This window comes from Quercus suber, unplaced genomic scaffold, assembly GCF_002906115.3.
Source record: "Quercus suber isolate HL8 unplaced genomic scaffold, Cork oak 2.0 scaffold_163, whole genome shotgun sequence".
Lineage (NCBI taxonomy): Eukaryota > Viridiplantae > Streptophyta > Magnoliopsida > Fagales > Fagaceae > Quercus > Quercus suber.
Window position 1 is genome coordinate 689,553 of NW_027069624.1, and position 62,922 is coordinate 752,474.

General features: G+C 34.4%; 2 protein-coding genes and 3 long non-coding RNA genes across 5 annotated transcripts; 3 read left to right on the forward strand and 2 right to left on the reverse strand.

The window, feature by feature from the left end:
- Nucleotides 1-22,449: 22,449 nt before the first annotated feature.
- Nucleotides 22,450-25,566, forward strand: LOC112010722 (uncharacterized). The gene is made up of 3 exons (XR_010630577.1): nt 22,450-22,500; nt 22,899-23,040; nt 25,240-25,566. It is a non-coding gene; the product is annotated as an uncharacterized LOC112010722 (long non-coding RNA).
- Nucleotides 25,567-25,805: 239 nt separating this feature from the next.
- Nucleotides 25,806-27,384, reverse strand: LOC112002171 (UPF0481 protein At3g47200). The gene has a single exon (XM_065777765.1). It carries the CDS (start codon nt 27,382-27,384, stop codon nt 25,897-25,899), a length of 1,488 nt encoding a protein of 495 aa, XP_065633837.1. The 3' UTR covers nt 25,806-25,896.
- An 8,409-nt stretch (nt 27,385-35,793) lies between these two features.
- LOC111989038 (UPF0481 protein At3g47200) lies at nt 35,794-37,397 on the reverse strand. The gene is given in 4 exon segments (XM_065777766.1): nt 35,794-36,172; nt 36,174-36,219; nt 36,222-37,239; nt 37,284-37,397. Coding segments are annotated over 4 exon segments (1,557 nt in total).
- Nucleotides 37,398-44,383: 6,986 nt separating this feature from the next.
- On the forward strand, nt 44,384-50,805 carry LOC136069331 (uncharacterized). The gene is made up of 3 exons (XR_010630562.1): nt 44,384-44,463; nt 45,469-45,533; nt 50,652-50,805. It is a non-coding gene; the product is annotated as an uncharacterized LOC136069331 (long non-coding RNA).
- A 641-nt stretch (nt 50,806-51,446) lies between these two features.
- Nucleotides 51,447-52,608, forward strand: LOC136069330 (uncharacterized). Its single transcript, XR_010630561.1, has 2 exons — nt 51,447-51,634; nt 52,378-52,608. It is a non-coding gene; the product is annotated as an uncharacterized LOC136069330 (long non-coding RNA).
- The last annotated feature ends 10,314 nt before the right edge of the window (nt 52,609-62,922 follow it).

Consider the following 62,922-nt stretch of genomic DNA (forward strand, 5'->3'; position numbering starts at 1 on the left):
CTCTTTAGTTGCCCCTTCACCCTGTGGGTTCGTCATCTTTGAGCAAAAGGACCCATGGGGTAACGGTTCAAGGCTGGAATGACGGTTCAAAATCTTGTGGGTCGACGGCTTTAATGCAAACTCTGTGAACTGTGCTTATATCCTGACAGGTTGTCCAGAAGACATTTATGACTCATGACACGTGTCGCTCTTCTATTGGCTATTGTCTCAGATCGAAACGTCGTTTCATCTTCCGTGCACTTCCTCTATAAATATCACTCCCTTCTCTTCTCATTTCTCTACTTTCCGCAGAAACATACTGTCAAAGCACATCCGTCATCGTTTTCAGAGATCACTCTGTCTAGTTTCTACACCCGTCGTCAACACCTTTCATCCGTTCACTCTTTTACTTGGAGAGTATTCTTTCCCCCTTCTTATCTACAATTCTCCTTTACCTTCTGATACTCTTTATTTTCATTAGACTTTATGCCCCCGTCACCCTTTCTAGACCTGTCAAAGTCTTAGGTTTTGTCGTTACGTGTAGGCAATGTCTAGTGCGTCAAGTAACCAGTCAATTGTCCGTGACGGGGTGGATTACGAGAAAGTATACCTGTCTGGTCATAAAGACCAAGAGAGTCAAAGCGAGGAGAGGAGTCCGTCTGCATCTTCCCCGTACTCAACAAATGAGGATATGAAGATGGCTGACCTAGAAAAGGGTCCTGAAGATGGCGAGGATCAAGCAAATAGGCCCGTTGTAGGTGCTGATGGATTTAAAGAGTTCATCATGCTACCAGAATGGACGGTGAACGAGTTTACGTCCAAAATTAAGGAGAAACACTTTGGTACTCTTAGGGCCAATTACCAAATTCCTGATTACATTCCAATCCGTCTACCCTACCAGTCAGAAAAGTGCTATTATAAAGGGGTAGAAGGTGTTGGAGTGTATGAACAAATGTTCAAGGTAGGCCTTAGGTTTCCACTAAGCTCCCTCCACCGTGAACTTCTCAAATATCTAGGATTGTCCGTCAACCAAGTATCCCCAAATGCCTGGAAGGTCTTCATAGTAATGGAGGTCCTGTACGGTGCCATGTCAGATGGTGCTAGAAGGCTGACGGTGCAAGAATTCCTTCATTGCTACCGTCCATATGAAATAGACAAATCAAGGGGGACGTATAGTTTTGTACCCAAGAGTTCGTTGTTGAAGGTTATATATGAAACCTCAGACTCCAACAGGGATTAGAAGAGCCGTTATTTCTTCCTTGAGGGAGACGGGTGGATGTGTCATCCAGGGGACACGGAGTACATGCTTTTTGACACGACATGGGGCATATTACATCCGTTTGGTACACACCTATCGTAGTATATATAAAATCATGATAACCATTCAGTTTATTTAAGCTTCTTCAATACTTTTAATCGTCTTTTTTTTTTTTTTTTTTTTTTTTTTTTTTCACAGTACGACGGCGTCCTTAGATTGACCTCGAGGAGTTTAACTTTCTTGAGAAATTTTTGCCAAGTCTAAGCCAGAGGAACGGACTTGGGCCAAGCTAGTCAGCCTTAACACTATCCACTAGTATTGTGACAGTCCTGAACCAACACCAGCAGCAATCAGGTATGAAAATCGAATTTGCCAATGTAAGCCCGTCGTTCTCACCTTGTTTAGATGGTTTAGTATTTCATCTTAACCTTACCCGTCTACCCTTTCAGAAACGGACGATGCCAAAAAGAGAGCAATGATTAGATTACAGGCGCCAAGAATAAGGAAGCTGGTGCGGATCCTAAAGGGACGGGTTCAAGCAACCTGTCCATCAAAAGAAAACAGTCATCCAAAGGGATCGTCCATCAAAAAAACCCAAGGTTCCATTGGAGCCCATCTTAGGGTTAATGGCTGAAGGTGCCCAGACGATCACCCCAGCGAAACATGGTGTTGGCAAAGGCCTTATGAAGGGACCGTCTAGTAGTCAGAAGAAGCCACCCGTCCTGATCCGTGAAGACTCCAAGTACACCTTGGAGAGGCTCTTGTCCATCATGACTACTGAAGATTATGAGGACTTGGGTAATCATTCCACGGAGGCTATGGGGGAGACGGGTCTTTTTAGCATTGCCCAGGTAACCTATCCGTCACCTTTTCGTTCGTCTTCGATTATTTGTTTGAAATGAATTCATCCCTCTTTTTTCAGGCCATGGTCATGATGAAAGGTTTAATGGGACAGTGTCTCCATCATGAGATGACGTTGGACTGCATCCGTGACAAAGCAAGGTTGACAGAGGATGAGCTGATTGAATTTAAAGCCTAGAAGGTGAACTAGGAAAAGAAGCTCAAATTGATAGAAGAAGCCAGGGACGAATATTACAAGCTAGCGGAAGGCCTAAAGAAAGTTCTGGAGGACAAGGAAAAAGAAATCCGTTAGGCTAAGGAGGTGGCGGTACGAGAATACCGTGACTCCAAACCCTTCTGTCAGAGCTAGGAATTTCATACAATGACGGTTTTGATGATGCACTTTGTCAAGTGAAGACCTTGTATCTAGAGCTTGATGTGTCAACCGTCACCATCAATGTCCTAGAGCAAACGTCCGTCTAACCTGTTCAATCAGAAGATACAGACGATCTTTTTCGTGAGGATGCCCCCGTCAATGATGCCCCTGGTGACCGGACTGTAGCTAAAAGCGATCTTAAAGATGGTCAAGTCTGTCATGATGAGGTGAAGGAAGCCCCTGCCGTAGACTAAAATTACTTTCTCAATATTATTATTATTATTATTATTTTATGTAAGAATATTTGGAGAACAATTTGTGACTCCATCATATTTTTTGGATTATGTAGACATTTCCTTTGAGGGCTTTTATTATTTATCTGTTTAACTTCGCTTAGTCCGTCCACCATAATGGCCTGTTTGATATATTGTACATGGAATGCATCCGTTCACTTTACTGAACATGATTTTACATCTGTCTGTTATTGGGTTTTTATGTTTTCCTTTTTAGGATCTGATAAGGTTTTCATGGTTTGCGGAAGGTTCGTCCACTTGACTTGATAGGGTTTTCCTTTATTCAATGACAGAGTCCGTCTATTTATAATTTTGTCTTTATAATGAATGAGGCCGTCTACCTCGTGGACTTTGAATTTTGTCAATTTTATTATAGACTCCTTCTACTTTGTGGACCATAAATTCGTCTATTCAATGATAGACTCCGTCACTTTGTGATCTTTTTCGTAAAAGTTTTCAACCTATTTGGATGATCCGTCCAATTTGTGGACTTCTAGTTGATACCCATCCATTTTTTGGACTTTGAATTTTCATCCCCTTACGATGATCCGTCCATTTCGTGGACTTATATTGTACCCGTCCATTTTTGGACTTAAAATTTTCATCCTCTTGGGATGATCGTCCATTTTGTGGACTTAGATTATACCCATCCACTTTTGGACTTAGAATTTTCATCCTCTTGGGATGACTGTCCATTTTGTGGACTTAGATTATACCCGTCCACTTTTAGACTTAAAATTTTCATCCTCTTGGGATGACTGTCCATTTTGTGGACTTAGATTATACCTGTCCACTTTTGACTTAAAATTTTCATCCTCTGGGATGACCGTCCGTTTTGTGGACTTAGATTATACTCGTCCACTTTTGGATTTAAAATTTTCATCCTCTTGGGATGACTATCCATTTTGTGGACTTAGATTTGTCTATACAATGATAGACTAAGTCCATTTTCTGGACTGTAAGATTTTAAGTAGAAAGAAACATAGTCGTGCCTGAATATTCCTCTTATTAATTAAAAAGAAAACCATGCGTTTGTAGAAAAAAGTACTGTATGCCCATAGGACGCTTAGTAGTTCATTAGGCCAGATACCTTTGCCCCCTCGAGTTGGGTCTTGATGATTTTGAGCAAGGACCAGTTCGTGACTTCGACTTGCCCATTAGCCTGCGGGTGTGCAGGTGACAAGTAGTGATTCTTAATGCTTAGCTTCGAACAGAAGTCCCTGAATGCGTTATTGTCGAATTGCTTTTCGTTGTCGGAGACGAGCACTCTGGGTATCTCGTACCTGTAGATGATATTTCTCAATACAAAACTTTGGATGTTCTTCTCCGTGATAGTGGCTAGGGCTTCTGCTTCCACCCACTTAGTGAAGTAGTTGATACCAACTACCAGAAATTTTAGTTGCCTTACTACCGTCGGGAAGGGGCCATGATGTTTAGTCCCATTAGGCGAATGGCTAAGGGGCGTCATGGGGGTCAGCTCTTCGGACGGTTGCCTAATTAGATTACTGAATCTTTGACATTTGTCGCAGGTCTTGACGTAAGCTTTTGCGTCCTTTAACATAGTAGGCCAATAGTATCTTGTTCGGATCAACTTGTGCACTAATGAGCGTGCCCTGAGTGGTTCCATAGATACTTATGGACTTCTCTCATTACATAATCTGCTTCCTCGGGGCTTAAACACCTTAGATATGGCCTCGAGAATCCTCTTTTGTACAAGACATTATTTATCAGCACAAATCTTGATGCTTGGACTTTCAACTTCCTAGCGGCATCTTTCTCGTCTGGTATCTCGCCAGTTCTTAAGTATATCAGCGGCGTAGTCCAGTTCCTTTCAGAATCTACTTCCTGCACATTTGATCCGTCATCAATAAGTGAGGAGCCTTGAACAAATGATAATACCTGTTCGAGGACAACCATAAATCCTACTGAGGCGACTTTTGCTAGCCGGTCGGCATATTAGTTCTCCTCCCTTAGGATTTGAATGAATCTGATTTTAAGGTTGCTGATCCGACTCTTCACCTCCTCCAGATACCTTTTCATCCTCTCATTCTTGCATTTGTATCTGCCATTTATCTAACTTGTTACCACTTGGGAGTTGCAATGTATGACTACCTTTTCAGCTCTTGCTGCCTCCGCGAGGTCTAACCCCGCCACCAATGCTTCATATTCGGCCTCGTTGTTGGTTATGGGGAAGTCTAGTCGGATCATGCACTTGATTTTATCTCATTCTGGGGTATGGATTACCACTCTAGCTCCTCCAGCTCATCTGTTTGAAGATTCGTCTATGTAGATGGTCCATTGTGTGGCAATTTCTGCCCCCTTGCCTTCCATTTGAGCGAACTCGGCGATGAAGTCAGCCACAGCTTGCCCTTTATTGCAGTTTGGGGCCGGTATTGTATGTCAAATTCATTCAGCTCAACTGCCTATAAAGCCATTCGTCCAGCAGCATTAGGGCTACTCATGGCTTTTCTCAAGGGTTTACCCATCAAGACTACGATGGTATGTGCCTGGAAGTATGGCTTAAGCTTTCATGCTGCCGTCACTAGTGCGAAAGCCAACTTCTCCATTTGCCTCTCTTCCGCTCCTCGGAACGCCCAGCTTACAAATTAGACGAGTCTTTGAGATCCATCCTCCTTTCTTACTAAAGCCGTGCTGACTGTTGCCTGTGAAATTGCTAAATAGAGGTAGAGTTCCTCCCCGGGTTTGGACAGGCTGAGCAATGGCGAAGACGAAACGTATTTCTTCAATTCTTCAAAAGAATTCTGGCATTCGTTCGTCCATTCGAAGGATTTCCTCAGAGTACGGAAGAAGGGTAGACATTTATCCGTTGCTTTCAAGACAAACCTGTTTAGTGCTGCAATTTTGCCATTCAAGCTTTGCACCTCTTTGACCGCCCTTGGCGGTTCTAACTCCATTATTGCCAGTATCTTCTTCGGGTTAACCTCTATACCTCTTTAGCATACCATAAAGCCTAAGAATTTTCTTGCCGTTACTCCGAACGCGCACTTGTTTAGATTTAGCTTCATGTTATATGAGCGGAGGGTATCGAACGTCTCTCGGAGGTCGTCTAGGTGATCATCTTCGCGCAGGTTCTTTACTAACATGTCATCAACATAGACTTGCACGTTCCTCCCAATCTGGTGCGCGAACATTTTGTTCATTAGTCTTTGGTACGTTGCCCTCGCGTTCTTGAGCCTAAACGACATCACCTTGTAACAGAAGNAAAAAAAAAAAAAAAAAAAACCTACTCTTAGTAGCTACATTTTTTTTAATTTTTATTTTACAATGAACCTTAAATATAATGTATATTGGAACTAAAGTTAACTTATTAGGAGAATCCTTTGATAAGAATAAATTCAAGGACGATTAATATTCATTGATTTTAGTCAACCAAAGAAATTGACATGTGTTGAATGTGATATTCATTAAACACTAACACTTAGGCATCACAATTGTGAATAGAGTATTTCATGAGAAAGTTTCATTGTAATCAATGATTACAATTCCCACTAAAAAGATTAACATAGGCTATATAATTTGAAAATCAAACTGTTAGATTGCATGCATGTTCTTTATATTCTTAGCACGCAAGTCAAAATTTGCGCCAATTGAATGTTATTTACTATTCGGTCTATAAACTTATTTTTTATACATAATAAGACTACAAAAAGTTAAACTTTCAACATTTGATTGATGACAAAATGATTGATCTTCTAAAATTTTGTAATTATAGAGAACATAAGAAGAAAATATAATTCAAATTTGAATTTGTCAAAATTTACATATAATAAAAATATATTTAATGGAGTTGTATTCTTTTGCTACAAATTGGTTTGTATCCCGATTTTGTCCAATTTAGTAATAATTACGACATGATGATATGTGAATTATCTTGTGCCCAATAATGTAACCGAGTCCAAAAATCTTTCAAAATCAATTAACTTTGTTTCAATAGAAAATCTTGTGTAAAGAAAGTTTTCCATATTTTCAAGTATTTGGTAGCGTAAAAAAAAATGAGTTAAAGAAAATTTATCTTTGGTAAATAAAAAAAGAGTGGCTTATTTTTAGATATTGTTTTCCACTAATTTTTTTTGGAAAATGACTCTATCTCACTACAAGTTAAATAAAGGAAGTTATGAGATTGTTTTTCCAACTCATTTAAGGCTGCTATCAAACATTGGAAAATGAGATAGTTTTATTAAAAATACTTTTTAGAAAATAACTCATTTTTTTAGAAAATATTATCGCCGAAACATAAAGTCAACCAAAGAAATCATCATGTGTTTTTTCTCAAAAAAAGAAATGAAAAGGAAATCAACATGTGCTAAACGTGATATTCATGAAACCATAGTTTTAAAAACCGAACTGGACCGGCCAGTTCAACCAGGAACTAAAGAACAATCCAATCCGGTTATCATTATAAACCGAAAATTAAGAAAAAAATATAAAAAACCGAAAGCTGCCAGTTCAACCAGCAAAACCAAAAACTGGTGCGGTTAAACTGGTTTTAAAATGTTTGATGATAGATCAAAACAATCATTTTGAACCCAAAAAAAAAAAAAGAAAAAATCAGGTGCTGTAGTGTTGTTATTTGTGAGCAGCATGCAAATAATGAGCTGTAAAGTAATGTGGGTATCTAGGTCTAGGAAGTATAAAGAAAAAATATTAATAAATAACTAGACACTACCACCGCACTCTTGATTGCCCACTCCACTATAATATAAGTATCTATCTGTGGGGGGAAAAGCACAGGGTTCAAGTGGGGTCCACTCATTAAATTCATGGTGGAGTCATCTAAATATAGAGAGGAGGACATTTTTATACTCCGAGAGTACCTAAGAATTTTCCTAATTTAGACTTATATTTCTCCTTTTATTTAGTCTCCAAAGTTCAAACTGCTTCTTCTATGCTCTGTCTTAAGTTTATTCTCTCAGTCTCTCTGTTGTAGCAAAATTCAAGATAAAATATTAGTGAGTTGAAGAAGCGAAGGTTATGCACCTCAAGAAATAATCAAGGATCACACTCTCTTACGTAAAACATGTACACAGTTCTAAAAATTTTTTAACCTATATTTCATCTTCTTCTTTTTTTGGGTTCAAAATGACTGTGTTTTGATCTATCATCAAACATTTTAAAACTAGTTTAATCGCACTTGTTTTTGGTTTTGCCAGTTCAACTGGCGGTTTCTGGTTTTTTATGCTTTTTTCTTAATTTTTGATTTTTAATGATAATTGGACCAGATTGGTGTCCAGTTCTCGATTGAACTGCCCAGTTCAGTCTGATTTTTTAAAACCATGGTTTCATGAATATCACTTTCAGCACATGTTGATTTCCTTTTCATTTCATTTTTTAGAGAAAAAACACATGATGATTTCTTTGGTTGACTTTGTTTGTTTCAGCGATAATATTTTCTAAAAAAATGAGTTATTTTCCAGAAAGTATTTTCAATAAAACTATCTCATTATCCAATGTTTGGTAGCAACCTTAAATGAGTTGGAAAAACAATCTCATTATTTCCTTTATTTAGCTTGTTGTGAGACAAAGTCATTTTCTAAAAATTTTAGTGGAAAACAGTCTCTAAAAATAAGCCACTCTTTTTCTATTTATCAAAGATAATTTTCCTTTGATTCATTTTTTTTTTTTATACTACCAAATATTAAAAAATACGAAAAACTATCTTTACACAAGATTTTCTATTGAAATAAAGTTAGTTGATTTTGAAAGATTTTTGGACACAGTTACATTAGTGGGCTCCAGATAATTCAGTCTGATTTTTGGACAAAATTGGGATGCAAACCAATTTGTAGCAAAAGACTACAACTCCATTAAATATATGTATATTATATGTAAATTTTGACAAATTCAAATTTGAATTACATTTTCTTCTTATATTCTCCATCATTACAAAATTTCAAAAGATCAATAATTATGTCATCAATCAAATGTTGAAAGTTTAACTTTTTTTAGTCTTATTATGCATAAAAAATAAGTTTATAAATCAAATAGTAAATAACATCTGACTGGTGCAAATTTTAACTTGCGTGCTAAGAATATAAAGAAATTGCATGCAATCCAATAGTTTGATTTCCAAATTATGTAGCTGTGGGGGAAGAATCCACCCTCAATCATGTTTGTCTGCTTTGGGCAAGTTTTTGCAATGTCCGACCCTTTGGGTGGCATGCTTATACAACGTTCGCATGGCTTTGTTCATCTAGTGATGTGGGCATGCTTTGTGCAAGAGTCCCACATCGAAAAAAGAAGCGCCCCACCTATGCCTTATAAGCATGAGCTCAAGGCATAAGTGTACCAATACTACTACGGTTTGTATCCTCTATTCCCTAATATGCCTTACAAGCATGAGCACGGCTTTGTATCCTCTGTTCCCTAATAAAAGAGTGACATCCATTTCCGTGTCAATTTATATAACACCATGTTGTATTATTACATTATTAATTGCATTCTTTCTAGTGCTGGAAATAAATAAATTTAATATAGACTCGGTATAAAGGCCCTTGTATTTCACCCTCCCATAATTCAGTGTCACGCCAGATTTTTTCCAAACACATAAATCACAATCCATTAAAACCTTTTTTTTTTTTTTTGAGAAGAAAAAACCATGTTCTTGAACACATGTATTCCGAAGGGCAATGCCTTAGATGCCATTAGGAGCAATGTATTATATTTTTTAATTAAATTCAAACACTTAGTTTTATTGACCAATAAAATACAAATAGTGTTATTATTTCAAAGAATTATTAAATTTAGAAGTAAAATGCAATTAGACTCCCTAAACTTTTATAGGGCTGCACTTTTTGGGAAATTGCCTTAGATTCTTATTGTGACTTGCTGGAAAACTAATTGGGTTTTCTACTTGAAAAAAGAAATATTAATTTGGTTATTTTTTGGGTTTTCTTTGTGTGGAAGGAAAGGTTATTCCTCGAAATAGAACATAAGGTTATGTTTTGTAACAGTTTTTGTTTTCTATTTTCAAAAACTTATTTTTGGGAATATAAAGAAAAAACAATTTTCTTGTATTTTTGAAATTAAAAACATGTTTGGTTAGTTGAAATTAAAAAATAGTTTTTTGAAGAAAAATAGAAAATACTAAAATATGTTGTTACTGGGATTTGAATTTTAATGCTAACTCATTAAATGAGACAGATTCATTAAAGTAAATGCGTATTTTCATTGACTTTTGAAAATTAAAAACTAAAAATAGTATTTTGCATGTTTTCAGTTTCCTTCACAAATTGAGTTTTGAAAATAGTTTTTGTTTTTTGTCCATTTTGGGTTGCCAAACAAGTTTTTTAGTTTCAAAAATAGAAAATTGTTTTTGAAAACAAAAAATAAAGGGAAAAAAAATTATCAAACATACCCTGCGCTTCTTCCTTGTCAAAGACATAATGTATTTTTGCTTGTCTACCATGTTTAGGAATTAAAGTCTTATAAATAGATAGTGTAGCAAATGGTTTGATAATTTTGGCCCAAGGGACCTCCTCTGTGGGGAGAGGAGACATTCTAAAAATTGAGCATGAAACCAAAAGAAAGGTAGATAAATTTTAGGTTTTCTCTAGGAAAATATTTTTGGGGTGCTACAACCATAAAAATTGTTGTATCCAAGGCGAGTAATTCTTAAGTGAGTTCTATTATTTTCTAAAGGGAAGGTGCATTGTATTTGGTGTAGATCTCAAGTTAGGCATAATCTTGAGAAGATATTGTAATTTATTTTATAATAATGAATTTGTTTAGAGTTTGTCCCATGATTTTTCCTTTTGAGAATAAATGATTTTCCTAAATCTATGATTATGTGTGTGATTGACATCTTGACACGGTAATTGTTGTGATAAAGTTTTTGATTAATTAAAATTATTAGTTGATTTTCTTAATTCAAGTAAGACTAGATTAGGATTCAACAAGTGGTATCAGAGTTTAGTTGATTTATTGGATTATTTCTTGTATGAATTATGAGATATATAGGATCGGTAGGTCCTGATGGAATTTGAGAGAAGATTATATTTGGTACAAGTTTGCAGTCCATGTGTACATGAGAATGGGTTAAGCTATATAAGAGGGTTTTATTATTATTATTATTATTATTATTATTATTATTATTATTAAGTTAGAGTTATCTCAAAAGGAAAAAAAAAAAAATGGTGATAGAATTTGAGATAAAGTGGAGATTTTTGTGGAATGGCNAAACGATACATATCACCTCATTCTCCAAAAAAAAAAAAAAAAAAAAAAAATCTACATTTCACCTGATGGCCTGAATAGGAAAGTTTAGAATCCAAAGGACCTGATATGTACATCTATAAAAGTTTAATTGATATTCTTTGAGAATTTTTTTATATATATACACATAATTGGACTTGAATCTATAGACTTAGTGGTGATATATCCTTGTCATTAAACTAAGATATCATTTAATATTTAGTGAAACTTTTTATATTTGTTAGATATGATATGATTTCAATTAACATCGGGAGGGATACCAATCACTTTTGACTATTAGATCAAAATATCAATTAGTTTTTTGTAAAAATGAATTTCAAACTATATCTTTTATTTGATGAGGAAATACTTGATGTGTACATATGAGTTAATTGGAATTCTTTGTGATTACAAATGGGCATTCATGAAGCATTACATTCAAAAGATGTGCCAATATTTTCAATGTTAAGGATGTAATTAAACAAGTGTTTTAAAATCGATCGAGTCAAGTTGCATCACTTGAATCTTGTTTAGGTATGTCACAAAATTCACAAGTCAATTATACTGGGTTGAATGAATAAATCTCTATTAAAAGCAAAATGAAAAAAAAATAATGAAAAATTGTTGGGACACCACTTCTTTGTATCTAGATTTACAAGAAACTATGTAACATTTTTTTTTACCATGCAATAGAAAAAATTTTATTCTTGGGCAAAATGAAAAATGCAAAAAAAGAAAAGAAAAAAAGACTGAATTCCAAACGAATTACATATTGAATTTAGCATTATTGATCCCTCACTGCATGTGACCACTCTTACTTAAAATAATAATAATATTAAAGAAACTTCATCAAAATAATTTAGAATTTAATTATATATATTTTTTTTGTAGAATTAAATTAGAAAAGATAAAAACTTTTTGGAATAAACTTTTGAATTCTACTATAATTAAATATTTTTTTTACTACAAAGATGCTGCAGCCTGCAATTGAATCTTGATACAAACGGTAGAGCAAAGTGCAATTGAGCACAAATTACAATAAAGACAAAACAAGCTAATCAAACCAACCGCAAGACATCCTTCTCGGTCTATATATAAAATCAGTCACAATTTGTTTTTCTTCCAAAAGAGAAAGGAGCACCATACTCAACATGCATGATATCTCACATTTAGAGGTGACAATTTTTACCCAAATCCATTAACCCATCCACGACCCACTTAATTGTGGTAGGACTTGACCTGACCTAATTAAACATTTGGATTAAATGGGTAAAGAGCCATTGAGTAATCTAATTAAATGAGTCTAAATTAAATCAAAGGCCTCCAATTTCAAACCCTAAACCTTGGAACTATCTTCCTACTCAAGGGAGTTCTCCTTATTGAGTTTGGCATACACCTAGGTAGACTTTGCAAATGGTCAGACTAATTGGGTTTAGGTTTTACCTGGATAGATTCAAGTAAAAAACTTATTGGTCTAAAACGAGTTGTTGATCCTAAGACCCTTTCTACACTTTGATAGGTCAAGTCAACCCAAAATAACCCGTATTTTTTCACACACAAAACTTTAACATACTTTATAAGCAAATAAAATTAGAATCCAATAATAGTTCCAATAGTCTGTTACTATAACAATTAATTCGATTAAATAAAATAAAATAAAATAAAATGTGTATACAATGTTATACATCAAACTTGAAAAAGAAAAAAGAAAAAGAGAGAGGTTAAAATCACCTACAAATTAAGTGAGTTTTTCAATTAGCTTTTTGTTGAAAGTTGCCAAATTATAGTTGTACTTCAAAAAATTGAGAATTTTAAAAAGTTGTACATAAGCAAATAAGTTAAAAAGTTAAAAGGAAAAAAGCTAATCCAAACTTATATAATATATAAAACTTTTAGAATAAAATAGAACATGTTAGGTTAAGAACATATTAGGTAAAGAAAAAAAAGTTCAAGACATCCTTCTTGGTCTCTATATAAATTCAGTCACAATTTTTTTTTCTTCCAAAAGAGAGAGGATACACCATACTCAACATGCATGATATCTCACACTTAGGGATGACAATTTTTACCTAAACTCATTAACCCATCCATGACCCACTTAATTTTGGTAGGACTTGACCTAACCTAATTAAACATTTGGATTAAATGGGTAAAGACCCATTGAGTAATCTAATTAAATGAGTCTAAATAAAATCAAAGGCCTCCAATTTCAAACCCCAAACCTTGGAACTATCGTCCTACTCAAGGGAGTTCTCTTTATTGAGTTTGGCATACACCTAGGTAGACTTTGCAAATGGTCGGACTAATTGGGTTTAGGTTTTACCTGGATGGATTCAAGTAAAAAACTTATTGGTCTAAAACGAGTTGTTGATCCTAAGACCCTTGTCTAGACTTTGATTGGTTAGGTCAACCCAAAATAACCCATATTTTTTCACACACAAAACTTTAACATACTTTATGAGCAAATAAAATTAGAATCCAATAATAGTTCCAATAGCTTAAACCTGGAGATTAATGTCATTAATATTTTCATTTATAATATAAAATTTATAATATAATTTTAGTATACAAATGTACATTGAAAATGAGTTAACTAAAACTTAAATTTAAATTTAAATACTAAAGGCTCGATCTAACCAAGTTTAGGTTAGATCGGGTTCAGGTCCAAAACTAATTGAAATAAATATGACCCATACCATATTTTGTCGTTTGGGTGTAGGCAAGTTATTGTGCCAAGTCCTATTTTCCTAGGTCTACATTTGGGCTCATGAGAGAGAAGAGGATGCCTTGACCTATTTGGCATCAGTGTGCGTTGGTTTATGGGTCTTGGGTGAAGTTCTATTATGGCGGTCGACAATGCTGTAATGAAATAGAAAGGGAATTTTGTCAAGAGAGGAGGAGAATGAGTGAGGTGACTAGGATAGAATATGAAGAAACGATTAATAATAGTTGTGAAAGTTCAATATGGGTATGAAACACCCTTGAACGTTTAGACCCCAAATTACAAAAATACCAATTCAAGCTTTATATCAAACAATTAATGTGCGGAATATGATGACAAGCTTATAACAGAATTGATAGAACAATCTAAGCCAAATATAAACACATCCACAGCAGTAAATATAAGGCAAAAATAAAGGGAAAGAAGATGCAAACACACGGACAACACACGATGTGTTATCGAAGAGGAAACCGAAGTCCTCGGCGTAAAACCTCTCCGCCGCCCTCCAAGCGGTCACATAATCCACTAAAGAATGTAGTTGGGATACATGAACAGCAGAAGACCCTCCAAGCCTAATCTACCCAAGTACCTAAACCCTCCAAGCTTCTTGCTCCAACGAGGTTACGCCGAACCTATTTCTTCTTTAGCTTCCCGGATTCCGCTACTTGACCATAACATCAACCAATGTATATTGGTTCCTTTCCAAACTGCTTCCCAAAGCACCAAATGGACCTTCTCACAGACGTGGGTGTGGTGAGACAAGGGTTTGGTAACTGACCTCTCAAGGGTATGACAATGGAGAGGAAGAGAGTAGAGGAATTTGTAGAGTCTCTTTAGATGAAGATTGGGGATGAATCAATCTTGTATTTCTCTAGGGTTTTCTCTCACAAAATTCTCTCTGGAAGCTCTCTCAAAATGATGGGTATAAGGGTGTATATATAGTAGGGTGAGAAGGGAATGCAAAACGTCAGTTTTTGCCAAACAGGGCAAGTTGGCGACTTGATCTCGCGGCTTGGCCAAGTCGCGAAATCAAGTCGCAACGTAACAGCCTGGGCAGACTGGAACTTTTGTCCTGTAGCGTGACAGCTGGCGCGACCCTTCAACTTCCCAGTGTGCCTCTCACGTGCCTGCCTTTCACGGCTTGCCAGTCGCGAACCACCCGCGAGTCCTAGTCGCGAGACTCTGTTTTTCTTGCACACTCTTGAGCTTTTCTTCACATCTTCTTACACACTACCCTTACAATTTTTCCACATAAATACAGGGTTTCTAAGTGCTAAATTACAAGCAAATTGGTCACGGAATAAAGCCAATTAAATGGTTGATTAAATTCAACCTTACAATCTCCCCCTTTGGCTATTCCGTAACAAAACCCTACAACAGACTCTAGACTTAAACATGATTTGGGAACAGTTGGAAAACTCACTCACACCTAACTCTAGATTCTGAAAAGCTCTTGAACATATGAATAAGTAACTCCTAAAATACAATAACATAGCAATATCATTGTACGCAGAAAACTTAATATGCATATGGAGCAAAATAAGCATGATCAAGCAAAAATGAACATAGGCATAAAAGCAATAATTCATGGCAAGATCAACACCAGTAGTCACTTAAGCAAAAGTGATTACTATGTTCATTCACACAAGAAATGAACATCCGAACATGCAAAAATGATAAACTTAATTGAAGAGAATCATTTGCAAGTCCAACACTCAACCAATGCATACAAACATATATGCATCTAGGAACAATCCTACAAGGGCACAAGAGTGTTGTACTTAGGGTAATGCAAAGCATTAACAAGTACCAAAACACAAATCACAAAGGCTGCATATGCAAAGTTTTTGCAAATACATGGCACAAACCATACAAGCCTACAATCATGCAAAAGTGCTAGAAACAACCCTCAAAGCTTACAAAAGCAACAATGGGTACAAATCACAAACAAACAATGCTTAAAGCTGAATAACATCATACTATATAAGTAAACACCAAAGATTCACAAGTGTATCAAGGTTTTATATACAACAAAAAAAAAAAAAAAAATGATGAAGAAATCTCCCCCTCAAGAGCAGCCCCCAAATATTCTCCCCCTTTTTGACCGAAATGGCCAAAGGGTCACTGTTTCAGTTTTGTGAAGATACCATCAACTTGAGCTGCTACCACATCAATCTGGTCCTGCATGGCAGCCAATCTCTCCGACTGCTCTTTCTGCCCATCTCTGAGGGTCTTTTCCATTTCCGTAAGACGATTGTGGAGATTATCAAAGAGTATTTGCACTTTGTCATGCTGAGGGGCAGATTGTGGTTGAGCAGTGCCCGGTTGCTCAAAAGTAGAAGAAGTAGTAGAAAATGGATGAGCACTCTTTGGAGCTTTAGATGAGTGGCTCTTGCTGGCCTGTAGAGTGAACATGGAGATTGGTCGAGGACGAGCAATCACATTCCCAACCGAGGGAGGAGTAACACCTTCACGTAAAACGAAGTTCATTATAAGACTACAGAATGGAAGGCACCCTCGTGCTACTGTTCTGATTGCTATCTTTCTTATGATGTGATAAATATGGGCACAGATGTCAATGGTGGTGCCAGTGATGAGATCACAAAGAAATTGAGCCCTTCCAAGATTTATATACACCATATTGGTCAACGGGTAGAGATTTGAAAACATAATTAGCTTCAATGTAGTTAACTCAGGTGAAAACTTGGAAGTACTAATTAATGTCCCTGTGCTGGAAATATCATGGTCAGAACCAAGAATTTGAAGAATGTCCTGAATCTCTGGAGTACGATCATCATACGACGTAAGGTCAGCATCCGCAGGACGTGTGATTTTGAGAAGTTCAGCTATAGTGTCTGGATTAATGATGAACTCCGTTCCTCTTACCAGACAGTGTAGTTCAGTCTCAAGATCAACTGTGTTGGCGAGACATTCCTTCACAAGTTCAATCATCGGATCAACAAAATTTCCGAATAGAGCTGCCCAATCTTTGGTCTCGAAGATCCGAGGGACAAAGGTTGTGTCCAAGGAGTCAAATCTGACCTCTCGTTCCACTATAGGAGTTCCCCGGTCAAAGATGTTGAAGTAGGCATCTTGATGCTGAGGAGACCTGAATAGTTCATTATTGAGTTCAGTGGATGGCTGTGCGGAGGACTGTGTTCTTTTTGCAACAGGCACAGTTTCTTCTTCTATCATCACCTCTTTTCCTTTCGAGGATTGTCGAGACATCTGTAAGATAGTAAACACACATACAAGTACCAAATGCAATACCACAGGAAATCAACAATAGCTTGATTAGATTCAGTTAAGAATGTAAGAAAAATTTTACTTTACTCACAAACACAAGAATCAAATTAATAACAAGATACCAGATGGTTAAAAAGAACCACACTCCACAGTTAAGCACAAGAACTATGCAAGCCATAAAACCATAGACAAATGACTCACGGCCACATATGGAGAGTACCACATAGATCTCAAACCCATATGTTTAAAGAGAATGAGGAACTCTATCAAATGAACAATGCTCAGACTAGAGACACACATGCTGAAGTACAACCAAGTTATAAAATAAACTAAGTAACAAAGGAAGATAACCTCAAATAGACATAATCACCAATAAATGCAAACCCAAAAAAAAATGCATAGCACATGAGCAAGGTTCAACACAAGAAGGTAATGGAAAACATAGTAAGAATGAAATGAGGGAAAGAAAACCCATACCTTAGTCTTGGAGATTTAAGCAGAAATGATGCAGAGATGAGAGATTTTTCAGTTAAACACGAACTGTTTGAAAGAGAGATTGAGGAGGATAATGAACAGTCATAGAAAATCGAGGGAAAACTGAAAATCAATTTTAAAAACTGTCTTCAAAAACTCAAAACACACGTTTTTCACGACTTATCCAAGTTGCCAGTAAGTCGCCAGATCAAGCCGCGAAACACTGTGAAGGTAAGATTCTAGAAAAATCTTCTAAGTGTTTTTCGCGACTGGAAGGTTTAGTCGCGAAGGAGTCGCAATCTGAGCCGTGAAAATCTCTGAGTAACCCTCGCGATTGGACCTTCCACCCGCGAACGAGCCGCCAAAATGAGCCGCGAATAGAGGAAAAACTCAAACTTTTCAAAAAATTTCTAAGTCTTTTTCACGACTAGAGTGCTGACTCGCCAGTAAGTCGCGAAAATCTCTGATTGAGCTCGCAACTAGGGCTTGCGACTGAGCTGACCCGCGACTTAGTCGCCAAAACAGGGCAACACTGTTTTTGAGAAAATTTCACAATTTTGTAAAAGCAAAGTACTTTCCAAAAACAAAACAAAACACTCAAAAATCTTTTTGTGTTTGTCCCACAAAGATTGAGCATGTGAAAACACATTTAAACAAGTACAATCACACAAATGAATATGGCATTCGTTGAACATAGACTTGTGTGATGTGTGTGGATATCAAAAATGAGATAGTTCTTATTCCAATGTGAAGCTTCAATGATCAATTCAATCAAGGCGTACATAACTAGCACTAGATTATGTGACCTATCTCAATTATAGAAGCATGCATATATGACCTTCCACAAGTACTTGATAACAATTCTTTGAAGCTTTTCATTTGGCTCCATATTCAACATATCGTTTGCAACATTTGAGCAAAGAGAATCTCATTGTGAGATAAATGCCTGAAATTTTTGATATTTCAATTGATGAGTTAGCCTTTTGCTTTTTGAGCATCACACATTTTATTTTGGTCGCTTTCCCTTTTTCCTAGTCAAATATTAGTGTGTGCGACAGGCTTTTGCAGCTCTATATCTCTTTTTATTTGGAGATTTACATTTAGAGAGCTCTTTTAAAGCATAAAAATAAAAAGTGGGAAGATATATAGGCATGAGTCTATGCATGTCTCAATATCAACAAAACTATTCACTAATCATTCATGACAAGGTTGAAGATCTATTTACAACAATCACATAGATTTCAAAATTTCTTCCACAAAGATATGAGTGCATGAGAGACAAGTTAAGCTCGTTAAATGCATAAAGCCATAAGTACAAAGGTACAGGGCAAAACATGCTTGGAGACAAAACTCAACAAAGTGATCAAACTTTTTGGATTTTCAACTTTTTATGTGTTTTTGGATTTTTGACACAAAAACAGTAGAAGAAAGATCAAAAACAAAAAGAATAAAAGTATTTTAAACACAAACAAACCACAAATTAAACAAATGCTCAAAAACACAAAGCAAATAACCAATCTTATCCACAAAGCATAGGAAGAATTGATGCATGGACATGTTATACTGTTTATGCATGAGAACCCTTTGTCACCCACACGTCACGTGCGTTTGGGGTGACATCCTTGACGGATCGGGTACGAGAGTTAGGACTTTCAAACCTCCTGTTGAAGCTCTCCAAGCAAGTGGTGAAGGCGCCAATCATTTTCATCACGTCCGTCATTCCGGGATCATGGTTTTGGCTCCTTGATTGCTCACCACCCCAAGACCTCAAGTCATTTCTTCTTCCTCGTGACCGAGGTACACTCGCATTGTTGTCTGCTCTTAGCTTTTGACAGTTGGGTCTAGTGTGTCCTTGCAGTCCGCAATAGTGACAAATATAGTTTATTCTAGGACCCTGCTGCTGTCTTGGAAGAGATCTTCCTCTAGCTCCAATCTCCCCCTTTGGCTATTCCGTGACAAAACCCTACAACAGACTCTAGACTTAAACTGATTGGGAACAGTTGGAAAACTCACTCACACCTAACTCTAGATTCTGAAAAGCTCTTGAACATATGAATAAGTAACTCCTAAAACACAATAACATAGCAATATCATTGTACGCAGAAAACTTAATATGCATATGGAGCAAAATAAGCATGATCAAGCAAAAATGAACATAGGCATAAAAGCAATAATTCATGGCAAGATCAACACCAGTAGTCACTTAAGCAAAAGTGATTACTATGTTCATTCACACAAGAATGAACATCCGAACATGCAAAAATGATAAACTCAATTGAAGAGAATCATTTGCAAGTCCAACACTCAACCAATGCATACAAACATATATGCATCTAGGAACAATCCTACAAGGGCACAAGAGTGTTGTACTTAGGGTAATGCAAAGCATTAACAAGTACCAAAACACAAATCACAAAGGCTGCATATGCAAAGTTTTTGCAAATACATGGCACAAACCATACAAGCCTACAATCATGCAAAAGTGCTAGAAACAACCCTCAAAGCTTACAAAAGCAACAATGGGTACAAATCACAAACAAACAATGCTTAAAGCTGAATAACATCATACTATATAAGTAAACACCAAAGATTCACAAGTGTATCAAGGTTTTATATACAACAAAAAAAAAAAAAAATGATGAAGAAATCTCCCCCTCAAGAGCAGCCCCCAAATATTCTCCCCCTTTTTGACCGAAATGGCCAAAGGGTCACTGTTTCAGTTTTGTGAAGATACCATCAACTTGAGCTGCTACCACATCAATCTGGTCCTGCATGGCAGCCAATCTCTCCGACTGCTCTTTCTGCCCATCTCTGAGGGTCTTTTCCATTTCCGTAAGACGATTGTGGAGATTATCAAAGAGTATTTGCACTTTGTCATGCTGAGGGGCAGATTGTGGTTGAGCAGTGCCCGGTTGCTCAAAAGTAGAAGAAGTAGTAGAAAATGGATGAGCACTCTTTGGAGCTTTAGATGAGTGGCTCTTGCTGGCCTGTAGAGTGAACATGGAGATTGGTCGAGGACGAGCAATCACATTCCCAACCGAGGGAGGAGTAACACCTTCACGTAAAACGAAGTTCATTATAAGACTACAGAATGGAAGGCACCCTCGTGCTACTGTTCTGATTGCTATCTTTCTTATGATGTGATAAATATGGGCACAGATGTCAATGGTGGTGCCAGTGATGAGATCACAAAGAAATTGAGCCCTTCCAAGATTTATATACACCATATTGGTCAACGGGTAGAGATTTGAAAACATAATTAGCTTCAATGTAGTTAACTCAGGTGAAAACTTGGAAGTACTAATTAATGTCCCTGTGCTGGAAATATCATGGTCAGACCAAGAATTTGAAGAATGTCCTGAATCTCTGGAGTACGATCATCATACGACGTAAGGTCAGCATCCGCAGGACGTGTGATTTTGAGAAGTTCAGCTATAGTGTCTGGATTAATGATGAACTCCGTTCCTCTTACCAGACAGTGTAGTTCAGTCTCAAGATCAACTGTGTTGGCGAGACATTCCTTCACAAGTTCAATCATCGGATCAACAAAATTTCCGAATAGAGCTGCCCAATCTTTGGTCTCGAAGATCCGAGGGACAAAGGTTGTGTCCAAGGAGTCAAATCTGACCTCTCGTTCCACTATAGGAGTTCCCCGGTCAAAGATGTTGAAGTAGGCATCTTGATGCTGAGGAGACCTGAATAGTTCATTATTGAGTTCAGTGGATGGCTGTGCGGAGGCCTCCAAGCGGTGATAAAATCCACTAAAGAATATAGTTGGGATACATGAACAGTAGAAGACCCTCCAAGCCTAATCTACCCAAGTACCTAAGCCCTCCAAGCTTCTTGCTCCAACGAGGTTACGCCGACCCTATTTCTTCTTTAGCTTGCTGGATTCCGCTACTTAACCATAGCATCAACCAATGTATATTGGTTCCTTTCCAAATTGCTTCCCAAAGCACCAAATGGACCTTCTTACAGACATGGGTGTGGTGAGATAAGGGTTTGGTAAATGACCTCTCAAGGGTATGATAATGGAGAGGAAGAGAGTAGAGGAATTTGTAGAGTTTCTTTAGATGAAGATTGGGGATGAATCAATCTTGTTTTTCTCTAGGGTTTTCTCTCACAAAATCCTCTCTGGAAGCTCTCTCAATATGATGGGTATAAGGGTGTATATATAGTAGGGTGAGAAGGGAATACAAAACGTCAGTTTTTGCCAAACATGGCAAGTTGGCGACTTGATCTCGCGACTTGGCCAAGTCGCGAAATCAAGTCGCGACGTAACGGCCTGGCCAGACTGGAACTTTTGTCCTGTAGCGTGACAGCTGGCGCGACCCTTCAGCTTCCTAGTGTGCCTCTCACGTGCATGCCTTTTACGGCTTGCCAGTCGTGAACCACCCGCGAGTCCTAGCCTCGAGACTCTATTTTTCTTGCACACTCTTGAGCTTTTCTTCATATCTTCTCACACACTACCCTTACAATTTTCCCACCTAAATACAGGGTTTCTAAGTGCTAAATTACAAGCAAATTGGTCACAGAATAAAGTCAATTAAATGGTTGATTAGATTCAACCTTACAAACATTATTTTTTATTTTTTATTTTTTATCTTAACTATGGCCGCGCTTATAAAATGCGGCTCTAACTTGTCTAAAGCCGCATTTTATAGACGCAGCTTTATATTTGGTCTAAAGTTTTGTTTTAAACATACGACTTTAAATTTGGTCTAAAGCCGCGTGTTAAACACGCGGCTTTAGTTTGGGATGGGACCACATTTATTAAACACAGCCCCAGATTTTGCATATAGCCGCAGGTTAAAAATCGCGACTTTAGAATTTGTATAAATAGTAAACTAAAAACATTTTCAACCCTAGCACATTAGCCTCCATCCCTCAAGCCCGATCTTAACCCTCACCCTCCATCTCTCTGATCTTAAGCTAGCCCTCACCCTCCACTTCCAAACCTTTCGTCTCCAACCTTTTAACTTTTCAAATCTTTGGCTGTTTTGTAGAGAGAGAGAGAGAGAGAGAGAGAGAGAGAGAGAGAGCGAAACGCAGAGAGTCGAAACGCAGAGAGTCGAAGAGAAAGAGAGGGAAGCTAAGAGAGGTAATTATGTTTTTATTTTTTGTTTTCAATTTTTGAATTTAGGGTTTTAGGTTCTGTGTTTAATTTGAATAGAAATTTAGGGCAAAGTTCTTTAGGTTCTAATTATTTTCTGTTTCTTTTTTTGTTTCGCGGTTGTTATATTTGAATTCTAGGGTTTTGAAATAGTTTTATTTTAAAAGCTATAGGCTTTTATTGATTCTTTGATTTGTTGTTGTTTATGAGGTTTTAATATTGTTGGGTTCTTGTTTGATTTGTTTGATTTTTGAGATCTGATTTGCCTTTAGATTCTATTTGATTTGGTTCCGTTTCGAGCTACACCTAGTAACAAATAATTTCGAGCTACATCTCTCTCTGTCTCTGTCTCTCTGTATTTAAGCTTCTTTCCTTTTTAAAAACAGGGTCTTGGTATTTCTGCTTGTTTGACTCGGTGGAAGTGATCTCTTTTGCTCCGAAATTTCAAACTTTGGAAGCTCATTTCATCTTTCAAGATTGAAGGGTCTTTCTTGGATTCTTTGTTGATCAAAGGCATTGACTTCGTTGGTAAGGTTTTTGCTTTCTTTGCTTAGCAAATTTATGTCTTTTTGGAGTTTCTAATGGAGTTGTATTTGATTTTGCTATCTGGGTTTTGTTTTTGGATGTGAAATAAGAAATGGGTTGGTATTATTTTTCTACATAATTCAAGTTATCATGTGGTTTTGTGAATTTTGAAGGGTTGTATTTTGTGGGATTTGTTAGTATAATCAGTTCAAGTGCTTGTTCTTTTGCCTAATTTTATTGGGTTGTTGTTTTTGTTTTTTTTTTTTTTGTTTTTGTTTTCTTTTTTCTTTCTGAATTCGTCTTGGTGCTTTGTAATTGTATTATGATTGACCTTATTAGTAAAGTTTTGTATCTTTTACTACTCAGAAATACTTAGGTACTTTTTGTTTATTTATTTTCCATTTTTCTTGATTTCTTTGTCAAAGATCATACCTTCTAATTGTAATTTAACCATTTGGTTTGGGTTTAAAATTTTATAAAACCTTTGGTCAGGAAGCTTAGAAACAATGAATTAACCTTTGGTTTTGTTTTTTAAGCTTCAACTATTATCCATTCCTCAATCAATCACGTAGGGAAACAAATAAATTAAAAATCAGAAAGCTCGTGGGTTTGAATCTAGAGATTTATCCTTTCTAAAAAGAAAATTTTGGGCTGCCTACTAATCATTTTTCCAAGACCTTGCAAAAGTAAAAGATTTATGCATTAAATACGATCTTCTATCTTTTACCGAATAAATTAGAAATTACACCATCAAAGTATAATAATGGTTTTAAAACTTTTGAAACATATATAGATCTGTTTAATCTATATATATATAAAAGCAGAGACCCCATGTGAGAGTGCATGAGGTCCTGCCACATGGCACTCTAATATTGCATTTACATATCTAAACATCTACAAGTTAATATAAGAAAAATATAAAAACAATAAAAACTACAGGGAAACTGCATTCATAAAAGAAAAATACAATAAAGATATATATATCTAATTCCTAGCCACACAAAATGCAGCTGTTATTTACTTCTAAAAGTATTATAGTATCATCTCTAATCCTCCAAATGCCAAATATATATATGCTATAAAAAAATGACATTAATAGCTAGGATAAGCGGTTGTTTACTTGTTTTCTGTTATTTGCTATTTGTGTCGTGAATATCCGCATTATTTTTTTTCTATTTGGATTTTTAGTTGAAAAAATTCATCATTTCTTTTAAGTAATAATTTTTATGGGGGACAATTGTTTGGGGTAGTTCACAATTTTCGTTTTATCTTTGAAACCAACCAATTTCCCCCTTTATATTTGAGAAATAAACAAATACCTCCAATTTGTTAATTTCTCAATTAATTCCAACATAATCTTTGAACAATTATTAGACTTACATCATATGGAAGAGAAAAAGATAAGGAGTACATTGTTTTTTTTTTTATTTGATTACATTTGTAATCATTGTGATATATGGGATTTAACTGAAAAAATAATGAATTGAGCACGTTTGTTCATTTCTCAAACATAAAATGGACAATTGCTTGATTTCAAAGATAATGAGAGAAATTGCGACCCTAAACATAGAGGGAGGAAGTACTTTCATTCACTTCTCTAGAAAAGAAAAGGAAAAAAAAAAGTCATTGAACTTATATATTGGACCATAGAAATGAAGATAATCCTTCATTACTCAAACTGTCTCCACTTTTGTGTAATGACGAGAATGTAGCATTAAGTTGAAGCAATTAATAATGAGTAATGATAATTATATAGTGTTGGCACAGGACACACATAAAATCGTGTTTTGAAAACACCATTTTACTTTAAAACTTTTTTTTTTTTTTTTTTTTTGTGGAGAAAATTCTTCTTTAAACTTAATTTCGTATAACACATACATTACACACCACACAGAAACTCTGAGACAATCCACACATTACATCAAATTTGAAAGTACAATCACCCTGACTGATTGCATGAAAACTTCAACACCAAGATAAACAAATTACTAAGATGATGGGGCCTTGAGATGACCCATGCGAAATCATGACTCATTAGAATTCCTAAGGCCTCTTTATTTGGAAAGGGTCTGAGAGGCATATATATATATATATATATAGAAACCATATTTAATTCTCAGCTACCTAGACACACTTGGAAAGATAACAACAAATAAAATTTTACCTTTTCTGCATATTTAGTTTCGAGTAAAATTTTTGCAGAAGTTACCGCAGGGTCCTGGAGGAGATTTGACAGCATACCGAGTCTGACTCTGAATGACAGTTAGAGCAAGTGCTAACAATGCGCCAAAGAAAGCCAAGAACGTCCAGGGGCTGTTGAAATGGTCGTGATAGACTTGAGCCAACCAGGTCATCAACTGGTTCTTGTAGTGCTTCTGAATTTGCACTCTGACATCCCTATATATTTCGCTGTTAGGCACCAAATCGGTACCTATCTCATTGAAAACTCTAGCCACTTCTTCATCACTGCCAAGGCAATTATAAAGTATTCCTGCTTTCCTTAGCATCTTAACATCATTGGCTTCGTCGATTATTTTTTTTTTTTTTGGCGGAGAAAAGTCTTCTTTAAACTTAATTTCATGTATCACATATATTGCACACCACACAGAAACTCTGAGACAATCCACACATTAATTACATCAAATTAGAAAGTAAGTACAATCACCAAGGTAAACAAATTACTCAGATGATGGGGCCTTGGGATGACCCATGCGAAATCATGACTATTTGAATTCCTAAGGCCTCTTTATTTGGAAACAGCGGTCTGAGAGGCATATATATATATATATATATATATAGAAATCATATGTAATTCTCAGCTAGCTAGACACACTTGGAAAGATAACAACAAATAAAATTTTAACTTTTGCAGGGTCCTGGAGGAGATTTGACAGCATACCAAGTCTGAATGACGGTTAGAGCAAGTGCTAACAATGCGCCAAAGAAAGCCAAGAACGTCCAGGGGCTGTTGAAATGGTCGTGATAGACTTGAGCCAACCAGGTCATCAACTGGTTCTTGTAGTGCTTCTGAATTTGCAGTCTGACATTGCTATATATTTCGCTGTTAGAAACCAAGTCAGTACCTATCTCATTGAAGAGTTCAGCCACGTGTTGATCACTACCAAGGCAATTATAGAGTATTCCTGCTTTCCTTAGCATCTTAACATCATTGGCTTCGTCGATTAGTGAATCGAGGAAGGATATGTAAGAGGTGATCCCAAAGTCATTTTTGAAATCTAGACACATCTCGTAGGCTATCAAGTTCAAAAACTTTGGCCTTGTTGAGTCATCCACAGTTATAGGAGGAAGCCAAAGGAATCCCAAACAGCCGAGTTTAGTAAAAGATATGTCATCCAAGGAACAATTGTCGTTTTTACTACGTTCCACATGAATACCTGCTGCTTGAAGCTCCTGAACATTGCGATAGGATTGCAAACTCGATAGCAAACTCGTGTCCTTAGAGCAGTCTTTTGTTGACTTCTGTGGCTTGTTTTGTTGATGCTTTTGCAAGAGACGTGTCCTTAGAAGATCAAGAAGATGGATGGCATCCCCATCATCTTGCTTCTCTTGTTGCTGCTTTGATTTTCTCGAGAGATACCACGACAACGAACTTGGGGCGGCGCAGCGGAGAATTGATGAGTGATCCTCTGGTAGTGGTACCGTAACCTGCCTATCAATGTAAGTGTCAATCGATTTCTTTAACTCAGTTTCATTCTCAATCCATCTCATCAACCATTTGAGCAGACGATAAGGAAGCTGGTTCTCTAGCAAAAACAAATCCTGTTGTGTAAAGGCTATACTGTCGGGTTTTATATTCAACTCTTCGAACTTATTCTTAGCTGAGCAGTCTATGTATTGTAGTATTGCGCAGCCGTCCACCAATAACAGCCAAATGAGGGCCTCATCATCATACCCTTCAATCACTCCCTTCTCGAAGCAGTCCCTCAGTTCATTGATTTTCTTCCCAATCTTCTTATACAAGTAGTTTATCTTCTCTTTGCTACCTTTGACGAACTCATATGTCAACGCAAGCTTGTACTGCTCTCCTATCTGGTACTTGTCATTACGATGATGGATAGGACCAAGTGATACTGTTCTTGGCTCATAGAGCTTCTTGGAATCCTTGTGATCTCGCAGCACGAATATAACCTTTTGTATCTTTGGTGCTGGGGATGGTGTCACCTTTTTTCTTGCCTCCATTACTGTATTAATCTTTGCCTCCAGGTCAGTAGATTCGATAGAAATGCTGTGTGTCTGGGCGTCCTCAGTGACGGAGCCGCTGCTTGTTTCACCCGCTTCTATTCTGAGAAATCCCTCAATGGAAACAACATGCTCCTTCCCGGCCATAGCTTCACCAAAGAAGGGAACTGAATTTTGTAAATTTTTTGTCCTACGTCCTATTTACTACGTGGAAACTTCAGCGTAAGAAATTTAGGGTTGTTACTCTTATTTGAATATGCATTCCTAAAGCAACTATTTTATGACTAAAAAATACAAATAAAGAACATGAAACTTGCTTATGGCTTTCATTAACATGGTACACTTTTTTTAATAGGAAAAATATTAAGTTACATAAATAGTTTAATTTAAATTGTACATTGTAGAAAAATGTAGCTACCATTTGCCTCTTTGAAAGAAAGTGGCTAATATTTGCCACGTGGTATTGTTCATAAAAATTAATAATTGTCTTTCAACTAGAATAAACCATTAATATTACTTGCTTTATATGTTTATCCATTGTACATGAGATATTGACAATAGAACGTAAGTAAAGTTGAGCAGAGTTAAGTATTAAAAGTTCAAATTTATTTATTTAATTGTTATTCCAAATATGAACCAAATCAAAGTTCATCATAAAAAAAAAAGGGTACAAGTTCAAGTTTATTCATGAGTTTCTTTTCTATATATAGAAAAAAGATGACGAAATATTTTATGTTTTCATATATTATGAATGTTTATTAAGAATGAACTAATTATATTATCAATAAACTACAAATAATAATTTGGTATTATATGAATATATTCACAAACTTATACAATCAATTTCAAATCTATGTAAATATATTTTTAGACAATTATATATATTAAAATATAATATTTTATATATTCAAATCAAGCATCATATTCACGACCATATATCTTATTATATTTGAGTTTGACTCATTTAATAATCAAGCCTAAATTTAAGTATAAACTTAGCTTTATTCGTAGACCGTGATGCGGCTAAACTTAGCTTTATTCACGACCATATATACCATAATGATGAATAACCATAACAAGCTAGGATTGAAATCTACAAGATATGTGTAGAAAATAAAAGAAAAAATTTAGTTTAAAAATTGGTTGTAATCTTAGGCTACAAGTTTACAACGTACTTTACTTAATATCCTTTTATTGGAAGTGAGTTTTGACAAATCTACTATTAGATTGTATTTTTTTTTCTTATATCCTCCATACTTTAAAAATATTAGAAAATTAAAAATCAATAGTTATGTCATCAATAAATTGTTTAAATTTCAAGTTTTTGTAGTTTAAAATTATATATAAAATATAAGCTTTTAAATCATATAGTAAATAATATCCAATTGACACAAAATTTGACATATGTATTAAGAACGTAAAGATCATATAATTCTATAGTTAGATTTTTAAAATATATAATACTTTTTATTTTATTAAGTAAGATTATAATCTTATGCTACAACTAATTTTGTAGCTAAATTTTGTCCAAAAATAAATTGAAACTTGCTTCTCGCTTTCATTAATATAATACACTTTTCTGAATAAAAGATTAATATTACTATCTTTATGTCTTTATCCGTTGTGGAAGATTGATATTGAACATGCGTATATGGGAAGTTATTGCTTTTGTAATTCTATATATATACTAATATACCAATTGCAAGTCCGGGATCATCTTTTCCATGGAAAGACAATGCATGTGTTGAAATGATACAGGAAAAAGGCTTGTTCCTGCCTTCTTTATTTACCTAGCTAGTGTACCTTACTATCACTAAACATATCGAGCTTAGAATAAAATCTACAAGATATTTAAAAAAAAAAAAAAGAAAGAAATAGAAAAGAAAAGAAAAGTGTACGATGTTAATGAATAAATCATTAATGAATGTGTTATGTGGGATATAATGTCGGCTAGTGTAAGACATATCTGTGGTCACGGTACCAATATTCCCCATACAAGATCAGGAAGCGTCTGCTATGTCTTACTTATGCCGGAGATAATCCCACGCCATGCAAATAATTAAGGTGCACCATATCCTTTTGATTCCAATACAAGCCACTTAAAATTTTTAACAGAGGCAGAACTAGAAAATGTTTTTTTGGGGCCATGCGACTAGAAAATGGTCTCTCTCCTTTAGAGCAGGTTATGCCATTGTGCTATAAAATTCTTGGGGAAAAAGGAGGGGGGCTTAGTAATTATAGAGAAATTATATTTTTCTTGTTCTTACGACTGCTAAAATTTTGGATTATTCGTGGTTTTAAAGATTTCATTGGTTGCACTGTAATTTTTTCCATACTTCGAGAGACAATTTCATTATTCGTGGAATTAAATGCATGATAGGAGATGAATTTTATTCCAAGAAAGATATTATTTAGATTAACTTTGATAATTTCTTGATATTTTTGTACATATCTAGTATGGAACTAGACAACTTTTTGTATACTAGCTCATACTTAAAATAAAATAAAATAAAAAGGTTCTCTTCTTCTTTTTTAAATGTTAATTATATATGTGTCAAAGTAGTTAATTTTGTATTTAATATATTTATAATTATGACTTACTCTTGAATATATATAAAACTCGGTCATCATCTAAACAAAAATTCTTAGTAAAAGTTCAAATAGCGTTAAAAATACTATAAAAGTTTAGACCACCAAATAATAAATTACTAATTCAAGCTTTATATCAAACAATGTATGTGCAAAAAAAGATACTCAAGCTTATAACAGAAATGATAAACAATCTAAACCATAAATAATCACAATCACAACATTAATTAGATGGTAAAGATAAAGGGAAGAGAGATTCAAACATAAGGACAACACACGATGTGTTATCGAAGAGAAAATTGAAACCCTCAGCGTAAAACCTCTCCGCCGTCGTCCAAGCGGTTAATAATTTACTAGAAAATGTAGTTGAGATATATGAACAACAATAGACCTTCCAACCTTAATCTACCTAGGTATCTAAACTTTCCAAACTTCTTGCTCTAACGAGATTATGCCAAACCTTTTTCTTTTCTAACTTACCGGATTCCGCTATAAACCATAACATCAACCAATAATCATTAGTCCCTTCCAAACTGCTTCCCTTAGCACCAAAAGTGAGCATAGTGAGATAAGGATTTGGTCAAAAACCTCTCAAGGATGTATAGTTTCAACAATTTTGAAAGCATCAACAGTTGGAATACCAAGACATGGAGTGCCTTAACATGAGACTTGATTTGTTTAACAAGAGAAGTATGAACATCAACCAAGGTGAAGGATTGCTCTTTAACCGATCAAAGAGAGGTTTACATTGTTTTCTTATATCTTTGTAGAAATCAGCAACATAATTTAATGACCCAAGAAATCTTTGGAGTTGAGTTTTATCAGTGATAACATCAGGAAATTTATCAGCAAATTGAATGGCTCTATCAATAGGACGAATTTGTCCTTCAGAGATGTCATAGCCAAGGAAACGAACTTTTGTTTGAAACAGTTTGATTTTCTTAGCATAAAGCAGATTGGAAGCATTATCAGTATCAATCTCAGATTTTGAAACAAATTTGAATTTTACTTTTTGACCAAAATGGTCAGTAGTAATGCCATCATGTTCAACAAGAAAATGATACATTTGAACGTGATAAAGAAATCAAATTTTGTTAAAGATGACAAAACCATTGTTAGGTCTAGTCATCCACCTCTTGATACTATTTTAGTAACTGTTGACAAAATTGATGTTTAAGCTACTCCTTTCAAAATTGCTGATGATAAAACACCTATTATTAGTCTTATTGAACAAAATAATTTTACTAATGAGTCTTTGCAAGGCAGCTGAACTTTGAGATAGCAATCGTTGGAATGGTGATGGAATGATAATCAAAATCTTCACACATTGCTTTTCTTATGTTGCTTTTTATACAAATGAATGCATTGCAATTTCATTTGACAGTTATATTGTCAAGAAATTCTCCAATTAAAACCTAATATATACAAGAGTTGAGATAAGTGTAAGGTTGAATTTAATCAACCATCTTGTTGGGTTTATTCCGTGTTAAATTTTTCTTGTATTTTAGCATTTAGTATCCATATATTTAGGTGGGAATCTTGTAGGGAGAGTGAGTGAGAGAGTGTGAAGAAATGCTCAAAATTGTGCAAAGGAACAGAGACTCGCGACTGGATCTTGCAGGTGGCTCGCAGCTTGCAAGTCGCTAGACGTTGCACACGTGCCAAGCATGCCAGAAGNGATGCCTCTGATATTGGTTATGGTGGTATTTTAAAACAAAGAGTTTCTCCAGAGTCACCTAAACAAATTGTCCGTTTCTATTCTGGAATATGGAATAATGCACAGTTAAATTATAGTACTATTAAAAAGGAGATTTTATCTATAGTACTATGTATTTCAAAATTTCAAAGTGATTTGTTAAACCAAATATTTTTGCTACGTATTGATTGCAAAAGTGCTAAATATGTTATTGAGAAAGATGTTGAAAATATTGCTTCAAAACATATTTTTGCTAGATGGCAAGCTATTCTCCTACCACCTCAAACCATCGCTGACCCACCCCCTCCCCTACCCACCCACGACACCCCCCACAAACGACTCGCAAGGTTTACTAATTTTACATTTCACGAATGTCGTGTTTTAGTCAACACATTAGGTACGTAGTGTGCTCAAATTTCTAATGAGCATGAATTTACGTACTAACTCTTGTGAACTTGAAAATATTTTCCTCAATTTTGGATGTTTGGTGCGATTGACAATCCTGGCAACTTCAAAATATTTTCAGGTTAACCGTAAAATTTTGGTTGATGAGGCATAAAATGGTCTGCGCTCCTCTTAAGAGGTGTAAAACAATTTACACCCTAAAGCTCTCGAACATGAGTCCTCCCCTTTCTTTCTTGCAAATTATAACCATCACGCTCCTCTCAATTATCACTCCTGCCACCTCAAACCATCGCTGACCCACCCCCTCCCCTACCCACCCACGACACCCCCCACAAACGACTCCCAAGGTTTACTAATTTTACATTTCACGAATGTCGTGTTTTAGTCACACATTAGGTACGTAGTGTGCTCAAATTTCTAATGAGCATGAATTTACATACTAACTCTTGTGAACTTGAAAATATTTTCCTCAATTTTGGATGTTTGGTGCAATTGACAATCCTGGCAACTTCAAAATATTTTCAGGTTAACCGTAAAATTTTGGTTGATGAGGCATAAAATGGTCCGCGCTCCTCTTAAGAGGTGTAAAACAATTTACACCCTAAAGCTCTCGAACATGAGTCCTCCCCTTTCTTTCTTGCAAATTATAACCATCACGCTCCTCTCAATTATCACTCCTGCCACCTCAAACCATCACTGACCCACCCCCTCCCCTACCCACCCACGACACCCCCCACACACACCCCCCACCCCCCCCCAAAAGTAGGAGATGGCCTCTGCCCTCCCACTTTTGCAATTCCATCACCAAATAAGCACACCCCTTCTCCCAATCATTGCCACTACCACTCCCTACCACTGTCAACCCAACCCACATACCCCATTCCACAACCTAAAAAACTTCCATTATTGACCAACTAGAATACAACCTAAGTAGATTAGTGACATCAAATCAATGATTGTTAGCCTCAAAGTGTTGCGGTGGCTCTTTGGTCTCGATATCTCTCATGTCGAAGATGGTTCGCCAACCTTAGTTTGCTGAAGCATTGCAACTCTCTCTCTCTCTCAAGAAAATTATTTTGGATTTTTTGGGATGTAATTTGTTATTATATATTTGTTTGAGTGCTAAAAAAATGAGGAAAATAAATAGAAAATATGTTTTCCAAAGCATTTTCAAGAGCACAACTAAAAACTTGAGAATAATTTATTTTCCAAAAAATGTTTTCAATTGAAAGTATTGTATGGTCGAAAAATATTTTCAAGTGAATCAAATGCAATTTAGAATCATAAATTTGTGACATATTGGATCTATTATATAACATATACTATATAATAAAAGTTCAGCCTAGAAGTTATGGTTGCGCAGAATGATTGCACCAAATTGCAAATTTTTTTTTTTTTTTTGGTAAGAACAAACAGCTTGTTTGTTCTTATCAATAATATTTTTCTATATAATTTTATCCTATTTGGTTGTTCGTTTTATTGATATGTTACTAACATTTATTTTTTTCTTTTTTTATTTTTTAACATAGGGCTCTTTTGTTCTTATTGATCCAACCTACGTTTTAGGTTTTGAAATGAACATAGGCACATTAATATCAACTCAAAATCAATTTTAGCTCTAAACAACAAAACCACATTGAAGTGCTAAAGTATCTTTAAAGATTCCCACTTACACCATCCACATCAATGTAGGTAAAAATTTTAGCATTTAACACTTCAAAAAGTTAATTTATCTATTTTAATATATAATTTCACAACACACCCTGTGTCAATGATGCTATTTTTACTATCAATCAAACACTAATAACTTTTTTTTATAAATTTCTTTCTCACTTCCTCTTTCTCGCTGCCACCAAACCCAAAAAGTGATAAAGTAATAATTTTTATTTTTTTTAATACCACCTTGAACTGCTAGTCATGGTAAATCACTGTAACAAGAAGGCAACATATTTTGCATTTGGCTCCATCAATGTTGACACTTTAATTGGAGTTTGAGGTGGCAAAATAGCTAATACCTATTTTACCACCGCCAATGGTGATACTCCAATTAATTAATTAATTAATTATAGGGGAAACTACTTACTATTTTAGTTTTTTTGTTTTAAATAAATAAATTCAGAATAAAAATATTTACTCTAAACCATGGATTCAAAATTTGGATTAGACTGGTTGGTTCAACCGACATCTAGACCTTAATGCAATCTAGTAAAGATTGGAAAATTGGTGGTTCAACTAGTAAAAACTATGAATTTGATAGTTTTTTTTTTTTTTTTTTTTTTTATTGGATTGACCCTGAGTGATGGGTTTTCAGCCCAATAAGCCCAAACAATAAATTTATAGAGAGTGGGGTGAAAGGTTTAGGTGCTGGCCGTCGATCACCAAGCATGAATTATCTTGCCACTAAGAAAAGTGCTAAGAGTTTCTCTTTCAAGGGGGGAGATGCTCCTCGGCCTGTGGCCGAGGAGGCCTTATTGTTCTCCCTCCCCCCTTCTCCCTCCTGTTTACTTTACTAACTTTTCTTTTATAGTTTTCATCTTCCTATCCTCTCTCTCCATCTGTTGATCATCTATTTGCCTTCTTATCTGGCCATCCGTCCCATCAGAGGCCTTATCGGTACTCAAGTGATTCACTCTGATCAACGTTATCCTGCCAAGGGGTTACCTCCCCATTAATGCGGCCAGGGGGAGTTAGTTGAATGCATTAAATGTGAGAATGACAGCTTACTTTGGGGTTAGTCTCTCTCTCTAAAATCCCCCTCGTCAGGCCGAGGATGAGGTGGTCCTCGGTGTGGATTGGGAAAAGAGGCTTCCCCCAAGTTAGCCTAACAACACCAACAAAAAATGGCATATGCTCCTCGGCCTGGGCCTTGGGCCTATTTCGTGATGGGCCGAGGCTGTGAGGCTCATAGGCCCCACAAAAAGTATTTATTGTTGTAAATAAAATGATAAAAAAATACTTGCATCAAGGAACACATATGAATTAGTGAATAATATGTCAATTAGGGTTACAAAGCTTTAGTAGGAGGTCCTCCTACAGGCAGTTATCAGGTTGTATCTTTTCTACCATCAATTATTAAGCAAGACATGTGAATATCTTTTTATAATTTTTTTTTATTACTTGTTGATTTCATTTTTCAATTATAAAAAAACTAAAAGTAGAGTTTAAAAAATACAAATATTCATCAATCTAAGGTAGAGATGCATGAAAAATTTTTTTAAAAAAAAATTGAGAGAGAGAAAGGGAAATAACATTTTATTTTTTTTGTACGAGAAAAATATGCATAAAATAGAAGATAGTGACAAATTTCTAGTAAGAAAATGGGAATAAGAAAAGTCAAAATAAAGGAAAATAAATGGGCAAAATAATATTTAAAGTTAAAATTGGTTAAGAGGAATGTATATAGACAACACTTTTGTATTCATTTTGCATTGATTTATTATTTAGTTATAACATCAAATTAAAGTAAATAAATATGTAAAGTTAAAACTATCAAAGATAAATTTGTAAAGTCAATATATTTAATATCGTAAATAAATAAATAAATATGAAAAATACTAGTAATCTGGCTAATGACATAGTTGATGAAATGGATCAATAAAAGTCTAATAATAATAAATACTACGCTTCAACTTTTTGATAAATATATATATAAATTAAGAAATTACACACGTTTCCTTTATTTAAACTCGCGGGATAAAAGTACGAAATAGGGCGTGACAGGGCTCTGGATGTGCCTTAGGCAGAGACTATTCCTCTGGTGCCATTTACTTGGAAACGCATGCAGCAGGATCACAAAATAAAATTTCAGAAACTGTTTATCATTAAGATGCTACTGAAAGTTACCTCCTGAGAAGCAATCGATTGAGCTAGCTGTGCCTTTCTAAAGCTGGGTTAACTGTGAACCAAGCCTGTATGCCACTTAAGCTGAGTGCTAATACTGCGCCCAAAAACCCTGCAATCGACCAGGTGCCTGCGAAATGGTCATTGTAAAATCGAAACATCCAACTCGGCAAGGTTTTTTGGTGCTTCTGAATTTGAACTCCGACATCCCTATATATTTCGCTGTTAGGCACCAAATCGGTACCTATCTCATTGAAGAGTCTAGCCACTTCTTCATCACTGCCAAGGCAATTATAGAGTATTCCTGCTTTCCTTAGCATCTTTACATCGTTGGGTTCATCGATTAGTGAATCGAGGAAGGATATGTAAGAGGTGATCGCAAAGTCATTTGGGAAATCTAGACACATAGGCTATCAAGTTCAAGAACATTGGCCTTGTTGAGTCATCCAAGTTATTGGAGGAAGCCAAAGGAATCCCAAACAACCAAGTGTCGTAAAATATATGTCACTCAAGCAACTATTTTCCTTTTTACTACGTTCCACATGAATACCTGCTGCTAGGAGCTCCTGAACATTGCGATAGGATGGCCAAGTTATTTGGCCATTCCCATTTCGTTTCTTATGCTTGATTTGTTGATTTTTATCCAAGAGACGTGTCCTCAGAAGATCGAGAAGATGGATGGCATCTACATCCCCATGCTTCTCCTTTGAGGGACGGCTTTCCTGATCTTTCTCACTTCCTACTTGTTGCGGCTTTGATCTTCGCGAGTGACACCATGATAATAAACTTAGGCGTGGGCTGCAGAAAATTGATGAGTGATTCTGATTCACTTGTCCCTTTTCCTCTGAATCAAGGCTTTGTTCTTTCTTGTTTTCTGCTTGCTGCGGCTTTGGTTTTTGCGAGAGACGCCATGATAACGAACTTTGCCACGAACGGCGGACAATTGATGAATGATCCTCTGGTAGTGATAGTGTGGCATGCCAACCGATGTAAGTGTGAATCGATTTCTGCAACTCAGCTTCTTTCTGAATCCAGATCATCAACCATTTGAGCAGACGATAAGGAAGCTGATTCTCAAGCAAAAACAAATCTTGTTGTGTAAAGGTTACGCTGTCGGTTTTCATATTCAAATCTTCGAACCTGTTGTTAGCTGCGCAGTATATGTATTGTAGTGTTGCACAGCCGTCCACCAACAACAACCAAATGAGGTCCTCATCATCGTAGCTTTTGATCACTTCCTCCTCGAAGCACTCCTTCAGCTCCTTGATCTTCTCTTTAATTTTCTTGAACAAATCGTTTATCCTCTCTTCGCTACCTCCAACGAATTCATATGTCAGCACAAGCTTGTACTTCTCTCCTAGCTTGCACTTCTCATTACCATGATGGATAGGACCAAGTGATACTGTTTTTGGCTCATAGTGCTTCTGGAAGAAATCCTTGTTATCTCGCAGCAAGAATATAACCTTTTGTATCTTTGGTGCTGAGGATAGTGTCACATTTTTCTTGCCTCCATTACTGTTTTAATCTTTGCCTCCAGGGTAGTGGTTTCGCTTGAAATGCTGTTTGTCTCAGTGTCCTCGGTGACGCTGCTGCTTGTTTCACCGGCTTCTCTTCCGGAAATTCTGGCCATAGCAAGTTTGCAGCAAAGAAGGCAATTGAATATTCTAAGTCTGCTTTCCTACCTTGTATTTACTACGTGGAAACTTTAGCTTCAGAAATTTACGACTGTTGCTCTTATTTGAATATAGAAACTTTCCTAAAGCAAATATAACATAATGACGAATAAACATAACAAGCTAGGAATAAAATCTACAAGATATGTGTAAAAATTAAAAAATAAATTGAAACTTGTTTATCACTTAATGGTACTTATCTGAGAATATATCTATTTGGGGTAAAGGTATTGAATTATAGTTAGATTATTTAAAGATTTTAACTAGGTATACTGGTTAAACCTGGAGATTCAATCAGATTAATTACCCACTGCACACGTGTTGTGCTTCAAAAAATAAAAACTAAAAATGTGATACACGTGAAATAGTCTTTGCTTACATAGCAAGTTTCGTATAAACTTTTGTAATAAAACTGCTTATGTTTTTATCTCTTGCATCAAGAATGAGGAAAAATGGTTCTTGTACTTGTTAGTTGTTATTCACGGTTATCTTTTTCATTAAAAAAAATTAGAACTGCCATTCGTGTTTTAGACAATAGAGTTAAATGTGATACACGAAATATTGAGTGTGACGGATTGAAACTGTAGCTTGAAAAATTTAGAAACTTAATTTGAACCTATTGATATACCACAAGAATTAATTAAGTGTACACAATTTTGTAAAGATTTAACTTGTGTTATAACTCTACAAGTATAAATGTTTGTGGGGTGTGGAGGACCAAGGCTGGAATGCAAGTTTCCAAAAGGGAGTTTCACACACATATACACTTAAATTAGATTATAGTAAAAATTATATCTTGTATAAAAAAAAACTAGTGTTATAACTCAAATTGAACGAAGCTGTGCATGAGCACAAACCAGTTAATTTCAAAAAAAAAAAAAAAACATTTTTACCACTATTTACTAATGCTAGCGTATTTGATATACAAGCAATATATGTGCTTAAATTTCTTTAAATATTAAATATAAAAATAACCTATATATTTTTAACATGATTTAATATATTTTATGTTATATCTAACAAAAATTTACGTTATGTTAATCTTTAAATAAATTAGAAAGCTCTTGGGTTTGAATCTAAAGAATTATCCTTTCCAAAAATAAAATTTTGGACGGCCTACTAATCATTTCTCCGAGACCTTGCAGAAGTAGAAGATTTATGCATTAAATACGACCTTCTATCTTTTTCTGAATAAATTAGAAATTACACCATTAGAGTATAATAATAGTTTTAAAACTTTTGAAACATATATAGATTTGTTTAATTTAAATAATTTAAACAATAAATGTGACTTTACATATCTAAACATATACAAGTTAATTTAAGAAAAAAAAATATAAAAACAATAAAAACTAAAGGGAAACTGCATTCATAAAAGAAAAACACAATAAAGATATATATCTAATTCCTAACCACACAAAATGCAGCTGTTATTTACTTCTAAAAGTATTATAGTATCATCTCTAATCCTCCAAATGCCAAATATATATATTTTCTTTTGAAAAAAAATATTGTAAGTTGAAAATGTGCATATTTTTAAGTTTCTTGAAAATGCAATATTCGAAGCTGCTGTGGTTAGAAAGAAAATAGTGAGACCTTAAAAATTTTTAATTTGGAATAGTGCAGTTTTAAACCACTATGTCAAGTAAGCACATAATTATACATTTAGATCTAAGATCAATGTTGTATGGAAGAAATTGAGTAGAAAACTTACGTAGAATTGACAGCACATGTTTTTCTGGAGCAGCAAGGGTGCCGAAAATCACAACGTAAAATCAAAGGGAGGTGCCAGTAGAGGCCATCGGAGCAACAGTGTCGGAATTGTATGAAATTTGGCACGTTAAGGGGAAACGGCATTCTAATTTAGAGGGAGTTCATATTGTTTACAGATCACTAGGCTTTGCAATTTATCAATAGTCAAACTGCCATCAATAGAATGCATGCCAGGTGAGTTGCATACATACAATGTTTTTTATTCTCCATAAAGAACAAGTCTGGTGTTACTAAAAAGGTAGTAGATGCACTTAGTCGATGAGCTTCTTTGCTGGTTACACTACAAACGTAAGTTATTGGGTTTAATTATCTAAAGGAGCTATATGAGGAAGATGAGGATTTTGGAAAGTTTTGGAGTCAATGTCAGCAGACTTACATTGTTGTGGATGACATGCATCTGCAAGATGGTTTTCTCTTGCGAGTGGATCAACTATGTATTCCTCAAAGTTCTTTAAGGAAGCAAGTTGTTAGGGAGTTGCATGGCAGAGGTTTGGATGGTCATATGGGGTGAGACAAGACAATAGGAGCAGTATTATTTGCCCCAACTCAAACAAGATGTGCGCAATCATGTGAGGAAGTGCCCTATATGCCAGATAGTTAAGGGGTAGTCTAAAAACATTGGTCTGTACATGCCACTACTGATTCCTCAAGCACCTTGGGAGGATCTGTCCATGGATTTTACGCTAGGTCTTCTTCGAACCCAGCGAGGTATAGATTCTATTTTTGTTGTAGTTGACAGGTATTCGAAGATGTCTCATTTCATAGCCTGTAGAAAAACCTCTGATGCTCAAGTAGCCAATCTGTTCTTTAAAGAAGTAGTGTGTTTGCATGGAGTGCCCAAATCCATTACCTCTGACCGTGATACAAGGTTCCCCAGTCACTTTTGGAGGACTCTATGGAGATGGTTTGATACATCCCTTAATTACAGCAGCACTAGTCATCCTCACACCAATGGCTAGATAGAGGTTGTCAACCAAACCTTAGGTAATCTAATCCGGTTCATTTCTGGAGAGAAGCCCAAGTTGTGGGATCTTGTCTTATCTTAAGCCAAATTTGCTTACAACAGCACTATTAGTAGGAGCACGGGTAAGTCCCCTTTTTCCATTGTCTATTGCGTGCTACCAAAATATACTTTGGATTTGGTACCCTTACCTGAGCTTCCAAGAAGGAGCCAAGTAGCAGAAGATATGACTGACCGCAGTCAGGTAGTGCAAGAAGAAGTTTGGCAGAAACTTGAAGCTTCAAATGTCAAATACAAGGAAGCTACTGATAAGAAGAGGCGTGAAAAGATCTTCAATGTTGGAGATTTGGTACTGGTCTACCTTTGGAAGGAGTAGTTTCCTACTGGTACTTACAATAAATTGAAGGATAAGAAGTATGAGCCATTTCAGATTACTAAGAAGATCAACAACAATGCCTATGTGGTTGCTCTTCCGCTAGACTTGAACATCTTCAATGTTGCTGACTTGTATGATTACCACCCTCTTGATGAGCCAAATAGTGGGAACTCGAGGTCGAGTTCTTTCCAAGTGGGGGAGACTGATGTAGAACAAACAACACATACCTTCTTGGAGCAGCAGGGATGCCAGAAGTCACAACGCAAAATCAAAGGAGGGTGTCAGTAAAGGCCATCGGGACGACAGTGTCAGAATTGCAGAAAATTTGGCAAGTTGAAGGAAACGGCATTCTGATCTAGAGAGAGTTCATGTTGTTTATAGATCATTAGGTATGTCTTATGCACTAAAGGGTGAGTATCCCAACTGATCAGGTATGCCTTTTTTTTCTTTTTTCTTTTTTTGTGTGTGAAGTTGTTCTTGCTATATCCCTCTTAGATCTCACTTTATTGCTTGGAATGAGATTAAAAAAAAAAAATTTGTTTTGAGTATTTTATATCTGTTACAGTTGTGTTTTGGTGTTGTGAATGCTTACAATGTGGTGTGTTAGTAACATTGTCAATACAATAGTTGAGCTACTAGAACAAAACATATAGCTATATATATATATATATATTTTTTTTTTTTTATTTTTTTTTTTTTGGTGACTTATGTTGTCTAGTTCTTGATATGACTCTCATAACTCTTAAGAATTTCTGAGGTTTTTTGTTTTTATAAACCTTCCTCTTTCCTTACTTGATTATTAGGAATTAAATTGAATATCAAAGTCGTTCTTTGTTGTGGAATTGTATTCAATCTCTGCAAAATAAGAAATTGCATCCTTAGAACTACAATACTAATTTATAAGCGCCAAAAAAACTTGTTTTCTTTAATTCGCATCTCTACTTCAGTTCATGATGCAAGCATTTTTCTTACGATCTACAAAATTATGTGCAATTGGCTGCCTTGTTGAAATGTCCAATTGTCCTGAAAAGGGTGTGAGATGGAAATTTTAATGTTATGTATCTACTTGAAATGTCTTTGAATGCAGCTTATGTTTTTTTTTTTCCTTGTTTATACAGTTACTTCCATTATTAGCTTCTACACTGGTTCAGCTACTGCCCCTGCTTTGGCTGCCTTGTTGAAAAATGGGTTCCTGGCTTTCAACAGAAGAATTCGGTGCCAAGGTCATGCTCTTTTAGTACCTTTTACAATATCCTTATTTTCATATGTTAATTTTTGTCTTGTAATGATCTGGGTTGATTAGATATAGTACATTGGACTTTCGATGTATTTGGTTATTATATGTGGGTTTTGTGCATGACTGTGGTTTTGAAAAAAAAAAAAAAAAATCTTATTTTGAGGATCAAGAGACCCTTAAATAATGTTGAGGACAGATTTTCACACCACATGGAATTTATTTCATTGGCAACTCACACCACATCAACAAATTATGGATTTTGGAAAAATCTCTCTTAAAGCCCAAAAGAGCCCTTATTCACAAAATGACGCAGAAGCTGATGGTCCAAAACCCATGGAGATATTATCTCATCAAAGCCCAGTTCAAGCTCATGGCACAACATCTCATTCTCAGCTCATGATCCAAGCTCATGAGTCTCATCGGGAGAATTTTACGAGTCGTGGTTTGGAGGGCCAAGAAATATGTTCAGTAAAGCTCTAGCGGTTTAAAGTTGATAAAGGAAAACATATTGCTTGGCATGTCTTCCCCAATTCCCTGAACTCTGACAGGTCAGTGTGCAATATGTAACATCTGGTAAGCCTCTCATATCACATAACACTTAAAATGATAAAACTCCCCATGCTCTTTACATAAAAATTAATGTTCATCATCTATATACATACATATATATATATATATAAAACCGAAACTTTTGAAACTTCCACAATTTTCCACATCAGCATAATATTAAAAAAAACACACAATATTAAAAAAATAAAACCAGCAAAAAAAATGTAATAAACCCAAAAAACTCAATAAACCATATGTTCATTCCACGATGCTTTTCACGATGCCTCTGCCTTTCCCGATCCTCTGCCTTTCCCTTTCACAATGGTACCCACCATCGCATCTAAAGACCCAACAGAAACCTTCTTCAGACCACCGACCACGGCATCCCAATCCTCTCTGCCTTTCCCTTTCACAATGGTACCCACCATACCCACCATCGCATCTAAAGACCCAACAGACACCTTCTTCAAACGATCGATGTTCCTCAGACCACCGATATCAAGTTCCTCAGACCACCGATTTCTGATATCAAGTTCCTCAGACCACCAACCACCGATTTGCCCATATCCACCTCACTCAGTTTCCACTCTTCCTCAGAACAAAACCGGCGCCCCATTTGCCGTGGGTCTCATCTAGACCATGGCCCATCAACACCCAACCCAGCCCGTCAAGACCAGCCCAAAGGTAACTAATAAACAAATTTAATTAGAACTCTAATATTATTTATTTTTTTGAATCCGAACTCTATCAGTATTAGGACTCTAACTATTATCTTATAAATAGTTCGATTCTTATTAGTTCTCTTCGTTCTTTGCCTCCATTCGAATTAGGGTTAAGGTATGGTATTAGTGTTCTCTCAATTTGAATTGTAAAGAACTCATGAAACTCAAATTTTAGTGTAGTTATTTTAATATGTACTGTTTTAGCTGTGTTTCTTTTGTATCTGTAATTGAGTTTGTGCTTTCAAGTCATTACATTTTATGAGTCCGTGGATGACAGATGTGGTAGTGTGGACTATAGATTATTGTAACTGACAGGTTTATGTTTTGACTGTTTCAAATTTTAGTGTAGTTATATCAGTTTGAATTTCTTAGCTTTTATGCATAATTGTTAAAACCTAAAGAAATCAACTATGATCAATCTATTTCCGAGAAAAAAAAAAAAAAAAAAGAACTATTGAGGTTTTAAAGATTATGTTATTATTTTAGTATGTGAGTCCGTGGATGACAGATGTGGTAGTGTGGACTATAGATTATTGTAACTGAAAAATATGTGCCATATCAAATTAGGTGGCAGTCAAAATTGCTTTTGTTTGATATACTGTCCATCGAAGTGAATGTAATTATCTTGTAGCTTTTATGCATAATTGTTAAAACCTAAAGAAATCAACTATGATCAATCTATTTCCGAGAAAAAAAAAAAAGAACTATTGAGGTTTTAAAGATTAGTTTATTATTTTAGTATGTGAATCCGTGGGTGACAAATGTGGTAGTGTGGACTATAGATTTGATATACTGTCCATCGAAGTGAATGTAATTATCTTATAGCTTTTATGCATAATTGTTAAAACCTAAAGAAATCAACTATGATCAATCTATTTCCGAGAAAAAAAAAAAAAAGAACTATTGAGGTTTTAAAGATTAGGTTATTATTTTAGTATGTGAATCCGTGGGTGACAAATGTGGTAGTGTGGACTATAGATTATTGTAACTGAAAAATATGTGCCATATCAAATTAGGTGGCAGTCAAAATTGCTTTTGTTTGATATACTGTCCATTGAAGTGAATGTAATTATCTTATTGAGGGTTTGTACAATATTTTTTGAAGTGAATGTAATTATCTTATTGAGTGGATTGTCACTCTTTGTTGGCTCAGTTTTGTGAAAGTATTTGGTTATGATTTTTTTATTACGCATCTCTATAGATTTGAATTTTGATTTAAATTATGAAATATGTTATTAATAACTCCTCTTTTCATTTGTTTGATGGTTTTTCATGTTTTTCTGTTTTTGTTTTCCTTTTGATTTTGTAGATAATTGAAGTTGCTCTACAACCATCAAAATCTAAACCTGCCAAAGGTGGTGTTTTACAAATATTAGAATCTAAATCTACAGCTACAAAGAACTTGGTATGTGTTTTTTTTTTTTTTTTTCATATGAGTTTGTCTAATTCTATGTTTTTTAATTCTTTAGTTTGATTTCAAAAATATGTGCATGTTTATGATTCCTTTTTGTGTTAATAAGTTTATGTAGGTTAAAGGGTAGGTTTTTGTTTGCTTTTTATGTCAGAACATCCTCCTTCCTCCGTTGTAAGTATTGAATTTAAAACAAAAATTCTTTTAAACTAAAATATTTAGTTATCAATTTTTATGTTAGAATATATTCATGAATTTTGAGGTTTGTAAGATTTATAGTTGGAGTTTGTGCAAGTATTTGGTCAGGAATATAATTATGTGCTCTATACTGTGTGAGCTAATGATAAGTTTATAGAAGTTCTATTCTATTCAAAATTTACCATCAACTTTCTTCTTCTTTTCTTTCAATCTATAAACATCTCACACAACTTTCATCCGCGAATTTCGTATTAGCTAAAATCATATTACATGTTTAATGTCTATTTCAGTGCAGAGATTTGTGTGTAATGTTTCTTATAATAATTTATATTTTCTTTATATATGTTTAATAGTTACAGCAAATATATGGTTGCTTTTTTAAATCTGCTTCTATGCTTGGAGTTTTAATATCATAGTATATTGTAGTGTTCTGTTCACAAATTTGGATTCTTTTTCTTAATAATGGTCTTTCAATATGGTGCAATGTTATGAAGAAGTTGTTGTATATATGTGTACATTGTAAAATTTGGATTCTTTTTCTTAATAATGGCCTTTTAATATGGTGCAATGTGATGAAGAAGTTGGTGTATATATGTGTACAGTGTAATGGGGTGGTAGTATACTGGATTAAGTTTGTTTTTCTATCTTTGGTCTGAGAGGCAGGTGTCATTTGACGCGTATTTGATTATAAATCAGATATCAGTAATTGCATGTATTTGTTGATTATGGACAACTAAGTTTGCACTATTTCTCTTCTATTAATGATTCTTGGCTGAAAATTGGATTCTTACTATTTTGCAGATAGGGATTTAGCATTTTGATATCTGGCTTATTTGGTAATACAACTACAAGACGAGGAAATTCAGGTATTTACCAGTCTCTCAAGATTTCAATCGTTTTAATAACTTCTATGTACAATTTGTATTTTATCAAATAATTATTATTATTTTTTTTTTTAATTTTGAAGTTAGTATGTGAATGCTATATTTTTCTTCAATTTCTCCCCTTTTTATAACATCTAACTGTTAATTTGTAATATATGTTTTTGCTATATAGTTATATTTATGAATTTAAATTTTGTGAATGCTTTGCTTTTAGTTTATTCCCCAAGCATGGAGTCTGCTAAATATGCAAGATTGAGACGAAGATTAATTTTATCTTAAAAGAGAAATAGAAGGGGTACGATATTGAGATATTTAAAAAATATTTTTCTTTAAAAAACTCATAATTAGTATGTAACCTAATAATTAGTATGTAACCTAGGCCAAACAAGAACAAGAGATGACGAGCCATTTCAAGGGAGTATTCGACGTAGACAATATAGCATTAATGATGAAAGCAGAAAACAATGAAAGTGCTACATTTTTTAGTTCTCCCAAAAAAGTTCTAAAATTAGGAAGAAAAAGTGAATTTTTGTTTTTGTTGTCATAGGAAAATTTACAGAACCATTGGATTTAGGACCTCCAACAATAGTATGTGAACATTGTGGAGCTGAACTTTGGTATGAAGAGAGAATTGTAAAGTCAAAAACGCCTGCAAAACCAAAGTTTAGTTTGTGCTATTCTGAAGGAAGAGTTCAACTCCCTCTATTGAAAGAACCTCCACCCTTTCTTGGAAACTTACTCAATATTAATAGTGATCAGAGATCAATAAACTTTCAACTAGGGATAAGAATCTACAACTCTCTCTTTGCTTTCACTTCTTTGGGGGGTAATGTTGATAGATCAATGAATAATGGTTCTGGTCCATATGTGTTTCGTGTAAATGGTCAAACTCATCATAGAATTGGATCACTTCTTCTTGTCCATGGCCAAAAACCTAAGTATGCACAGCTTTATATTTATGAAACTGATAATGAAGTTAAAAATAGAATTGATGTAGTTATACATGAAGATGATAGAAATTATGTGGATCCAGATATTGTTACCGGGTTGATGGAAATGTTAGACCAGTGCAACCAATTAGTTAAATGTTTTAGAATGGTCAGGGACAGATTTGATGAATCAGATGTACATAATGTCAAAATTCGTTTAATACGAAGTCGCAATTCTGGTGAAAGGCAATATGACTTACCTGTAATGTCTGAGATAGCTACTCTTATTGTTGGAGATTTTAATATTGAAAGTTCTGATAGAGATATTATTGTTGAGAATCGAAGTTTAGGATTGCAACGCATAAATGGGACTCATCCAAGCTTTATGGCATTGCAATATCCATTACTTTTCCCGTATGGTGAGGATGGGTATATGCTTGGTATACCTTATAGGAATTTGAATGGGAGCAATTCTAGAAAAAGGGAATCAATAACAATGAGGGAATACTATGCTTATAGGCTTCAACAACGCTTTCATGAGGGCAAGACACTGTTGCTTGGTAGAAGGCTTTTTCAACAATTTATAGTGGATGCATACACTTCTATCAAAGCAGAAAGACTACAATGGGTTAGATTCAATAAAAAAAAATTGAGGTCAGAGCTGTACTATGGTTTGAAAGGTGCCGTTCTTCGTGGTGATACAAATCCCCTTACTGTAGGCAAACGAATAGTCCTACCATCCTCATTTACTGGAAGTCCAAGGTACATGGTTCAAAATTACCAAGATGCAATGGCGATATGTAGATGGGCAGGTTACCCAGATTTATTTATTACATTTACTTGCAATCCAAAATGGCCAGAAATCAATCATTCCTTAGAATTTATAGAAGGCCTGAAATATGAGGATCGGCCAGATATTGTATCAAGGGTCTTTAAGATAAAATTGGATGAACTATTACATGATTTAAGGCATAAATCTCATTTTGGAAGATTTATTGCAATTGTGTATACAATTGAATTCCAAAAAAGAGGACTCCCACATGCACATATTCTTCTATTCTTGGATCCAAAGGATAAGTGTCCAAGTCCAACAGACATTGACGGTATCATTATGGCTGAGATACCAGATCCAGATGAGGATCCTGTTGCTAATAAAGCTGTAAAACAATTTATGATGCATGGGCCATGTGGATCTGCAAAACCAAAATCACCGTGCATGATAAATGGTAAATGTACAAAACATTTTCCAAAAAGATTTTATGAAGAAACAATAATTGATGAAGAAGGTTTTCCAGTATATAGAAGGAGAAATGATGGAAAAACAATAGAGAAGAACGGAATTCTTTTGGATAACCGATATGTTGTACCTTATAATGTAGATCTTTTGGTGAAGTACCAATCCCATTTGAATGTAGAGTGGTGTAACAGATCTCGATCGATCAAGTATTTGTTTAAATATATAAACAAGGGATCAGATAGAGCAACAGTTGTTGTAGAAGAGAATTTGCCAAATATTGGGAGTGATGGACAAGAGACCAGCATTGTTGTTGATGAGACAAAAGCATACTTGGATTGTAGATATATTTCAGCTTCTGAAGCATGTTGGAGAATATTTGAATTTCCAATTCAGTTTCGATATCCACCTGTTGAAAAATTAAATTTTCATTTGGAAGACGAACATCCCATCATTTATCCGGAAAATACAACCTTGGATAATGTTTTAAATATACCTGGTATTGAAGAAACAAAGTTTACAGAATGGATGAAAACAAACGAGGCTTTTGAAGATACTCAAGAGTTGACTTATGCTGAATTTCCTACAAAATGGGTATGGCATAGTAATGACAAGCAATGGTAGAGAAGGAAATCTAAATACTGTATTGGAAGAGTTTATCACGCACATCCTTCAAGTGGTGAAAGGTTTTATTTGAGAATGTTGCTTAACATTGTCAAAGGTCCAAGAAACTTTGAAGAATTAAGGACTATAAACGATGTTACTTATCCAACTTATAAGGAAGCCTGTTATGCACTTGGACTTCTTGATGATGACAAAGAATGGCATGATTCCCTAATTGAAGCTTCGAGTTGGGCCAGTGGGCAACAATTGCATCAACTATTTGTTACAATGCTATTGTTCTGTGAAGTAGCTAATTCATTAAGTCTTTGGGAATCCAACTGGAAACTAATTATAGAAGATATACTAAATAGGCAAAGGCGTATCCTCCAATTCCAAGAACTAATCTTATCAGATGACCAATTGAGAAATTATGGATTGTATGAAATTGAACAAATCCTCCAACAATATGAAAGATCACTTAGAGATTATCCACAAATGCCCTAGCCAGATATGGATCTTATTAAGAATGGGAATAGACTTATTCAAGAAGAAATGTCGTATGATGTATCAAGTTTGAAAAAAGAACATGAGATCCTAATTTCTGGCCTAAACAATGAACAGAGAATAATCTACAATTCTATAATGGAAGCTGTTGCTACTGAAAGAGGGGGAATGTTTTTTGTCTATGGACATGGTGGAACGGGTAAAACGTATCTTTATAGAACCATCCTATCTGGTATAAGATCAAAAGGAAAAATTGCTCTTGCTGTTGCATCTTCAGGAATTGCTGCTTTGTTGCTTCCTGGGGGAAGGACTGCTCACTCAAGATTTCATATCCCAATTAATGTAAATGATGAGTCTACTTGTGACATAAAGCAAAGAACACAAGCAGCGGAACTTCTCTCAAAAACAAGTATCATACTTTGGGATGAAGCACCGATGGCACATAGGAATTGTTTTGAAGCTGTTGACCGCACGTTACGAGATATTCTACAAATTGAAGATCCTCAAAATGCTGAAAAACCTTTTGGTGGTAAAGTTGTAGTTCTAGGGGGTGATTTTCGACAAATACTTCCAGTTGTGAGAAAGGGAAGACGAGAAGATATAGTCCAATCCTCAAATAGCAAGTCATATCTATGGAATGATTGTCATGTCTTTAAACTCCAAACAAATATGAGGCTTCTACAGAACAATATGAGTGGAATAGAAACATCATCTATAAAGGACTTTAGTGAGTGGATTCTTAAAATAGGTAATGGTGAATTGGGAGAAGGAGATGGGGATTACAACATTTCAATTCCAAGTGATTTGATTATCCAACCTTCAGAGAATCCAATGCAAGATATTATTGACAACACGTATCCAGTTTTGGAAAATAAATACACAGATCCAAGTTACCTACAGGATAGGGCAATTCTTGCCCCTACAAATGAAGTTGTAGAAGAACTTAATGACTACATTGTGTCATCCTTAAATGGAGAAGTTCATGAATATCTAAGTTCAGATTCTATATGCAAGGCTTCTTCAAATGTTCCTGACCAAGATCTCCTGTATACTGTTGAATTTTTGAACACATTGAGATTTCCAGGATTGCCAAACCATAAACTGACATTAAAAATAGGTTTGCCTATAATGTTGCTTAGAAACCTGAATCAAAATGAAGGTCTTTGTAATGGAACAAGGCTCATTATAACAAGATTGGCTACATGGGTGATAGAAGCAGAAATCATAACTGGCACTAATATAGGCAAACGTATGTTCATTCCAAGAATAACATTATCTCCAAGTGATTCAAAATGGCCATTTGTTTTAAAGAGACGACAATTTCCAATTTCAATGTGCTTTGCAATGACTATAAATAAAAGCTAGGGACAATCATTGAAACATGTTGGAGTGTATTTGCCAAAACCTATTTTTAGTCATGGGCAATTGTACGTTGCAGTGTCTAGAATTACAAGCAGAAATGGACTAAAATTCCTCATCATCAATGATGAGACTGAAAAAAAGTCTAAAACAAAAAATATTGTGTATAAAGAAGTTTTTACGAATCTTTGACTCAAGAAACCAACTAATAAAGGTAACATAATTTTATATATTGTTTATTTTTCTGTTTATCTCCTCCAAATTGATTTAGCCACTTCGTATATGCTTACTGTTTTGTTAAATTTCATGTCTATAAGATAATTGAATACAAGCTAAATACTATTTTCCATCTTTAACAAGCTAATTACTTTTTGGTGTCGTTGTTATACTGCTTTGTTTTGTTTTATCCTATGAAGTATCTAAATGAAAGATAGAATTTTTATAAACTTTCAAATTTATTAATCTAAAGAGGTAGGGATCCAAGATGATGCAATATTCTCTCCTTAATCAGCTTTGTATAGACAACCACAAAGAAAATTGGAAAGTCAAGATCAGAATATCAAGGATGTGGAATGCAATCAACTCAAAAAATAATGATATTATTAGTTTAGATATGATTTTAATCGATGAGCAGGTTTGTTTTTCTTCTATAGCTTTTAATATTGTTCGATCATTATATATACCATGAACTCTATCTATATAAAACTGATGCACTTTACTTGCAGAATAATTCAATACATGCAATCATTCGAAATAATATTGCTAAAAAGTTCAAGCCTCTTTTGCAAGAAGGAAAATTGTATGAACTCTCTTATTTTCAAGTGGTTGATGGCAATGCATTGTATAGACCAGTAGACAATGACATCAAGATCATGTTCACATTGAAAACTAGCATTAAGGAAATAAAGGACACTGATGTTGATATACCGCCTCATAAGTTTGAATTCATTGACTACAATAAAATACATGAACGCGTTAATAAACATGTCCAGCTATCAGGTATCTCTATATATATTATGCGTTATATTAAATTTTTTAATAATTATGCATTATATTATTGTTATATATGAAAATAATTACATCCACATCTTTGGAATGCTTAGATATCATTGCAAATGTGATTGGTGTTGGACCAATTGAGCAACCTTGCATCAAAGGATCAAATGTGTCGATGAGAAACATAAATGTCATGACCATAGAGTATGTCTTCTTTTTAAAAAAAAAAAATTATTTTCAATACATGCACTTTTTTTTTTTTAATTTTTGATTAGCCAATACATGCACTTATATTATATGAACTTACACTGTAACATTGAAAAATTTGAACAGAGGAAATGAAATAAAGCTTACACTTTGGGGATCAGTTGCAAATCAAGTTGAGGAGAGCTTTTTTACTGAAAATCCAGGCCCTTTTATCATAATAGCTACATATTTGACTGTCAAGACTTTTAAAGGCAAGTTCATTTCTCTTTTCTATTCCTCTTTATAAGTAATTATGCACCCAATCCTTGAAGACAAAAACCATCTTCTGAACTACATGAGAAATCATCCAGTTGTTTGAAATACAAAGTATTTTGGCTGAATTATTATGTAAGCATCCAATTAAGAAGTTGTATAACTGGTTGGAAACTCTGATTTAGTTCGTTATTTTCTATTTGATTATTGAATGCCTCGTAGATTTTATAATTTTGAATTTGGTTGGAAATTTTTATTATTATTTGTGAATTTGAAAATTTTCGAGTGGGAGCTGGTATAGGGCCTAGAAAGACTTAATTGAAAACAAAAAAAAATTTATTATGTTTATCTTTTGCTGGTGAAGAGGGACTGAGGGAGAAAATTTAGGTGTTGAGGCTGCTGGAGTTGGGGCTTTTCTCAAGCTTTCAAGCCTCTTTGTGAAGATACATAGGTGGGTTTTGGTTAGGATGTCTCTAAATTGTAAGCTCTCCAGCCTTAATGGTAGATTACCAAACTGTTCCAAGCTGAATGAGGCAAAGGAACCTTTACATGGGCCTAATTTTGTCAAAAACTAGAGAAGAAAGCTTTTGTTTTTCTTCTATCTTTTAGTTTCTGTTATTCTGAAATAACTTTTAGATCAAAGTTGTGGGCTTCTATGTGAAAATTTTGGATTGGATATTAGCTTTAGGATGTTGATTATACTGACAAAATTTTGTATAATCTTATACACATTCTTTTGCAGTGACCACATGGCACTTCTTAAAGCTTTTGAAGGATAGAAGGATGCAAACCGTAATGAAAAGAGTTCTGTCACCTTGCAAATGACAGAGGATATGAGAATGTATTTTGTAGATCTATTTAGCTTGGCTTTGTAAACAAATTGATGAGTGCTAATGTAACTTCTTTAAGATTTTCAAATTTTAAAGCATTTGATTTACCAAAATCTTATAGTTACTAAAAACTTTCCTGTGCATCGCACGGGTTAGCGACTAGTTATTATTATTATTATTATTTATGAACAAATACTCTGTGAATATAATATATGAGTTTTACTAACGTGTGCAATGTAAACCATTTTGTGAAACTTTTTATGGAAAAATAAAAAAGTGATCAACTTTTTTGTTATCTTTTTCAATTTCCTATAAAAGGATTGCACAAGCCTTGAGAGAAAAAACAACCCTTGGTTATATTGATGCTGGTGTTGCTGCAACATGGTACTCTCTTTTCTTTTTAAAATTGTCTCTTTTCATTAAGAGTTGTTTTTCTTACACGTATACAAGCTGTTTGATAAAATTTGTGAATGATTTTTTTGTTGTTGTTCTAGAAGTCATAATACATGGAGAGTGGTAAGGCGGAAGATAAGTGGGGAATGTGATGCTATGTTGTTGATTTAATCAGGGTGAGATGTATTTGTTGGCCTTATTTTCTCAAAGTCATTTTTTGTGTGATGTAAAAACATGGCTGTCATTTTTTTTGTATGCTTTTTCAATTGAACCAAAATGGATTTTTTTTTCCTCCAACTTAAATGAATGACTAGCTTTTATGTATTGCACCTATTCTTTGAACTTACTTTCAAGTTTTAAATGATTATATTCTTTAAGAAAACATGTATATACTCCAAATTAAAAGGTAGACTCTAACTATTTGTATTAACAATTTGTTGTTTTTTTTCCTCTTGGAATATACTTTTAAATCCTTTATGAGATTTTATGTTACCAAGATTTGCTATAGCTCAGTTTGTTGTATAGTTTATAGTGGTGGAACTACTGAGTGTGTATTTTTGTTTCTATAATGAAAATGGTTGGTTTGAGATCTCTAAATGGGACAAGCATTATCTACGAAGTTGTGAAGTTTTGTTTAATGGTGGGGAGTATAATTTTGTGTTGGGTAGGAAGCATAGGCAACCACACAATTTCAGAGGGTGGTTAGAGATGATCACCCAAAATGGAAGTGGTGGCTGGATGGTATGGACAATATAATATATTAAGTAAATGTTTTGAGTTGTTGAGAGTGTGAATATTATTTTTTCGCTTTAGCATTAGAGAAATCGTTGCATCAATAATAAAATTTATATATTATTTTTTATTAATATATTTCATTATATTTTTCTCCTCAAAATTTTGATAGATATGGTAGTAGCTTCAAAGCATACACAAGTAATTTATTCATATTATTTTTTTCCTATAAAGTTTTATTCTCTCATCGTCATGATTATCTACTCATTAATATATTTTCTTTCCTCAAAGTCATAATACAAGTAATGTTAATTCTTTGATTTTTCTTGGGTTGTCCTACCTGAACGGTTTTAGACCCCTTAAAACAACAAGATTAACCTAGTTAATTAGCCAAGTGATTAACTTAGTCAATTTAAGCAATTCTAGGTTATCACAAACATACAATCATATCAAAAGTATAAGGCATAGGAAATATAAAAGACACAATGATATGACCACCTAGGAAACCACACGGTAAAAATCTGGGGAGGATTTGACCTAGCTATCCTCAAGGTAAACCTGAATCCACTATGAAAGAATTGAAGTTCATACAAAAGGACTTACAAGCTCCCCACTTGACTTCCTAATGCTACCCACTGGTAGAACTTACTGACACGACCACGTGCAAGCTCCGAATCCACAGACTCCTTCTTTCTTGGATTCTCCAATCAGCTACAAGCACCCACGCTTGATATTCTTTAAGCTTTAATGGTAGCAACCGAGTTGATCATCAAGATGTTGAAGTAATCTCTACCTTGAAAACCCTAAACTTTGTGTAAAGGAAAGCTCCTCTAGATCTCATAAGAGATTTACACAAAACAGCAAAGTATGAGCAACAATACAACTGGAGCAACTCTAAAAACGTGGTTAGGGTTTTTATTTATATACCTAGGGTAAAAACAGAAAACCCAAAACGTTTAATGAGTTAGGGCTGAGCTGGAAAATTCTGCAGAAAAACATTCTGCCCGAGATTCGATCGATCGAGCCAGGCCGAAATACACAAATGCATCTGCAGCCCCTCGATTCCAACTTTACATGAAAGACCCAACTTTAAGCAAGCCTAAATAAGACTAAACAACCTGTTTTGATCATGGTTTGCCAACAATACAAATTAGAGTTCTAAATACATAAAATCCTAAATCTTTAGAACCTAACACTACCAATTGATTGATTTAAGTTGAATCTTCGAATTGAACAGTGGGAGCTATCCTCAATTTATAAGCTTATTATTGTACATTAGATTTGTATTTTAGATTGAGCCAATCATTTGAGAAGTGCATTGAAAATGGATATTTTTTTTTTCTAAAAAAAAGAGCGCAAAATTTTGGGAGGTGATGCTTGCTATTGACATGAGTTTTTTTTTTTTTTTTTTTTTTGCACTTAAACTGCCCTTTCTCCCTCTAATTTTTATTTATGGTTCTTGATTGGATATAGCACTTTGAAATATAAATTAGTCAAGCTACACAAATTTGAATGGTGAACAACATTGAATATTGTCTATTTTAAGGAGGGATATATTATGAAAAAATTAAGTCATAGAAAAGGGATAGTATGTTTTGTAAAATAATTGTGTTTAGTTTTTGAGTTTAAAAATTTTGTTCTTAAAAATAATCATTGGTAGGCTTATATGGAGCACATAGCTCAAGGGCAGGGTTTTTCAAAATATTGCATTGATGTTGCCAAAGCCTTGAAACCCAATTTTCCATGTAAACGTAGACGATATGAAGGTAGTTGTTTCATGTTTGTGAGCTTGCAACTAAGTGACATTGAACTTTCCACTGAGATGTGGTTGATTTTGTTTGTTGTTGTCGTTATAATATCTATATCCAATGTTATAGTGTAGATATTTACGCACAATTGTTATTTGATAATAACTGTTTGTTACGAGATTCTTCTCTCTTTATTGGTCATTGTATTCTCTTGATATCTATTCCCTTTGGCTCTTATATTTTAACTCTATTGTGGTCGTGTAGAGTTTATTTATTAGCATTTGTAGGATAGAGGAAGCTTTCAATAAATATTTTACATTCTTTTACCATTTTTGCAATAATTGTTACGGAGTAGATTAATTTTCCTTTAATGTTTGATTTCATTTTAAAATTATTTTAGTTGACTTTTGTTAGACTATTCTGTGCATCGCACGTGTTAGCTACATCAACATTATTTAAATAAATAAAAAACAAATTCTGAATTACATATCTAAACCTGAAAATAAAAAATAAAAAAACACAAAATCTGATTTGATATTTTTAAAACCCAATACATAAAAGCAGACCCTTCTCCTTACTCCAAAACAAAGACCCACGGCCCATTCAGACTTCAAAGTCCTCCATTCTGATTCTCCTTCTCAAGCTCACTCGACATTCAAATACAAAGAATCTGCAACTGTAGGCAGGATTCTCTGATGAGCAAAATCTGAACCCAAGGTAAGAATTCAGATTCGCTTTCAATTGAAGACCTACTTACTTTGTTATTATTTTCTATATATTGCTCTCTCTCCACTTCAATTGTTCATGTGGGTGATCTACTTTTGGTGTTTTGGGTTGCTATGGCTGAATGTTTCACCTTAGTGGGAGGAAGTTTCGGTATTTAATCATCTTGATTTAACTTTGATCTTATATTTCAAATGGGTTATTTGTTTTTTTTTTTTGTTATTAATATGAGACTTTTAGCATACCAATTACTTGCATTGGAAACAATTAATGAATTTCCAATAGGTTTGATTCTTTTTCCTGGTGATAGGTTTCAAATTTGCTACATAGAATGTTTGGTCTTTGTTTTCCATTTTGTTCTTGAAAATATATAAATTTCATTGTTAGATGATAGTTGGAAATACTTACAAATTTTCAATTAGTCCAGAAATTTGATTTTCCAGGTTCTAGGGATGAAGGAGATCAAGATTTCAAAGGCCAATTTGATGTAAGCCTTGGCTTTTGTGATGGGTGGAATTTAGGAAGCCTGCAATGATATTTAAAATTTTCAATGGTATCATATACATAATATCAAGTTTTGTATTTTTATATTCCTAGGATTTGATATATTGTTTTAACCAATCCAATTGATTGTATTAGTTGCGGTGGAGGTTGGCTATTACAGTCAAATCGAAACCAAAGGCATGTGGATGAAACTCTGAAGCTAGTAGTGGATTTGGTGCAAACTACTTGTACACTTGCTATGGAATACATGGAAGCTTAGAGAAATAATCAGTCTAGATAGCCTATTGAAGGTATACATGGCCTCTGTGGATTTGGGGCTTCAAGCAGTTGAGGTAGAGTGTGAATTTAAAAGTCTAGTTGATGAAGTAAACTTAGTTGGACCTACCAATCTGAGCATTGGCCACATCCTTCCTTAATGATGTTAGACTACTTTGTAGTTGGTTCTTCTATTAGGAATATATTTTCTCTTATGGCTTTCCTTGAACAAATGGACCAATAGAGAATATAGCATGTGAAGCAAAGAACTGCCTTGGTTTGCTAGACAATGATGTATTGGATGGAAGAGAGACAAAATGGGCTTTTTCCTTTTTCAGGCAAATTATATTGGGAAATGTCTCTCTTTTAAAACTTGATTTTTGATAAATCGAGTTAGGCCCTATAGTGACGTTTTTAAGGAGCTTATAGTGACGTTTTTTTAACTCGACTTCAATGAAATCAAGTTATAGGCAATGAAATCGACCTATAGTGGCATTTTTTTTACCTATAACTCGATTTCTTTGAAATCGAGTTAAAAAATGTCACTATAGGCTCCTTAAAATGCTACTATAGGGCTTTAAAATTTTTTTTTTCTAACTCGATTTATCAAAAATCAAGTTTTAAAAGAGGGACATTTTCCAATTTAGTTTGGGAAGGGAGGCATTTCCCTATATAATTTGCCCGAAAAGGGCAGAAGCCCATTTTTTCCGATGGAGGAGCGTCCCCCAAGTATTAAGACTCTACTAAACAGTGATGTACCTCTCAATGAAGGAAAAAAAAAAAAAAAAACACCCAAATGTATTTGTAGCATTTTTCAGTGGAATTTCTTGCTTCCTTTCAGCATTTTTACTACAGTGTTACTCCAAAATTTTTTTAATCATATATATTTTTTTCTATTAAAAGTTGTGCTATTACACCAGTCCATTTAAAAAATCACAACTCATGTTTTAGTTTTAAAGTTGTAATATCTATTGGACAATATAGTATTTTGTGTTTCAATACATTAATATTGTTCTTTTTTTTTAAAATCAAAAAAATTGTCATATTTGAATGATATCTCGAATAACCACTAACTATATATAGTATATTATTAATGTCATCTCTTATTTGTAAGCATTTCATTTAATTATATAAGTTATTCCAACTAAAATAAAATGAAATGAAGATTTGAAATAATTTTTTAAACTACCATAAATAAATATTCAATATAAACTAAAATTAATAAAATTTTATTTTAAAAATCTTATTTTTCAATAGTTTTTCCATGTATCGCATGGGATAGTGACTAGTTATTATTATTTATGAACAAATATTTTGTGAATATAATCTATGCTAACATGTGCAATGTAAACCATTTTGTGAAACTTTTTATGGAAAAATAAAAAAGTGACCAACTTTTTTGTCATCTTTTTCAATTTCCTATAAAAGGATTTCTAAAATGGATGGTAAATATGTGCCATAAGGGTATACATTAATCTGACCCATAATAGTTATAAATATATATATATATATATATTGTGTTGGCATTTTCCTAACAACCCTAAGCTAATTGGGCTCAAGCCGCCAATTTATTTGTATTCTTGGTTAGGTTTAGTCCATAATGGGAGATCCCTGACGCAATTTACGCTATGATGGATAACACCCTAGTTCTATTTTACTATTAGGCTACTTTGAATCAAGCCTAGTCGAGAAGGCTTTCAAGCAGCTGAGTAACTGATTTCCCTATTTGAAATCCGAGCAAGACTTCTTTGATCCCAAGATTGTGTTCTCACTTTTCTCTCATGTATCCTTCTCCCAATTTTCATTCCAATCCCTTATTTGGGTTTCCTTCCTCCTTTTATACCATACTCTTAGTGGAGCCCTTATGATGGTAGAATATTCGACACGAGTGTGGGCCCTACCACCCTCAGGGCTTAAGTGGTTCTTTGTGTCTACGGTACTATTGATGCTTGTCAAATCATTTACCAAAGGTGGGGCATGAAATTATGACATTGTGAAGATCATTTAGTAACTTGTGCTTAATGCCAATTTTGTGCTCAGCAAGATGTTTGTCCCCATGATCAATGTGACCAAAATATAATTTAGAAAATGTTTATTTTATTTCCAAACTCATTTCTAGTTAAATTAGATTAAATTTCTGCACTCATTTGACACACTTAAAACAAAATCATGCCTTTTTGTAAGGCCATGTTCAAGTTCTAGTAAGCTAGTGAATTTGCTTACCCACTGGAGCTAATATTAACATTTAGCTACTTACTACACATCCGTAACAAAAGTAAAAAGAATTTATATATAAAATTTAGAAACTAACATTTTTTTCTTTTACGGTAAAAGACTCAAATTTTTTTATTTTTTAATTTATTTTTTAATTTTTATTTTTTTGGGTTAAGGAAGCCTCCCGATGTGAATCCACACTTTTTTTCTTTTTTCTTTTTAGTGGTGGCATTGTTGTTCTTTTATTTATGATAGTTATCAAGTTGTATTTAATCCTAAAATTTAGCCATGTACACATCCATATCAAAATTTTAAAAAGAGCTTATATTTAGAATTTAGCAACTACCATTTTTTTTTTCTTTTACGGTAAAAGACTCAAATTTTTGTTGTTTTAGTTTTTTTGTTGTTTTAGTTTTTGTTAAGGAAAGGCTCTAGATGTGCATCCACATTTTTTTTTCTTTTTAGTGGTGGTGTTGTTGTTCTATTTTTTTTATGATAGTTATCAAGTTGTAAGTTTTATCCAAAAAAAAAAAAGCTACCCCTAAAATACTAAATAGTAAATAGTAAATACAACCTTTCTCAAAAAAAAAAAAAAAAAAAAAGGTAAATTACATATTTAGTCCCTATCCTTTATACTATATTTCAATTTGGTCCATAACTTTTCAATTGTGTCAATTTAGTCCCTAACATTTCAGTGTCGTGTCAATTTAGTTTCTACCGTTATATTTTGAATGAAAATTGCTGACATGACAAACAGTCAAAATAAAATTTTAGTTTATTGCCACATCAATGAAAGCTAATTTTTTATTTTGGCTATTAGACGTATCATCAATTTTCATCCAAAATATAATAGTAGGGACTAAATTGACAGTGTACTAAAAGATTAGGGATCAAATTGATAGAATTGAAAGATTATGGATCAAATTAAAATATGGTATATAGGATAGGGACCAAAAACGTAGTTTACCCAAAAAAAAAAAATACATCTTTAACTTTTACAATTTCTTTTTTTTTTAATGCAGATATTTAGAATTTTACGTGTTAGAGATTTGCGCCTTAGAAAACCTAATGGAATTATGACCGAGACTACCCAAATGAGTGAGAGATTTATGTCTTGGAAACCCTAGAGAAATAGAACTACTTGAAGAAATGAGAGATTTACATCTTAGAAAAATCGAGGGAATTATGACTAAAACTACCCAAATGAGTGACATATAGCATTATATATATTGTTAGATTTAAGAAATAAAATCATAACTATGAAATATATTTCCTTCATTTTGAAATGGAGATGATCTTGTTTCTATAGTATGTAATCCTACCTTTTGGGTCATCTAGTTAATATATCAAGGGTCCGGTTAATATATGCTTTTAGGACATACATTAGCTATCCATTTTAGGAAACTTTTTATGTAAAATTGAAAAAGTTGTCAAATCAGTTATTACATTTTCATTTTTCCCTAAAAAGTTTTTTAAAATAATTTGCTAACATATGTTAATAAAACCCATATATCAATAAATTTAGTGACATAGAATTTTTCATCTTTTTCATAATTGTTAAGGTAACATGTTGTAATAAGTATATAATAAAAGTAGTATCAATATTGTGAAAAATTTATACATTTGGTATTAGGATTCGTCACAAATTGATTTGGGCAAGTTAAGATTAAAATTCTTAATTAACCTATCCTTGGTGGGTTGAAAAAGTTCCAAATTACAATGAAATAATAATAATAATTATTATTATTATTATTTAGTGAAACTTTTTAGTGGTCATTCTTTAAATTACTTTTTTTTCTTTTCACTTTGATAAGAAAGGGAAAAAGATGAATAACAAAATAAAAAAATTGACACCTAAGGCGTTTGTAGGGTCTAATTTCTCTACGTAAACTCAAAGACAATTAATTTGTAGAGTATGGGTTGAAGAACTAGAGTTGACAAGGGATTCACAGCAAAAGATTATCACTTCTTTTATTATTTATTGATCAGTTTCTCCTCCATTCCATGCCCCGTTTCATACCCTCTCCCTCTATTATATAGCCACTCTCACTCTCATCCCTACCGTCCACGTGCTCCCCATCCATGGACGTGCTCAAGTACCTGTCACGTCAGGCAGCTGCTTTTCATCTCTGTGTGAGTGGCGGTAGGTCATGAAGTACTGTTCAGATGTCTTCTCCACATAAATGCGGCCAGAAAAGCTGTTGCAATGCATTGAATACGGTGGCAGCAGCCTTCCCCTCAGATATTTCTTCATCCTTATCGTTCTTGAGTGTGCTTTGAGCTTATCTTGATCATGTGGGATCCTCGGACGATCAACCAGGCTTTTCCCTTACTCCAATCTTCCGCACCATATCAGGAAGAAACATCCTCCTCGGACAGGAGATGTCCTCCTCGGACAGGGGCCACCCCCTCGGACAGAGATGATCCCCTGCCAAAGGGGATTCCAATCCACCTGGGCCTCGCAGTCTCTGCTCCTCTCTCTTCAGATGTCAAACAGTCTTCTTGTGGGTGTTCGGCCCATTAACTTGGGCCTGAACCTTCTATCCCCCACAGCGTTTAATAAATATTCTTTTTACTTTCCTAATAAAATAACCAATATTTTCTAAAGATACGTAACATATTACAATTGGGGGAGTATAAAATGGAACACTAAAAGCAAGACATAAGATCTTTATTAATAGTTGATAAGTACATGGTATTACCTTTGAAGAGGACTTAAACGGTTAAACCCACGATACATCATTTAAGAAAGGCAATTACCATCCCATCCAAGGTGCAACGTCTGTTTTAATTAAACTAGGCTAAAATTTTATTTAGTTTTATTAGTTTTATTCTAATTCTCAAATTAGTTTCTTATGGTGTAATTTTTGTCAATTAAGTTACTTATTTTATCAAAATGAGTCAATATAATCCTTTTATCCAGATTTATTAGCAAATGAAACCAATCAAACATTTATTATTATTATTCAAATAACACTCATCAAACAACAATATTTATTAAGTAGCACGTATTGTGAATGTTTTAAATTGACTGATAAAATTTTTAAATTAAAATAAAAAAATAAAAAATAAATAAAAAAACTCTTATAGCTATAGGTTATTTTGGGAAAAAAAATCAATGGACTAAATTGACAAAAGTTAAACTTCCTAATTAATAACATGATGTCTTATGAATATTTTAGGGTGTGTTTAGATACTACTTATTTTGCTAAAAACTGAAAACACTGTAGTAAAAATTTTTAAATATGTAAATAGAGCCATTGGACCAATTTTTTAATGAAAGTTGTAATGAAAAAAAAGGTTTGTAAATTCCGTAAACAGTACATGAGACTCACTTGAATTATATTAACTTTACTAAAACGCGGACCAATTTTTAATGAAAGTTGTAATGAAAAAAAAGGTTTGTAAATTCCGTAAACAGTACATGAGACTCACTTGAATTATATTAACTTTACTAAAACGCGTTTCTCCCCAAAAAAAAAAAAAAAAAAAAAAAAAAAAAAAAAAAAAAAAAAAAAAAAAAACGCAGATACAAGATAGTGCTTTTCAGCACTATCCATACGCACAATTAGTTTTATGAAAATTAAATGACATGTTGATTTACAACTCGGTCCACTTGCTGTTTTTTTTTTTTTTTTGGGTTGGTAGAGAGCCCACTAGCTTTCGTTAGTTGGGGGATATGAACATTTTGAGTTTGGGCACTATTAAAGTCAATTTTGCTCCGAGGTTGTGGTTAACAATTTGATGGTTTTTTACTTTTTATAGTGATTGATTGCCCAATTGGAAATCAGTTAGTCAACTGTTTGAATTGACATGTAATTTTTGTTTTCTTTACCTTGCAATAAGACTTATATGTGCTCCATAAATTTCAGATTATTGAAATGAAAA

Coding starts and splice junctions, on each gene's coding strand:
- LOC112002171 (XM_065777765.1), bottom strand. CDS start 27,384: ATGGCCGGGAAGGAGCATGTTGTTTCCATTGAGGGATTTCTCAGAATA.